Source organism: Carassius auratus, chromosome 36, assembly GCF_003368295.1.
Source record: "Carassius auratus strain Wakin chromosome 36, ASM336829v1, whole genome shotgun sequence".
Classification (NCBI taxonomy): domain Eukaryota; kingdom Metazoa; phylum Chordata; class Actinopteri; order Cypriniformes; family Cyprinidae; genus Carassius; species Carassius auratus.
This window is the reverse complement of record NC_039278.1, coordinates 4,281,279-4,349,177: the sequence shown is the minus strand read 5'-3', so window position 1 is coordinate 4,349,177 and position 67,899 is coordinate 4,281,279. Positions and strand designations below refer to the sequence as shown.

Sequence of the window (67,899 nt, the reverse complement as noted above, 5' to 3'; positions counted from 1 at the left end):
GGCAAAAATGACACAAAATTTGCTCATAATATTAAAAATAACTGACTTCCTGTTGGGTTTCGAATTTTGCTCCCAAGAGTCTTTTTTGTAGGTATTGATGTGTTACATGTGTTGTACCAATTTTCATACATGTACGTGAAATGTAACTCGAGGCGCACACCGCTGAACGTGCATAGGTGGCGCTGTCGAGCCATTTTACCACGCCCACTTCTGAAACCCATATCAGACGTAAATTTTCGCCAGTTCGGAGGCGTGTGCAAAATTTGGTGACTTTTTGAGCATGTTTAGGCCCTCAAAAATGTGATTCATTTTTGGAGAAGCGGAATAATAATAATAATAAACCGGAGCAATTCCAATAGGGTCCTCACACCATCGGTGCTCGGGCCCTAAATATAGCTGCAAGCAGCGATGTCGGGCTCAAGCCATCAGTGCATCGCCACCCCGGTGGCATCAGGAAAACTGTGCCCAGCGGGCATAAGCATTTACAGTAACCCTCTGACAATCAAGTTTTAAGTGATGCGGCAGTTAAAGGGTTAATCCGACCAATCTAGACTTTGAAATCACATACACAGAACAATATAATATAACTTTAGTAACACTTTATTTTCATATTATAAAAAATGTATAAGGTGTGCATTGTAGCTGACACCTATATGAACACATTACAATTGTTTTGTGACTGCAAGTCTTTCTTCTCAAATGCTATTGAGCTTCAAATTTGCATTTGAGCCCATGTGAAAAAGTAGCATAATTTACATATGACTTACAGTTTGTTGTAATAAATATCAAAACATTCAATTTAATTGTGCATTATAGCTGTCACCTACATGATTGTAAGTCATTCTCTTCAAATGCTACTGACGTTAGAAAAGTGTATAACAATATCACATGTAAACTTTAGAGACCGGCCCTAAATTTGAGACTCTAGAAAGTCCAATGTTAAGAACAACTTTATGCCTGTTTTATTTTCTTTAGTTTTCTTTTCTCTGTGCCGGATTGCTGATGTTCCTATACCCAGGCATAGATGTCCATCCATCAATTACGAACATTCAGCCGCAAACATGAGGTGTGAGCGGTCGCGAGCACAGATGGGAGAATGGCGCATGTTTTTTTTTTTTTTTGAGCAACTGGATGGGTGCCCCCTCTGGGGAGTTGGTGCCCTACGAAGACTGCATACTATGCATATAGGGAGCAGCGGTACTATCTGGAAGATATATTCCTCAAACCATCGTACAAGAGGAGGTGATGCTAATCCTTCAAGAATCGGCATAAAAGCTATTCAAGTGTACAGTTTCCTTTTATTGCATCTTGAAATAAATATTTCTGAATTCTGAATCAAACTGGGTTGTGTTTATTTATTTATTTTATAAGACAACTGAGCCTTTAATCTCCTTTGTAATATATGTGCTTTTAAACCAAGAACAATTTATTTATAGATGTATTACTGCTTAATAATGACTATTATTAAGGGAAAAGGCTTTATAATCATGAACTATTTACTAATGCTTAGCTAATGAGTGCAATTATTATAAAGTGTTACCATTGCATATACTAATGTTAACAAATTAGACATTATTTTACAGTGTTACCAAATCCTTAAATAATGTATTAGTGTTTTGTAATGATTTTAATGACCTATAAGCATTTGTGAAATAGTTTTGCTTGCATTGCAGCTTTATCTGTCAGTTGAAGAGTTTTACTGTTACATCCATGAGATTAATAAATGTCACGTCACATGTTGTCATAGGTCAGTATCAAATGAGTTTGAAATTATTATTTGCAGCACAAATTAGGGTTCTTAGGATGTTTTTAAATCCCTAAAACTGTCAGAAAAGGATAAGGCCTAAGAGATTTCTTAACCTGTAATGAAAGGAAAAAAACACCACCATTAGCAACAACAAAAACAATAACAATTTAAAATACAGATTTTTTTTTCCTGATTATTAAAAGGATGATTAGGTCTCTCTCTCTCTCTTTCTGCCAGACAGCCCCTCCCTACAGTCCACACACACTGTCACAGTCACCAACCCCCTCACACTCCCCCCTCCCTCTCCCCCTCCCTTCCCTCACACAGACAGGGTGGCCAGAGTGAGATCATGTCAGTTGAGAAGTCTGACAGTTTTTTAATTTTCTTTTATCCATACAGTGTTGTAACTATGCATATTTCCTCAGAATGATTTGATCTTTGTATGAAAAAATGCTTTGAAGTGTTTGGAAGCTGCAATTTAAACATTCAAGACAATTAATGTTTCCCTTTTTACTGTCATTTCAAAAATTCACCACGACAAAACCATTCAAGCTAACCAAAATCCGTTCGCAATTTAAGTTCCTCAATGGTTTTTCTTCATGTAGACAAAGTTTGGTGTGTATAGTGTACTTCCCCTGTGAGGAGTATGCATTAATTCACAACTGTAAAATCTCAAAAATACACATTCAAATCAAAATAGCCGACTTCCTGTTGATCGTAGCTTATGACTGTGAATTAGAAAGTTGTCCGTCTTGATTAGAACAATTTATGTACCAAGTTTGGTGTCTGTAGCTAAAACTAACTCCCCCACTTTTGACGAAAGGTGGCGCTATAGCGTGCCTCCTTCACGCCCTTTTAAAAGCTTTTGCCATTGTCTAGCTATCTCTAATACTGATATGTGTTTTGAGTTTCATGTAAATCTGAGGTTGTTGTCTGCCTCAAACTCACCATAACAGAACATTCAAGTTTGACACGTTGCCATGGCAACGCCATATTAGATATCAATATCCCCACAACAGATTTACATCGGCCGTGTTTTGTCATTATTCTGATGAAGTTTTAAGTAAATCGAGTAAAAATAAGATGCTGAATTCAAAACATTTTGAAAATGACTCACTTCCTGCTGCCAGTTGGTGGCGCTATAACGTTGACTCTTAATAGTCACATATATACGATCTGTATCATACAACGAACAAACCAATGAAGTTTGATCAAATTCAGGAAATGTATGTGGACGTTATTAGACATTTCCTGTTTCTCATTTCTCGCCATAATTTCAACGCCTCACCACAGGCAAACCGTTCGAGATATCAAAAATCCCCTCGCAATTTTTCATCCCCAATGTCTTGAGATCATGTTCACCGAGTTTCGTGGCGAACGGGTTGAAAACCTCAGAGGAGTATTTCAAATTCCAGAGCATGCTTTTTTTAAACAGCCCTGAATAGCTGACTTCCTGTTGGGCGGAGCCTAAGACATAAAGTGTGAAAGTTGTTCGGCTCAATGAGATCTATAAGTGTACCGAGTTTCATATAAATACATGCAAGTGTGTGTGAGCTATGGTTCAAGATTTCTGACTGTGTTCCAGGGGGCGCTGTAGAGCCCCTGTGCCACGCCCGGGTCCCAGTCTCTGTGGCGTCCTGATGGCCGCAGGTTCCAATGTGTGTAGCAATTTTCAAGAGTTTTTGAGCATGTTAAGGCCCCCAAAACACCCCGGAAGGTTTAATAAAAAATAAAAATAATAATAATAACAAGAATAATCCTTAGAAGAACAATAGGGCTCTTCGCCCCTTCGGGCTTGAGCCCTAATAATAATAATAAATATAGCTGCAAGCAGCGATGGCGGGCTCAAGCCACCAATGCCATCGCCACCCCGGTGGCATCAGGTAAACTGTGCCCAGCGGGCACATGCATTCACAATATCCCTCTGGCAGTGAGGTTTTAAAGGATATGGCAGCTAAAGGGTTAATCCGAATCATCTAAGCCAGTGGTTCCCAACCACATTCCTGGAGGCCCCCCAACACTGCACATTTTGCATCTCTCCTTTGTCTAACACAACCATGTCCAGTCTTGGAGTCTGTACTAATGAGCTGACGAACTGAATCAGGTGTGTTTGATTAAGGAGACATGGAAAACATGCAGTGTTGGGGGGCCTCCAGGAACGTGGTTGGGAACCACTGATCTAGACTTTAAAATCACATTCACAGAACAATATATATATATATAACTTTAGTAACACTTTACAATAAGATTCCATTTATAAACATTATGTTAACATGAACAATATTTATATAGCATTCATTCATTTCAGTTAATATTCCAAACTTAAACATTAAAACATTGTTTTATTGTGATTTTTTTTCAAGCACATTTAACCAATTCCAAACCATATAAATCTTAATAACTACCATTATTTTTTATTTAATCATTTATGAGTGCTATACAATACTCCAGGAAAGCTGGAAGAGAAAAACTCCTTATATTCATGTGTGCAGAATTATTAGGCATGTTTTCTTTTACAGATGAAATGCGCTAAAAAAGAGTTTTAACTCAAACTGTAAAGTCGAAAATTATGAAATACCCATGAGAAATATCAAACACAAATGCAATACAGAAATGGATGAGTTAAGACTTGACCATTATACAAAAAATGCTGACTGGGTCATGAGGTCAGAAAAGAAGAAGAAAAAAAACAGGTCAAGAAGAACTGACAAAAAGAATTGCAAAATAATTAGGAATTAATGTGAAGATTAATTTTTAGTAAATTCTGCAAGACAGACTTTCAGGAAAGGAGGTGGAATTAAAATGAGCTCCTAAATCTTAATCCCGGATTCTGGAAGATATATTCCTCAAACCATCGGACAAGAGGAGGTGGTGCTGGTCCTTCACGAGTCACTCTAATCTGTTAATTAAGCCTATATATAAAGTCTTAATATATAGTATTTCACAATACTTCATAGTATTCTAATTAAATAATTTTTTGGAATCTTAGATCTCTCAGAACCTGGCACATTGTAATTCTGAGACTCCAGGAAAGTGGCAGTTCTGTAAAATGTTGGCGCTGGAGACTAAATGCTCCCTGATAGTTTCACACCTAATTCACTTAACACACACACAAACACACACACACACACACATTAACCACAGTGACAGAGGGACAGAGTGACATCAGATGTATGATAGTTTTTTAATTTTCTATCATCCATATAATGTTGTATAGTCATGGAACTATGCATATTTCCTCAGAATGACTTGTCTGCTATGTGTACATTTTTTTGAAGTGTTTAGAAGCTGCACTTTAAAAAAATAAAAGACATTTACTGGTTACTTTTTTACTGTTATTTCAAAAAATCACCACGCAAAATCATTCAAGCTATCCAAAATTCATTCACACCTGTTCTGTAAGATAAATTCTTTAAACAGTGGTAAAAGAGGATGTGGTGCTGAACCTTCAAGAGTCACTCAAAACTTATCTGTCCATAAAGCCTATAAAGAATTATTCTTAATATACAGTTCACAATACTTCAGCTTGTTATTCTAATTAAGTGAGGGTCATTTTATCAGTAAAATACATAAAATACATATTATTTTTCTTTGAAAGATTTCTATAAATGATTTAAATCATACTTGTTTTACAATAATTATTTAAAAGTAATCCTATAGCTCCATCTGGTGGTCATTATTGGAACTAAGAATTGCAAGCTTGATTTATAAGTTATGATAGTTTTAATTTTATGCTGGCTCTTGAAAATGATAAAGCTATGAAACTTACTGTGCTTCCTTCAAATGATGACTTCTACGTATATAAAAAATTATGAAGAGTTGGAATGAAAAAATTTAAAGATATAGTAAAATAACGATTGTATTTTTTTATGTTACTTTAATAAATCGCTATGGCCACACCATTTAAGCTATCCTAAACCCATTCACAATTTAACATCTTCAGTATATTAGCTTCATGTTAAAAAAGTTTGCTGTGAACTTGTGTCTTCTTGGAGGAGTATGAATTCATTTACAGGCTGATTTTATCATAAATCCACAATAGAATTTCTGAGTTCTGTATCAATCTGTGTTGTTGTTTGTTTTTTTTTTTTTAAATTAATTTTCATAGGAGGATAACTGACCCTTTACTCTCCTTTTTAATAAATGTGCTTATAACCCAAGAACAAGCTTTTTATAGCTGTATTTATAAACTGCTTACTACTGACTATTAATATTGGGACAAGGCTTTATAAAGCATGAACTGAATATTTACTGTTTGAGTTTGAAATTATTATTTGCAGCACAAATAAGGTTTTTTAGGATTTTTAAAAATCCCTAAAACTGTCAGAAAAGGATAAGGCCTATAAGATTTTATGTGAGTGGCTAAATTTATTTGTTTTTATAACTATAATGCATAAACTATGAAATTATACAAAATGTATAAAAATGTACAACAGTTATTCTTTTCCAATGTTTTTTATTTATTTATTTATTTAAATTTTTTTTATTTTATTTACATTTCAAAAAATTTGCCTACTGCAATCATTCTAAACAGCTTGAATAAAACCTGTCAATATTTATTATAGACCACTGTAACTGTGTATAATCTAACAAACAAGTTTATTATGAAAATAAAAGTGTACACCAGATAAATTGGACGATAAAGAAATTGCTAACAATAGTATAATAGAGCATGTTTTAGGTTTTTAGGCGTTTAGATGCAGAAATGGACAAATCAAATGTAAAATAAAATGTAATTGATTTAATTAAATATAGATTAATTGTTAGAGCAAAATAATAAATAAATAAATAAATAAATACGTACACACATTAAAAAAAGCAGCCAAGATGAATGAGTTTCATTTTTTATATGGATCAAAATTGAAGACAGAAGCAGCTGGTATATGCGGTCACTTAATATTAAAATCCAGTAGATCCATTTCAGATTTATTTCTCAACAGTTTATGTTCACGTGGCTGTTTTCGTTTATAGTCGCCAAGCTATTATGTGTTTTGAAATAATCTTGTCCGTGATGTGTTCGTTCGTACGACGAAAGGCAGAATCCTGCAGCTCGAGAGATATATGTTATTCTGCCAGTGGCGCTTTCAAATAGTCTTGCACACTTAAACGGGTCACAAACACCTGCATTTAGCTCTTGTAGTGTTACAATGGGTTTATTGAGTGCATTTGTGGTAATATTTTATTTAAAAAAGCTCTTAAACAAGAATAAATTCGTTTGTTTTGAGCTCGACACTGTACGCGCTGATCGGAGGCGGTGATTTCAGATAGGCAGCCGCAAATAATTCATTTTCACACAAACAGTTCAAAAACATCTGAATTTAGCTCTTGGTGTGTTCTAATTGGTTGATTGTGTGATATCGCTGTAATAATTTATTTTTAAAAGCTTTAAAACAGGAATAAATTCGTTTTTTCTGAGCTCTTTACTCCAGACGCTCGTGATCACAGCGGTGATTCATCTCTCCTATTTCTCAGGTATCTCTGGCCAGAAATAATTTATCCATGAGCCCTGAACCGGTAATAATCAGATATGTTGGTTTAGCTTGTCAGTGTGAATTAAATCTAAGTATTTATTTGTATTTTTAACCGATTTAAAAGTGAAAGTAAAAGTCCGGGAATTGAACCTGTAGGGGCGCTATTTCTCTCAGACAATGGAAGTCTGAAGCACATATACTCAAACAGAGGGACAGAGTGAGATGAGATGTCTGACAGTTTTTTAATTTTCTGTTATCCATACAGTGTTGTAAAGTCATGAAACTATCCATATTTACTCAGAATGACTTTTTTTCTGTACGAAAAAAGGTTTTGAAGTGTTTGGAATTTAAAAATGCAGGAAAATTAATAATTCCATTTTTACTGTCATTTTAAAAAATCACCACGACAAAACCGTTTAAGCTATCCAAAATCCATTGGCAATTTAAGTTGTTTAAAATGTTTTGGCATCATGTAGACAAAGTTTGGTGTGTATAGTGTTACTCTCCTCTGAGCAGTATGCATTAATTCACAGCTAAATGTAAAAAAAAATCCACATTCAAATCAAAATAGCTGACTTCCTGTTGATCGTAGCTGATGACTGTGAATTAGAAAGTTGTCCGTCTTGATAAGAAAAATTTTTGTACCGAGTTTGGTGTCTGTAGCTAAAACTAACCCCGCCACTTTTGACAAAAGGTGGCGCTATAGAGTGCCTCTTCCACGCCCTCTTATGAACTTTTGCCAGTGTCTAGTTATCATAAATACTGATATGTGTTCTGAGTTTGATGAAATTCTAAGCATGTTATATGCCTCAAAATCACCTGAGAAGTATTCCAGTTTAACATGTTGCCACGGCAACAATATTTTTAGATATCAATATCCCCCCAGCAGATTTATATCGGCTGTGTTTTAACATTATTCTGATGAAGTTTGAAGCAAATCGAGTAAAAATAAGATGCTGAATTCAAATCATTTTGAAAATGACACACTTCCTGCTGCCAGTTGGTGGCGCTATAACTTTGACTCCTAATAGTCACATATATGCGATCGACATCATACAACGAATAATCTGATGCAGTTTGATTAAAATCAGGAAATGTATGTGGATGGTATTAGACACTTCCTGTTTCTCATTTCTCGCCATAATTTCAACACCTCGCCACGAGCAAACCGTTCGAGATATCAAAAATCCCCTGGCAATTTTTCATCCCCAATGTCTTGAGATCATGTTGACCGAATTTGGTGGCAATCGGCAAAAAAACCTATGACAAGTATTTCAAATTCCAGAGCATGCGCTTTTTACATAACTCTAAATAGCTGACTTCCTGTTGGGCGGAGCCGAATGACATGCAGTACGAAAGTTGTTCAGCACGATGAGATCTATATGTGTACTGAGTTTCATATTAATACGAGCAAGTATGTGTGAGCTATACATCAACATTTATGACTGTGTTCCAGGGGGCGCCATAGAGCCCCTGTGCCACGCCCGGGTCCCAGCCTCTGCAGGCTCCTAAAGGCCACAGATTCCAAAGTGTGCGCAAATTTTCAAGAGTTTTTGAGTATGTTAAGGACCCCAAAAGCCCCCACAACTTTGACGAAAAATATGAATACTAAACCCTAAATATCCAACTTCCTGTTGGGCGGAGCCTATGACATGCAGTACAAAAGTTGTTTGGTTTGATGAGATCTACATGTGTACCGAGTTTCGTGTGTCTACGTGCAAGTATGTATGATATATGGCCCTCAGTATTCCAGGGGGCGCTGTAGAGCCCCTGTGCCACGCCCGTGTATCAGTCTCTGCCCGGCCCTAATGGCCGCAGGTTCCAATGTGTGTGCCAATTTTCAAGACTTTTTAAGCATGTTAAGGGCCCCAAAAGCCCCCGAAACCTTGAAGAAAAATAATAATAATAACAAATTAAAGCTGCAAGCAGCGATGAACGGGCCCTCGCACCCGGGCTCACCGCCAGCGAGTGGCTTTAGTAAAAAGGTGAACAGTGAGAAATATGCATTTAATGTCCTAAATATAAGTGGAATATATCAAAGTATATCCCATATATGTGCCAATCTTACCGTTGACTGCAGGTGGCGCTATCATTATAATGGAATATTGGCCTTCAGATGTGTTCAGGCCAGGACTCTTATCAAACATGTGAAGTTTGGGGAAGATTGAACATTTTATGCTTGAGTTACAACAACTTCTCTTGCTGTGGCAAGACATCAAATTTTGTCATGGCGCCATGGAAACGCCCTTTAACAAAAACTCAAGATCTCCAAAAGTTAACATTGCACAGGCCTTTAGATTAGACTGACCACAAAATATATGTTAATCTCAAAAAAATTACAGGAGTATTTTGTCGCAGTGTAAAACATGTCACTTCCTGTTGCCAATAGGTGGCGCTATGACTATAACTGAATGTGGGCAAGTAGATCTGTTAAGGGCAGAAGTTTTATCTAACATGTGAAGTTTGGGGCAGATTGGACATTGTATGTCTGAGTTACAGCAACTTCCTTTTTCATGGCGAAACATCGAAATTTGTCAGGGCGCCATGGACACGCCCTTTAACGAAATCTAAAGATCTTCGCAATTTAACATTGCAAAGGGCTTAAGATTACACTGACCAGGTTTGGTGTTGATCTGAATAAATCTCTAGGAGGAGTTCGTTAAAGTACAACCCCTGAAAATGGCAAAAACAACGCCAATTTTGCAGAGAAAATTCTAAATAACCGACTTCCTGTTGGGATTCGGATTTCGTACCAAGAGACTTTTTTGAAGGTATTGGTGTGTTACATGTGTATACCGATTTTTGTACATGTATGTGAAACATTGCTCGAGGCGCACTCTGTTGAAAGTGTATAGGTGGCGCTATCGAGCCATTTTGCCACACCTGATGGAATTTTGGCCTTCAGATGTGTTCAGGCCAGGACTCTTTTATCACATATGTGCAGTTTGGGGAAGATCGGACATTTTATGCCTGAGTTATAACATCTTTTATTCCCATGGCGAGACATCGAACTTCGTGATGGCGCCATGGACACGCCTTTTAACGAAAACTCAAGATCTTCACAACTTAACATCGCACAGGCCTTTAGATTAGACTGACCACATAAAATACATTGATGTCATAAAATTTCTAGGAGTAGTTCATCGCAGTGTAAAATATGTCACTTCCTGTTGCCAATAGGTGGCGCTATGACTATAACTGAATATGGGCATGTCAATCTGTTCAGGTCAGGAGTCTCATCAAACATGTGAAGTTTGGGGCAGATTGGTCATTGTATGTCTGAGTTATAGCAACTTCCTGTTTCATGGCGAATCATCGAAATTCGCCAGGCCGCCACGGACATGCCCTTCGATGAAAACTCAAAATCTTCGCAATTTAACATCGCAAAGGCCTTTAGATTAGGCATACCAAACTTGGTGTTGATCTGAATAAGTCTCTAGGAGGAGTTCGTTAAAATACAATGCATGGAAATGGCAAAAATGACACAAAATTTGCTCATAATATTAAAAATAACCGACTTCCTGTTGGGTTTAGAATTTTGCTCTAAGAGACTTTTTTGTAGGTACTGGAGAGTTACACATGTGTACCGATTTCCATACATGTACGTGAAACATAGCTCGAGGCGCACACCGTTGAACGTGTATAGGTGGCGCTGTCGAGCCATTTTGCCACACCCACTTCTGAAACCCATATCAGATGTAAATTTTCGCCAGTTCTGAGGTGTGTGCAAAGTTTCATGACTTTTTGAGTATGTTTAGGCCCTCAAAAATGCGATTCATTTTGGAGAAGTATAATAATAATAATAAATATAGCTGCAAGCAGCGATGTCGGGCTCAAGCCGTCAGTGCAACGCCACCCCGGTGGCATCGGGAAAACTGTGCCCAGCGGGCATAAGCATTTACAGTAACCCTCTGACAATCAAGTTTAAAGGGATGCGGCAGTTAAAGGGTTAATCCGACCAATCTAGACTTTGAAATCACATACACAGAACAATATATAGAACTTTAGTAACACCTTATTTTTATATTTATTTAAAGATGTATTACTGGTTAATAATGACTATTATTAAGGGAAAAGGCTTTATAATCATGAACTATTTACTAATGCTTAGCTAATGAGTGCAGTTATTATAAAGTGTTACCAATGCATTTACTAATGTTAACAAATTAGACATTATTTTACAGTGTTACCAAATCCTTAAATAATTTATTAGTGTTTTGTAATGATTTTAATGACCTATAAGCATTTGTGAAATAGTTTTGCTTGCATTGCAGCTTTATCTGTCAGTTGAAGAGTTTTACTGTTACATCCATGAGATTAATAAATGTCATGTCACAGGTTGTCATAGGTCAGTATCAAATAAGTTTGAAATTATTATTTGCAGCACAAATAAGGATTCTTAGGATGTTTTTAAATCCCTAAAACTGTCAGAAAAGGATAAGGCCTAAGAGATTTCTTAACCTGTAATGAAAGGAAAAAAACGCCACCATTAGCAACAACAAAAACAATAACAATTTAAAATACAGATTTTTTTTTCCTGATTATTAAAGGGATGATTAGGTCTCTCTCTCTCTCTCTCTCTCTCTCTCTGCCAGACAGCACCTCCCTACAGTCCACACACACTGTCAGTCACCAAAAATTCACAGTCACCAACCCCCTCACACTCCCCCTCCCTCTCCCCCTCCCTTTCCTCACACAGAGTGGCCAGAGTGAGATCATGTCAGTTGAGAAGTCTGACAGTTTTCACATTTTCTTTTATCCATACAGTGTTGTAAAGTCGTGAAACTATGCATATTTCCTCAGAATGACTGGTCTTCTATGTGTACATTTTTTTGAAGTGTTTAGAAGCTGCACTTTAAAACAATAAAAGACATTTACTGGTTCCTTTTTTTTACTGTTATTTCAAAAAATCACCACGACAAAACCATTTAAGCTATCCAAATTCATTCGCAACTGTTCTGTAAGATAAATTCTTTAAACAGTGGTAAAAGAGGATGTGGTGCTGATCCTTCAAGAGTCACTCAAAACTTATCTGTCCATAAAGCCTATTAAGAATTATACTTAATATACAGTATTTCACAATACTTCAGCATGTTATTCTAATTAAGTGAGGGTCATTTTATCAGTAAAATACATAAAATACATATTTTTCTTTGAAAGATCTCTATAAATGATTTAAATCATACTCGTTTCTACAATAATTATTTTAAAGTAATCCTATATCTCCATCTAGTGGCCATTATTGGTACTAAGAATTGCGAGCTTGATTTATAAGTTATGATAGTTTTAATTTTATGCTGGCTCCTGAACATAATAAAGCTATGAAACTTATTGTGCTTCCTTCAAATGATGACTTCTACTTATATAAAAAAATATGAAGAGTTGGAATGAAAAATTGTAAAGATATAGTAAAATAACTATTGTATTTTTTTTATGTTACTTTAATAAATCGCTATGGCCACAACATTTAAGGTATCCTAAACCCATTCACAATTTAACATCTTCAGTATATTGGCATCATGTTGAAAAAGTTTGGTGTGAACTACTCTTCTTGGAGGAGTATGAATTCATTTACAGTCTGATTTTATCATAATTCCACAATAACATTTCTGAGTTCTGTATCAATCAGTGTTGTTGTTTGTTTATTTTTATTTTTTTATTTTTCATAGGAAGATAACTGACCCTTTACTCTCCTTTTTAACAAACCAAGGACAAGCTATTTATAGCTGTATTTATAAACTGCTTACTACTGACTATTAATATTGGGACAAGGCTTTATAAAGCATGAACTGACTATTTACTAATGAGTGCAGTTATTATAAAGTGTTACCAATGCATTTACTAATGTTAACAAATTAGACATTATTTTACAGTGTTATTAAATCCTTTAATGACTTATAAGCATTTGTGAAAGCATCTTAGTCTTGTTACATGTACTGTTACATCCATGAGATTTTAAAAATGTAGATACATGTCATGTTACAGGATGGAATAGGTCAGTATCAAATGAGTTGAAATTATTATTTGCAGCACAAATAATTATTTTTAGAATTTTGTTTTTAATTCCTGAAACTGTCAGAAAAGGATAAGGCCTAAGAGATTTCTTAAGCTGTAATGAAAACAGCAATGTTAGCAACAACAACAAAAAATAACAATTTAAAATACTTTTTTTTTTCTGGTGATTAAAGAGATGATTAAGTCTCTCTCTCTCTCTCTTTCTCTCTCTCATTGTGTCTGCCACTCAGCTCATGCCCATCCCCCACTCACACACACTCAGTCAGCACACATACATTCCTCAAACAGAGGGACAGAGTGAGTTGAGATGTCTGACAGTTTTTTTATTTTCTTTTAATCATACAGTGTTGTAAAGTCATGAAACTATGCATATATCCTCAGAATGATTTGATCTCTGTATGATTTTTTTTTTTTTTAAGTGTTTGGAAGCTGCAATTTAAAAATACAAGACAATTAATGATTCCCTTTTTACTGTCATTTCAAAAAATCACCACGACAAAACCGTTCCAGCTAACCAAAATCTGTTCGCAATTTAAGTTCCTCGATGTTTTTTCTTCATGTAGACCTAGTTTGGTGTGTATAGTGTACTTCCCCTGTGAGGAGTATTCATTAATTCACAACTGTAAAATCTCAAAAATACACATTCAAATCAAAATAGCCGACTTCCTGTTGATCGTAGCTTATGACTGTGAATTAGAAAGTTGTCCGTCTTGATAAGAACAATTTATGTACCAAGTTTGGTGTCTGTAGCTAAAACTAACCCCCCCACTTTTGACAAAAGGTGGCGCTATAGAGTGCCTCATTCACGCCCTTTTAAAAGCTTTTGCCATTGTCTAGCTATCACTAATACTGATATGTGTTTTGAGTTTCATGTAAATCTGAGCTTGTTGTCTGCCTCAAACTCACCATAACAGAACATTCAAGTTTGACACGTTGCCATGGCAACACTATATCAGATATCAATATCCCCACAACAGATTTTCATCGGCCGTGTTTTGTCATTATTCTGATGAAGTTTTAAGTAAATAGAGTAAAAATAAGATGCTGAATTCAAAGCATTTGGAAAATGACACACTTCCTGCTGCCAGTTGGTGGCGCTATAACGTTGACTCTTAATAGTCACATATATACGATCTGTATCATACAACGAACAAACCAATGAAGTTTGATCAAATTCAGGAAATGTATGTGGACGTTATTAGACATTTCCTGTTTCTCATTTCTCGCCATAAGTTCCACGCCTCGCCACGGGCAAACCGTTCGAGATATCAAAAATCCCCTCGCAATTTTTCATCCCCAATGTCTTGAGATCATGTTCACCGAGTTTCGTGACGAACGGGTTGAAAACCTCAGAGGAGTATTTCAAATTCCAGAGCATGCTTTTTTTAAACAGCCCTGAATAGCTGATTTCCTGTTGGGCGGAGCCTAAGACATAAAGTGTGAAAGTTGTTCGGCTCAATGAGATCTATAAGTGTACCGAGTTTCATATAAATACATGCAAGTGTGTGTGAGCTATGGTTCAAGATTTCTGAAGGTGTTCCAGGGGGCGCTGTAGAGTCCCTGTGCCACGCCCGGGTCCCAGCCTCTGCAGCATCCTGATGGCCGCAGATTCCAATGTGTGTGCCAATTTTCAAGAGTTTTTGAGCATGTTAAGGCCCCTAAAAACCCCCGGAAGGTTTAATAAAAAATAAAAAAAATAATAATAAGAAGAATAATCCTTAGAAGAACAATAGGGCTCTTCGCCCCTTCGGGCTTGAGCCCTAATAATTAAAGCTGCAAGCAGCGATGAACGGGCCCTCGCACCCGGGCTGACCGCCATCGTGTTGCTCTAGTAAAAAGGTGAACGTTGAGAAATATGCATTTAATGTCCTAAATATAAGTGGAATATATCAAAGAATATCCCATATATGTGCCAATCTTACCGTTGCCAGCAGGTGGCGCTATCATTATAATGGAATATTGGCCTACAGATGTGTTCAAGCCAGGACTCTTATCAAACATTTGAAGTTTGGGGAAGATTGAACATTTTATGCTTGAGTTACAACAACTTCTCTTGCTGTGGCAAGACATAAAATTTTGTCATGGCGCCATGGAAATGCCCTTTAACAAAAACTCAAGATCTCCAAAAGTTAACATTGCACAGGCCTTTAGATTAGACTGACCACAAAATATATGTTAATCTTAAAAAAATTATAGGATTAGTTTGTTGCAGCGTAAAACATGTCACTTCCTGTTGCCAATAGGTGGCGCTATGACTATGACTGAAAGTGGGCATGTAGATCTGTTAAGGGCAGAAGTCTTATCTAACATGTGAAGTTTGGGGCAGACTGGACATTGTATGTCTGAGTTACAGCAACTTCCTTTTTCATGGCGAAACATCGAAATTTGTCAGGCCACCATGGACACGCCCTTTAACGAAATCTAAAGATCTTCGCAATTTAACATCGCAAAGGGCTTAAGATTACACTGACCAGGTTTGGTGTTGATCTGAATAAATCTCTAGGAGGAGTTCGTTAAAGTACAACCCCTGAAAATGGCAAAAACAACGCCAATTTTGCAGAGAAAATTCTAAATAGCCGACTTCCTGTTGGGATTCGGATTTCGTACCAATAGACTTTTTTGTAGGTATTGGTGTGTTACATGTGTATACCGATGTTTGTACATGTACGTGAAACATAGCTCGAGGCGCACTCTGTTGAAAATGTATAGGTGGCGCTATCAAGCCATTTTGCCACACCTGATGGAATTTTGGCCTTCAGATGTGTTCAGGCCAGGACTCTTATCAAACATGTGCAGTTTGGGGAAGATCGGACATTTTATGCCTGAGTTATAACATCTTTTATTCCCATGGCGAGACATCGAATTTCGTGACGGCGCAATGGACATGCCTTTTAACGAAAACTCAAGATCTTCAAAACTTAAAATCGCACAGGCCTTTAGATTAGACTGACCACAAAAAATACATTGATGTCATAAAATTTCTAGGAGTAGTTCATCGCAGTGTAAAATATGTCACTTCCTGTTGCCAATAGGTGGCGCTATGACTATAACTGAATATGGGCATGTCAATCTGTTCAGGTCAGGAGACTCATTAAACATGTGAAGTTTGGGGCAGATTGGTCATTATATGTCTGAGTTATAGCAACTTCCTGTTTCATGGCGAATCATCGAAATTCGCCAGGCCGCCACGGACACGCCCATTAACGAAAACTCAAAAGCTTCGCAATTTAACATCGCAAAGGCCTTTAGATTAGGCATACCAAACTTGGTTTTGATCTGAATAAGTCTCTAGGAGGAGTTCGTTAAAATACAACGCATGGAAATGGCAAAAATGACACAAAATTTGCTCATAATATTAAAAATAACTGACTTCCTGTTGGGTTTAGAATTTTGCTCTAAGAGACTTTTTTGTAGGTACTGGAGAGTTACACATGTGTACCGATTTTCATACATGTACGTGAAACATAGCTCGAGGCGCACACCGTTGAACGTGTATAGGTGGCGCTGTCGAGCCATTTTGCAACACCCACTTCTGAAACCCATATCAGATGTAAATTTTCGCCAGTTCTGAGGTGTGTGCAAAGTTTCATGACTTTTTGAGTATGTTCAGGCCCTCAAAAATGCGATTCATTTTGGAGAAGTATAATAATAATAATAATTAAAGCTGCAAGCAGCGATGAACGGGCCCTCGCACCCAGGCTCATAGCAATCGTGTGGCTTTAGTAAAAAGGTGAAGGTGAGAAATATGCATTTCAAATCGTTAATATAAGTGGAATATGTCAAAGTCATTTATATGTGCCAATTTTCCTGTTGCCAATAGGTGGCGCTATCATTATAATGGAATATTGGCCTTCAGATGTGTTCAGGCTAGGAGTCTTATCGAACATGTGAAGTTTGGGGAATATCGAACATTTCAAGCCTGAGTTACAACAACTTCTCTTGCTGTGGTGAGACATCAAATTTTGTCATGGCGCCATGGACACGCCCTTTAACAAAATCTAAAGATCTCCACAATTTAACATTGCAAAGACCTTTAGATTAGACTGACCAAAATAAAATGTTGATGTCATAAAATTTCTTGGAGTAGTTCTTTGCAGTGTAAAACATGACACTTCCTGTTGCCAGCAGGTGGCGCTATTACTATGTCTGAATATGGGCATGTAGATCTGTTAAGGGCAGAAGTCTTATCTAACATGTGAAGTTTGAGGCAGATTGGACATTGTATGTCTGAGTTACAGCAACTTCCTTTTTCATGGCGAAATATCGAAATTTGTCAGGCCGCCATGGACACGCCCTTTAACAAAACCTCAAGATCTTCGCAATTTAACATCTCAAAGGGCTTAAGATTACACTGACCAAGTTTGGTGTTGATCTGAATAAATCTCTAGGAGGAGTTCGTTAAAGTACAACCCCTGAAAATGGCAAAAACAACGCCAATTTTGCAGAGAAAATTCTAAATAACCGACTTCCTGTTGGGATTCGGATTTCGTGCCAAGATACTTTTTTGTAGGTATTGCTGTGTTACATGTGTATACCGATTTTTGTACATGTACGTGAAACATAGCTCGAGGCGCACTCTGTTGAAAGTGTATAGGTGGCGCTATCGAGCCATTTTGCCACACCTGATGGAATTTTGGCCTTCAGATGTGTTCAGACCAGGACTCTTATCACACATGTGCAGTTTGGGGAAGATCGGACATTTTATTCCTGAGTTATAACATCTTTTATTCCCATGGCGAGACATCGAACTTCGTGACGGCGCCATGGACACGCCTTTTAACGAAAACTCAAGATCATCACAACTTAACATCGCACAGGCCTTAGACTAGACCACAAAAAAGACATTGATGTCATAAAATTTCTAGGAGTAGTTCTTCGCAGTGTAAAATATGACACTTCCTGTTGCCAATAGGTGGCGCTATGACTATAACTGCATATGGGCATGTCAATCTATTCTGTTCCAGAGTCTTATCAACCATGTGAAGATTGGGGCAGATTGGACATTGTATGTCTGAGTTAAAGCAACTTCATTTTTCATGGCGAGTCATCGAAATTCGCCAGGCCGCCACGGACACGCCCTTCAACGAAATCTCAAAATCTTCGCAATTTAACATCGCAAAGGCCTTTAGATTAGGCATACCAAATTTGGTGTTGATTTGAAGAAATCTCTAGGAGGAGTTCGTTAAAATACAACGCATGGAAATGGCAAAAATGACACAAAATTTGCTCATAATATTAAAAATAACCGACTTCCTGTTGGGTTTAGAATTTTGCTCCAAGAGTCTTTTTTGTAGGTATTGATGTGTTACATGTGTGTACCGATTTTCATACATGTACGTGAAATGTAACTCGAGGCGCACACCGCTGAACGTGCATAGGTGGCGCTGTCGAGCCATTTTACCACGCCCACTTCTGAAACCCATATCAGACGTAAATTTTCGCCAGTTCGGAGGCGTGTGCAAAATTTGGTGACTTTTTGAGCATGTTTAGGCCCTCAAAAATGCGATTCATTTTGGAGAAGCGGAATAATAATAATAATAAACGGAGCAATTCCAATAGGGTCCTCACACCATCGGTGCTCGGGCCCTAATTAAAGCTGCAAGCAGCGATGAACGGGCCCTCGCACCCGGGCTCACCGGCAGTGAGTGGCCTTAGTAAATTGGTGAACGGTGAGAAATATGCATTCAAACTCATAAATATAAGTGGAAAATATCAACATTTATTCCACATGTGCCAATCTTCCTGGTGCCAGCAGGTGGTGCTATCATTATAATGGAATATGGCCCTTCAAATGTGTTCCGGGCAGGACTCCCATCGAACATGTGAAGTTTGGGGAAGATCGAACAAATTATGCCTGAGTTACAACAACTTCTCTTGCTGTGGCGAGACATCAAAATTTGTCATGGCGCCATGGACACGCCCTTTAACAAAAACTCAAGATCTCCACAAGTTAAAATTGCACAGGCCTTTAGATTAGACTGAATACAAAAAATACTTTAATCTCAAAAAAATTCTAGGAGTAGTTTGTCGCAGCCTAAAACATGTCACTTCCTGTTGCCAGCAGGTGGCGCTATGACTATCACTGAAAATGGGCATGTAGATCTGTTAAGGGCAGAAGTCTTATCTAACATGTGAAGTTTGGGGCAGATTGGACATTGTATGTCTGAGTTACAGCAACTTCCTTTTTCATGGCGAAACATCGAAATTTGGCAGGCCACCATGGACACGCCCTTTAACGAAACCTCAAGATCTTCGCAATTTAACATCACAAAGGCCTTTAGATTACACTGACCAAGTTTGGTGTTGATCTGAATAAATCTCTAGGAGGAGTTCGTTAAAGTACAACCCCTGAAAATGGCAAAAACAACGCCAATTTTGCAGAGAAAATTCTAAATAACCGACTTCCTGTTGGGATTCGGATTTCGTACCAAGATACTTTTTTGTAGGTATTGGTGTGTTACATGTGTGTACCGATTTTTGTACATGTACGTGAAACATAGCTCGAGGCACACTCCGTTGAAAGTGTATAGGTGGCGCTATAGAGCCATTTTGCCATACCCGATGGAATATTGGCCTTCAGATGTGTTCAGGCCAGGACTCTTATCACACATGTGAAGTTTGGGGAAGATCGGACATTTTATGCCTGAGTTATAACATCTTTTATTCCCATGGCGAGACATCGAACTTTGCCATGGCGCCGTGGACACGCCTTTTAACGAAAACTCAAGATCTTCACAACTGAACATCGCACAGGCCTTTAGATTAGACTGACCACAAAAAAGACATTGATGTCAAAAAATTTCTAGGAGTAGTTCATCACAGCGTAAAATATGTCACTTCCTGTTGCCAATAGGTGGCGCTATGACTATAACTGAATATGGGCATGTCAATCTGTTCAGGTTTGGAGTCACATCAAACATGTGAAGTTTGGGGCTGATTGGACATTGTATGTCTGAGTTATAGCTACTTCATTTTTCATGGCGAATCATCAAAATTCGCCAGGCCGCCACGGACACGCCCTTCAACGAAAACTCAAGATCTTCGCAATTTAACATCTCAATGGCCTTTAGATTAGGCATACCAAATTTGGTGTTGATCTGAATTAATCTCTAGGAGGAGTTCGTTAAAATGCAATGCATGGAAATGGCAAAAATGACAAAAAATTTGCTCATAATATTAAAAATAACCAACTTCCTGTTGGGTTTAGAATTTTGCTCCAAGAGTCTTTTTTGTAGGTCTTGGTGTCTTACATGTGTTTACCGATTTTCAGACATGTGCGTGAAACGTAGCTCGAGGCGCACACCGCTGAACATGTATAGGTGGCGCTGTCGAGCCATTTTGCCACGCCCACTTCTGAAACCCATATCAGACGCTGAACATGTATAGGTGGCGCTGTCGAGCCATTTTGCCACGCCCACTTCTGAAACCCATATCAGAAGTGGGCTAAGCCCCAAACTTATCTAACATGTGAAGTTTGGGGCAGATTGGACATTGTATGTCTGAGTTACAGCAACTTCCTTTTTCATGGCGAAACATCGAAATTTGGCAGGCCACCATGGACACGCCCTTTAACGAAACCTCAAGATCTTCGCAATTTAACATCACAAAGGCCTTTAGATTACACTGACCAAGTTTGGTGTTGATCTGAATAAATCTCTAGGAGGAGTTCGTTAAAGTACAACCCCTGAAAATGGCAAAAACAACGCCAATTTTGCAGAGAAAATTCTAAATAACCGACTTCCTGTTGGGATTCGGATTTCGTACCAAGATACTTTTTTGTAGGTATTGGTGTGTTACATGTGTGTACCGATTTTTGTACATGTACGTGAAACATAGCTCGAGGCACACTCCGTTGAAAGTGTATAGGTGGCGCTATAGAGCCATTTTGCCATACCCGATGGAATATTGGCCTTCAGATGTGTTCAGGCCAGGACTCTTATCACACATGTGAAGTTTGGGGAAGATCGGACATTTTATGCCTGAGTTATAACATCTTTTATTCCCATGGCGAGACATCGAACTTTGCCATGGCGCCGTGGACACGCCTTTTAACGAAAACTCAAGATCTTCACAACTGAACATCGCACAGGCCTTTAGATTAGACTGACCACAAAAAAGACATTGATGTCAAAAAATTTCTAGGAGTAGTTCATCACAGCGTAAAATATGTCACTTCCTGTTGCCAATAGGTGGCGCTATGACTATAACTGAATATGGGCATGTCAATCTGTTCAGGTTTGGAGTCACATCAAACATGTGAAGTTTGGGGCTGATTGGACATTGTATGTCTGAGTTATAGCTACTTCATTTTTCATGGCGAATCATCAAAATTCGCCAGGCCGCCACGGACACGCCCTTCAACGAAAACTCAAGATCTTCGCAATTTAACATCTCAATGGCCTTTAGATTAGGCATACCAAATTTGGTGTTGATCTGAATTAATCTCTAGGAGGAGTTCGTTAAAATGCAATGCATGGAAATGGCAAAAATGACAAAAAATTTGCTCATAATATTAAAAATAACCAACTTCCTGTTGGGTTTAGAATTTTGCTCCAAGAGTCTTTTTTGTAGGTCTTGGTGTCTTACATGTGTTTACCGATTTTCAGACATGTGCGTGAAACGTAGCTCGAGGCGCACACCGCTGAACATGTATAGGTGGCGCTGTCGAGCCATTTTGCCACGCCCACTTCTGAAACCCATATCAGACGTAAATTTTCACCAGTTCGGAGGTGTGTGCAAATTTTCCTGACTTTTTGAGTATGTTTAGGCCTTCAAAAACGCGATTCATTGGGGAGAAGAAAAATAATAATAATAATAATAAACAGAGCAGATACAATAGGGTCCTCACACCTTCGGTGCTCGGGCCCTAATAATAATAAACGGAGCAATTCCAAGAGGGTCCTCACACCATCGGTGCTCGGGCCCTAATAATAAACGGAGCAATTCCAAGAGGGTCCTCACACCATCGGTGCTCGGGCCCTAATAATCCTAAGGAAAACAATAGGTCTCTCGCCCTCCAGGCTTGAGCCCTAATAATAAACGGAGCAATTCCAAGAGGGTCCTCACACCATCGGTGCTCGGGCCCTAATAATCCTTAGGGGAACAATAGGGCCCTGCGCCCATTGGCTCGGGCCCTAATAATATGTGTTCTGAAATCAGCTCAAAATATTAAACGTGTTGGAGTTTGAAGCTAAAAAACTGGAGTCTGTGTCCATCGTACACTACTCAATTTGATGTCACTGACTTGCCCAGACTGCAAAATGGGTCTAAAAGTTGTGTTGTGCATATCAGCTTTTAGTGTGCAGTAGGCAGTAAGGAAGCACCTTATGTTTAGGAAGAGATTCGTGTGGTTACATCTTTTAAAATAATTTTATTACATTCTTTCAATCAATGCAAAGATCCAAACCTGGCTTGCATACAGAGTACAAGGTCTAAACTGCATGAGTCATATGATTAACTTAAAAAGTCCAGTTTGATCCCCTTAAATAAATGAAAACATTTCAGATCAGCACGCATCTATTCCAACCAATCCTAAACACAACCTTCAACACAGCACACTGTAAAGAAAGTCTTTACCTTGGCACCCACATCCTTCAGACCCTGGTGCATGTCTCGCAGGACATCTTTGGGTTGGCGTGGGATTCCGTTGTGCTCCACCTCTCTGAGCTTGCGGTGGTAATGCTCTAGCTTCCTCTGCAGCTGCTGGATGGTCTGCGCAGATTTCTGGTTTTTCTTCTCAAACACTTGCTTGATGCGAGCGCTCTGCTGTTTGTCTGCATTGTTGGCCAGCTTCAGGTACTCGGCTACATTGTCATCTCTTGCCGTTTGTTCGATTTTAATCTGCTCTGTGAGTTTGAGGATCTTCTGCTGCAGCTGAGCGATGGCCTGCTTGGTGCGCTGAGGGTCTGGAGTTCCATCCACTGAATCCACACCGTACTGACCGCCGTCTGAACTGGTTGACAGAGCATTGGGAGACATGGCAGGGCCCAACAACTCTAAACGATCCTGCTGTGAAGGGAAGAATGAGATTTAGTGCTGTGCAAATCAAATCATGTATTTAGACTTCATGTTACTGCATTGATCATTTAAAGCTGGCCCATGATGACCTATAATTTGGCTCATCATGCCTCATCCCAAGAGGACAGAAAAATAGGAAAAAACATGCCATTGAAGCATATCTTCATTTTGAGAATTTATATCCTTGTTTCAGTATTTTTTATTTATTTTCTAAGAATGCACAATATTAGTATCATATCAGTTATCGATATTACAGATATTTTCTAATTTCAGTATTATTTTCATACTCATTCCCCCATTTTTTTAAACAAACTTTAAATGAGTGCTAGATGATTGCAAAGGTAATCGTTTAAAGCACAAATAGTTGAATACTATTAAACAACCTTATCAATCTTTATATTTTTAAACTGTACCTTAAAATGATTTAATACTTAACACTTAATTTGACTAGTAGCATTGAAAATGACTGATTTTAGTTTTTAATGTTTTCTAATACAAACGAAACATTGGTGCATCCCTAATAATTTACTATGGTTCACCAAATAAAGAAGGTGGTAATCAAAATAAGCGCATTTCTGGAACTGGACAAAAGTGGCAAAGTTTCATTCAATTCAATTAAGATATTGTTGCACACTACAATGTATTGAACTGTGATAAGCCCTAGAAAGGTTATAAAATTTAATATTTTCTTAAACCTGAGAAAAATAATAGATTTTGCAGTCCATTTTCCTACAATAATAGAAAGAATTTAAATAAATTACCATTAATGGTGGTTCACTTTCAACACAGTCCATATTGAAAGACCTGCCACGTATGAACTAAGTGAGACTACACCGGTTTCAGGTGACGTTGACAGTTTGGACCTCTGTACTATGACATAGCCCTCAAAGTTCTGAGATAATGCAGGACATTCACTGATAAATAAAGGCTCACTGCACCACTTCAATTGAAGATGATGACAAGGCAACCAACATTAAGGAAAAAAATTAAGTGGTTTTACATTATTTCTCTTTTTTGTATGATAACCTACTGTGTATAAGGGGTGGGGTTTAGCCAGCAGTGAAATGAACTCTGTCCCTAGACCCATTGACAGACAAGTCGAAACCAGATTATCAGTGATATGGCCTTCACTGATCGTAGATAAACAACTACAGATAATCTAAGCATCCATTAAAGTCATTATAAACTGGCTAAAAGCCCCACCAGCATTGTTTGATCATGAAAAAATACATTATTTTTGCCATTAGGATCAGGTGTTAACTGCCAGTAAGTTCCCCTATTGAAACTTGACACATGGGTAGAATTCCCAGCTATGTGGACATGCACAGAAAAACTAGGTGAACTGATGGCTGACTTCCCATTTGATAAGACCTAGAAGATGCCTGAAAAGACATTACAGATGACTTCTGATGTCTTTTTCACATCTAACTGGTCAGGAGAGGATTTTCTCTGTTTAATTGAGAATCACAGTTCTGTCTGATTAACAAAGGTGTTAAAGCCTCTTAGAGAGCTGTGCTAACTCTGTGACAAAATAGATTGACCTCAAAATTCACTGACAACAAAACTAAGCTGAAAAAACTAAACTGTAATCACAAATATGGGCTAACAGATGAACACAACACAAAACAATAGCACACTTATACCCAGCAAATCAACATAAACTCAATTTACCGAGCTAGCCAGGCTGAAACGGTGGTCTGAAATAAATGACAGACTCAGACAGAGATTATGTTTTGACACTCAACTGAGAGAGGAACATTCTGAATGGTGCCAGTAACTTCAACAACAGGTGAGTTGAATCACTTTGGAAGTCACCCAGACCCTTCAATGTATCTGGTAGAAATGCTTAGCTTTTGAAAAAGGCATGCTTAAAAGCATAGTACTATGAAGTATGAACTGTAAGCATAATTACCCTGGAGAGACGTAATACAGTAGTATTGGTCAACATTTCTCCTGGTAAAAGATTTTGAATGCTATTTTGAGTGAGCAGCAGGAAAAAACATCTAGTAATGGAGAAAGGCTAAGCAGAAGTGTAACTGGTTTTGCAACTATCTGAACTGAAGTTCTAAATAAAGTTGCTTCACCTGTCATGCAAGAGCAAACTTAACCTCGACTGTATCCTTGAGGATAAATGAAAGCAAAGAGCTACCCCAATCCCACATCCTGGTTAGAAAAAACACAAAAAGGCAATGATTTCGACATTAAGCTCAATGCTGCCTAGAAGTGCTCTGAACTGAAGTGCATCCAAAGACTTGGCTAAATATAGCAGGGGTTAAGAACATAGTGACCTGCTATACAAGCTACCTGACCTGTGAGTACTGTCAACTCGTCCTTCCATCCTGGAGTTTCTTTCAGACAGATTGCCATCTGCCTAGACTGCTGTTAAATTCAAATCCACCTTTCAATCAGCCTACTATAACCTCCTATTGAACACTGATCACATTTCCCTTGGCAAAATGATTACTTGTATGTGCAAGGCATGCTGGAATATTTTGTAAAACGCAACATCAAGGATTATTATTTTTATTTTCCTGTATGCACGGTCGGGCTTGTAGTTCAGGACTACATTTCCCAAAATCACTGAAAGCCTTTAAGACTGTAAAGATCGTAGAGAATTTTAACATTTTATATTATATTAACATTAAAATTTCTCATTTAAAATGTAAGTTTTTTTATAGTTTAATATGCATTTAAAATTATTTAACAGCATTATATATTTTTTCCCAAATGAAAAGAATTTAAGTTTTAAGTTTTATATTTTAAAAAATGGGGAGGAAAAGTTTTTTTTTACTACCCAAAACATCACTAAATAGTAGTTTAAAACTTGTCTGTCCAAGAAACCTTGAGAAATGGTAGCATGGCTACCAACAACAACCACCAGAGAGTAATCGTTGAAGAAATCACCTTGACAAACCTGTGCCATTCATGTGGCACTTACCCGATCAGCCTCCTCAGTGGAGTGGTAGCCAGAGGTCAGCAACATGTCCGAAAAAGCTGGGCTGCTGGGTGTATCAGTGGTGGAGGAGGAGCGTGGCCGTCCCACCTGCAGCAATGTCTCCTGAGTACTGCGCCTGTGGATCTGGGGGCTGCCTTTCTGGGGGGCCTCCCCTCCCCCCCCTGCCTTGCTGCGGCGGCTCTGCAGGCTGGTCCCTCTCTTCATCATGGGGGGGCCTCGAATTTGCAGCAGCACACGGCTCAGAGCTGCAGGGGGGGCGGAAGTGTAGGGTTCAGAGTTAGGGGCGGCAACTGTCAAGGCAGGCACTTCCCCCAACTCTGGCCCCGCTTCTTGGGGCTCAAGTATGGGGCCTGTGGAGGAAGATGCGAAGTCGTGCGGCGACACAGACGAGCGTCTGCGCTGAGGTTGGAAGAAGTGCTTCAAACCGTGGCCCAGTGTGCCCATGTTCTCCAAGGCATTGTGAGTAATTTTGGACAGGCCATGATCAGGCTCGGACACCCTCCTGCTCGCCTCCCTCTCTGCTCGACCCCCAGAGTCTGGCTCCTCTGTTCCAGGCTGCTCGCTACCACCCTGGTCCATCAGGAGGCGCCAGTCTCGCTCAGAGGGTCATCACAGGGGTGGGGTTTAGCTAAGCCCCGCCTCCACCAGCCCTCTGATAGGCAGTTTCAAAAGCCAGAAAGCAGAGGTAGGCAGCAGTCAGGTGGACTCTGAGAGCGTACATGCATCTGTGGTTTGGCGCAAAGTCATGCACGTCTACCACAGAAGGAAAATAAAATGGATTATGTCATGCAGCTGTGAGCGATGGAACACAAGCAACAACTACATGAGCTCAAATCACAACACCGCCACACTGGTTGGCTCAAAAACAAAAGGATGCAGCTGACATTTTTTCAGCTTAGGCCTGTTGCATGGATTGCTTTTTCATTCACAATTATGTCTTGCCTCATGAGAGTGAAGGCAGAGGTCACAGATTAAATAAACCACACCTTGAAGATTCCGAGCCAACCAACTAAAACTACATTAGCAATATCACTACTGACAGACCACTAGCAGTCTACAGCCATGGGTTTTGCCAAGCGAATGAGGTATGACAGAACTACAAAGAAAACATGTGGGTGCCAATTTCTGGGTCAAATGATGTTAGATCACTTCTTTAGCAACACAGTATATACAAAATTTCAGACCCTTTAACGGAAATCAATGCAAATTTGAACGCCGCTATGTAGGGCTGCTATATTTAAGGGAAAAAAAATTGTGGTTGCGAATGAAAATCCAAGTTAGCTGTGCTTGTTAGTAGGATTGAACAATTTGGCAAAAATGTTGTGATTATTCATTAAGATGGCTATAAAATAATAATTATTATCATTATTATTATTATTATTATTATTACTAATAAAATATACATCACAACTGTAAAATGACAATACTAATATTTATGGCTGTCTTCTAAATTTTTCGTCATTAAACTATCAAACTTCTGTTTTGCTGGCAAGTGCTTTTCATTACAAGTTAGAGCAACCCAGAGCACATGAAGAGATGGATTTGTGTGGAGCTGCATTTACTGAACACCAAAACGCTCTGGTACGCTGCAAGCACCAGTGGAAAAATTTGTGAATTGCTACCATGATTCACTCTGAAAGACATAATTATTCAAATAAATTAGTGATTTGATCGTGTTTGTCACTCTCCCCCCAGAGCTTACATTACGCCTTTGGCTGCGCCTAGGGCATACGCTCAAACGCCTTGTGAACATGCCTGCTTGAGCGACTGAAAGCTGAAGATTACGGTTTATAAATTATAAAAAAATATATATTTTTCTTACACTAACGCATCGTTTCGCTTCAGAAGGCCTTTATTAACACCCCGGAGCTGTCATCACTCTAAAGGCGGGCGTACACGGTGTGATTTTTGCTGTCGTACGAGTTAGCATGCAATTTTTTTTCAATCGTGTGGAAATCGCGTATTCTCGTATGGTCGCGGCTCGTATCATTTGCGATGAATTACGAGCCGAGCGGCTTACGAGCACTTCCCGACCTCCCGATCATTTTTAAACATGTCTAAAAAGTTCGTAAGCTATCGGTTTGATTTCGTGCCATTTGTGCGGTTGAACGAGCCGATTTGTTGTTTTATCTGAAGTTGACCAATCACGAACTAGGAAAACCACAGAAGAAGAAATATGAAGACGGCAGCTGAAGTCTGTCAGCAACAGCGAGTGCTGTATGATGTTTCTAGCAACGTATTCCAATGCCTTCTCTCTCTCGCCCTCTCTCTCTCACACACGCATATGTAGTTTACAGGGACTCTCCATAAACGTAACGGTATATCCCCATACACTACCTGTATCCATCACGGAAAATGCATTTTAAAATTTTCTATTAAACACGGTATAGTATTTTTTAAAGCCATTTGGTTTACGAGGGCACAGTAATTGTCCTCATAAACCATGTTTACATTTTAATACCCATTTCAGATATTTATAAACCATATACAAGAACACACACACAGGGTAACCAAACGTCCCGGTTTCCTATTGCTGAAAAATAACCTGTACGTGTAGGAAACAGTCACGGCTCGTATCAATATTTTATATGCAGTTATGAGAGAGGGAGAGCAGTTGTATTAGGCGCGTTCCACTCGAAGCAGCGCTGCATGCACAGAATGATCACCTGTATAACAGTACCGCGAGAGCGATTCGAATGCATTGGATATGTGTGCTCTCTTATCGCTCTCGCTGTACTTTAATGTCATACAGTGATCCTTCTGGGCGTGCTGCGGTGCTTCAAGTCGAACGCGTCTATCAACTTCGTGCGATTGCTTCTGGAATTCGCAGGTTGTAAAATCGTGTCGTATATCATCTCGTCCGTACGATTTTCAGATAAACTCACTCATGCCGTGTGCGTGGACATACGATCTTCCGACCATCCGAATTCGCACCGTGTACACCCACCCTAAGCCAGGGGTGCCCAACCCTGCTCCTGGCGATCGACTCTCCTGCAAAGTTTGGCTCCTACCCTAATCAAACACACCTGCCTTTAATTTTTAAGTGAGCCTGAAGACCTTAATTAGTTGCTTCAGGTGTGTTTGATTGAGTCGATCACCAGGAGCAGGGTTGGGCACCCCTGCTCTAAGCCATAAAGGTTTTATTTAAATTAATCGTCCAGCCCTTACGTAAATCTAAGGTGAGTAGAGGTGATAAGTTATGGGTTTGATGTTGTTAAACACAAAAGGTGAAATTAGGCAGAGGTGACAAACCCTCAGTGGAGCCGAGGCATTACTACAACCCCAGGTGGCCTAGCATCCAATCACCTGTCCATGAAGCACAACCCATCTAAAACTCAGGTCAGCTTATTTGTTTCGGACATGCTCAAAATAGTTTAGATTGACACAGAACTATTCACATTGGATCAAAATCTCAAAAGACAAATATGACAAAGTAACATAATGACAAAGTAAATCATGTCTCCTACCATTAGTCCAGCCTGGCCTCAACCGGTTCAAAGTTCAGGATTGGCTGTGGAGAAAATTGGTTGTCACATTATACATGACAGTGGTACAGATTCACACAGTGACAACATGGTGTGCTCATGTTTGGTTTATGATGCTTGATTTTGGCAGCCAAGGGTCAAGTAATTTCCGGGAACATTTACATTACATTTTTCATAACATAATTAGATGACACAGCAAGTAAATAACTTTTATTTTCTTGATCAAATTTGCCCCACTAATTTTGTAAACTGCCCTGGACAAACAAACATGGCAAAAGTTGCATAAAAACTTTACAAAGTCTAAAATGAACTGTTATAAAACGAAAACAAAGCTTCAGGTGTGTTGAATTGAGATGAGTCTGTTGATGGAGCTCAGGCTTAAGATGGGCCTAAGAAAGAGAGAATAACAGCCAGCTGTAATCCTCTTTATTCAGCTTACTTCAGCACACATAAACCCTCTTACTGCACTACCACAGCACGCCATAATAATTTCAACAGTTACCGTCCAGGGGCCAGTTGCACCAGCTAGACATAAAAAAGCTGGGTATAAGCCCTGCGCCTGGCTTTGCAACATCACGCTTTAATATAAATATTTACACCTGTTGCACCAATTTAAACTACGATCAGGCGCAACAACGCTCGGTGTAGAAAATGCTCGTCCACGCCGACACAGTCTTCCACAGTTATAGCTATAGAGAGAATAACAGCCAGCTGTAATCCTGTTATTTGTAGCCAATCCTGTTATTTGTAGCCACACCACAATGGCTACAAATACTAATATAGAAATGAACTGAACTGCTCAAGACATAATATAAGTGAAGCCACCACGCCATCATTTCACTGAGTAAACATTTCCAAACAAGTCCGTGGTTTTATATCTGAAGTCTCCCTGCACACTCCCATGACCGATTTCCTCAAGGTTATGTAAATTAAAATAAAAGTAATACAATGCTTCTCTCTAGAGTTAGTTTTTATAGCTGACTATCAAGTTTATGTACAATGAATGTCTTTCCTGAGGTAATTTTGACTTTACGTTACATTTTGTCTTTCTGTGGCTGAAAAAACACGTTTATATTTTGTGATAAAATTCATAGAATTCGAAAGCTGATCATTTTTTTCTGATTAAAAGTAACAAAGCACCAAACTTATTTTGATTATTTAAAGAAAGTGAAGTGACATAAAGCCAAGTATGGTGACACATACTCCGAATTCGTGCTCTGCATTTAACCCATCCAAAAAGCACGCACACCCAGTAAACACACACCTTGAGCAGTGGGTTCATCCAATTGCTGGTAGGCATGCTACAAATAATGAATGGAAAAAAAGACGTAAAATATTTCTAAGCATATACACTGTCCTTCCAAGTAAGATATCAAATGGTTAAGTTTCTTTTAATAATCCAACATCATGTGTAATATTTTACTGCATAATTACAAACTTGACAGAAATATATTTTGTGTTCAATGTTGACAGTGTGGTAAGCTTTAGTCTACACCGTGCTTCACGATTGATATCGCTTATCCTACCTGAAAAGACAATAAACATTCAAGTTTATGTCTGCAGTAATAATTAACTAATAGACATGAATCCTAAAAACTAATAATGTCCAAGAAAATTATGACTTTTCGTAAGATTTGGTGTCAGACATAGCAGCATCCTAGGAACATCTTGACATTTCCACTTTCAGGCTAACACAATCACAGTTTTATTTAAAACAGCACAGGCTCTTCCAAGCTGTAAATTTGTAAAAAAAAAAATATATATATAAAAAAAAAAAAAATATATATATATATATATATATATTTTCTTTTTTTTTTTTAACACTAACACATTTTTGGGTCACTATCCCTTAAATGAGGGAAAGAACTACAATCTTCTGAAGGATCACGAATGAAATATTTCCATGAAAAATGATGGAGACATACACCTTTTGATTATTCTGTAAAAAAAAATCTGCTTTGCATCAGATTTATGAACAGTTTATTATAACCAACATGCAACACCAACTTCAAATTAACTGCAGCTTGCTTGAGGGGTCAAGCTGCATAATAATTTCTAAAACTTCGATACAAATCAAGCCCTTTCTAGTGTTGCCTGCTGCTCTTCTCAATCAAATGACCAGCAGGATGGCATGCAAGTGTTTAAATCCATGTACCTCAGTTTTGTTTAGTCTGTACTAGTGTTGTCAAAAGACCCGGTACTTTGGTACCAAGTCAGTACTAAAAAAAATTAAAATGTCACGGTACCAGGTTTCTTTAAGTACCTGAGGTACCGAGTACAGAGTACCCGGTCAACCCGGTTCTTGACGCATACAGCACTATGATTTCCACAAAGCAGAAAATGTGGACGGAATCTCAAAATCCAGTCATGAAAATGAAACTTACATTTTAATATGGACAGTCACGGAATTTGTCAAAGTAAGCATAAATTAATCAAATTAAATCTCCATATGGATCAGTATCTGTCAATGTTAAGCCGCAAAAGTTGGTTGAAATATGAATCCTGCATGTTCTGCGCCTCTCTGTGTGAATGAATGAATGGAAGAGACGTACGGGTTTGTTTACTACATAGACTGAAGTGCGTTACGCTTGCAGTAATTTTAGCATCTGCCGTCTCATACCTTCCTCAAACATAAACATCACCAGAACTGTTCTGAGCATAGACTGTAGGTTCTGAGTCACTTCACAAACATTTTACCATTTCATTTGAGTAAAACCATTGTCAAAATAAAAGTAGCCTGTCAAAATAAAAGTTAATTTTTACATAAAGGCATTGTGCTAGAAATATTACTATTATTTAGTAGAATGTATGCATAGACAGTAAAAGAAATGGACACAGCGACCCCATTGGAACTCAATTGAGACAAGTGAAGCCCGTTTTTAGCTATTTTTAGCACTTCCGTTTCTGACGCGCAGACTTAAACTAAGCTTGATGACGTCAGCTTTTAGTAGCTGTGCATGCAAACTGCCATCGTTAATCTTGCAGAGACGGCGAGCTTGAGCGGGGAGTTCTTTGGCGTGAGTGAGCAGGAGTAAGTATTCCGATTAATTATTTTGTATAGTATTTTAAAATGTAACGCCAGTACGCCATATTAAGTTAATTGCCTGCGAGGTTCTCCTCCTGTCTGTACGGTAATGCGACAGAGTCGAGTGGTTATGACGCAATCGTTAGCCTATTTTTACAAAAACTGTTTCTACGGGGCCATAATGTAACATAGAAGGTAATGGAGCCCTTTATACATTGTCGTGTATCTTTAGAAATAAATAATGGACAAACGGGAGTCTTTAAACGCCTCAGATGTAAAGTTATTCGCTGTCAAAGTGACGCCAAAATGAATGGGAGGTCAATGGGATGCTAACGCAAGTGAAGTTTTGCTACAAGATGGCGGCACCCGGCAGACTTCAACTTCCGGTCGACTTCCTTGCCGCCTGAATGTATGTGATACTGCTACTACTAGAGCCCGACCGATATATCGGCTGGCCGATATTATCGGCCGATATGAGCTTATTGCATTTAAATCGGCATCGGCGTTTATAACGGCCGATGAATGATGAGAAACAGTCTCATGCTTTACTCATGTTATGAGTGTTGCATAGTTTACCCACCAGAGGGAGCTCTGCAGCTCCAGAGTTGACAACAGCGCCAGAAATCCACTAGCGAAGAAAGCGATCAGCCAAGCCAGCCACGGAGATTTTTTTTTCTGTTTTGACGGTGAGTCTGTCGTTCTTCATGTGAAATGATTTAGTTCATACACTGTATATACAATGATGTGGTAGTTCTAGCTAACGGTCCTATCATTATCACTTATAAATATTCTGTAACATCACTTACAGCCGCTAATGCATTGCTATATTAGATTAGCCACAGAGCTAATACCATGTTTATCAGTGGAAGAGTGCGAACGTTAATAAGAGGTCAAACTATAACGTTATCGTTTAACTTATTCTAAATATATCTGCAGTGTTTCCCACATAATGACCGGGTAACTGTGGCAGGGGGGCAATGACTAGAAGTTATGTTCAGCGTGCCTCGAAAAAACAACAGCTGTTATGTTATTGAATGAATTCATTAAAAATAGGTCATTGCACTTACATCAAATCACGATATGGACGAATATCTGTAAGTATTAAGCCGGAATAGTCTTTTTAAATATGAATCCTGCATGTTCTGCGTGTCTCTGTTAATGAATGGCACAGAAGCGCCTCTTCATTCATTAAACACACGTAAGCGCATTAAGCTCGCGGTGAATTCAGCGTAGGGGTGGGCGATATCTCGATATTTAAAATATATCGAGATATTTTTTAAACACGATATGGATTTTGACATATCGTATATATCGATATATTGTTTATATTCTGATTCCGCCACTTTGCTTGTTTGCCTTCCCTGTGCTGTGCTCGCCCCCGCTCGCTCGCCCCCCGCCTCCTTGCTTTTGTCCCCTCTCACCTCGCGTGTAGAGAACTAGTCAAAAAAAAAAAAAGGACAACTGGCTCCATTATATGGAGATACTTCAGTTTTAAGGCGTAGGGCGAACGGCAGGCAGATGTCTACTGTAGGGCCCAATGAAACGCGGACGGAATCGCGGAATCCAGTCATAAAAATGGAATTTACAGTTTAACGCGGAATGTCACGGAATTGGTCAAATTTTAAATGAATTAATCAAAAGTCGGTCATGCACTTACATCAAATCGCGAAATGGACTAATATCTGCAAATATTAACCCGGAAAAGTCTATTTAAATATGAATCCTGCATGTTCTGCGTGTCTGTGTCAACGAATGGAGCAGAAGCGCGTCTTCATTCATTAAACACGGAAGCTCGCATAACGCTCGCGCTGATTTCATTGTCTTTCCTCTCTCTAAATAAAGACGTGAACACATGAGGAACATCTCCAGAACTGCACTGAGAGTCACTTCATGAGCATCTGACCGTTTGATTTGAGTAAGACTAGCTCATATCACATCATAGACTGTGGTATCACATACACAGAACTGTAAAGGTAAACCCGTCAAAATAAAAGTATTTGACAGAAATCTATTACTATTGTACAGCAGAATATAGATAGCCCACTACTACTACTATTAAAATTAAACGAAAATAATTTTATAAGGAATAATCACAAAACATTTCTCCCATGTTTTATTTTTAATAGTAAATCCCCTTTGTTTACCAAAAAATAAAGTTTGCCTAATTTTAAATAATTAAAAGATAAATTAAATGAATGTTTTATGCCTTCATTTGATAATCAGAAAAATGTAAATACACAGAATTTCTGAAGGGAAAAAAAAATTTCACATAAGGCTATTTTAAGAATTGTTTTTAACTAATTAAGTTGTTTTTATGCATTTAAATAATTGCACATGCTAAAACACAGAATTAGGTAACAATAAAACATATGGTGAAGAAAAAAATAAAATGTTTCATAGGCCCCTTAACATGTAATATTTGCCATATTTGTTTTTGCAGTAGTTTTTTGGGGGTTATTTTTCCTGTAAAGATATCGAGATATATATCGTATATCGAGATATAGCAAAATATATCGAGATATATTTTTTGCTCCATATCGCCCAGCCCTAATTCAGCGTCTGCTGTCTCACTAAATAATCACGTGAACACATGAACAACATCTCCAGAACTGCTCTGACAGTCACTTCATGAGCATTTGACCGTTTGATTTAAGTAAAAGCAGCATCACATCACATACACAGAACTGTAAATGTACGCCAACCCGTCAAAATAAAAGTCCAGATAAAGACTGTTGTTCAGCAGAATGTACAAAAGCCTATCATAGACTCGATTACTAAAATATTCGATAGCTACAGCCTTATGTTATTCTAACGCTAATATAGCTTCCTTTTTAGCAGGCCCCTTAAATGCTTGCTATTAACTTGATTGAAGGTGGTTCTTCTCAAAATTGACAGCGGTGTGTTCATGACACTAACGTTAACCATTCAACTTCGACTAGATGCGAAATGATTAACCAGATAGGACATGTAAATACATGTGAGCTGAACAAGCGCTTTTTTTATTTTATTTATTTTTATTTTTTACAGATTGTTTCAAAGCAGCTTTAAAGACATAACAGGAAAATGTTGTAATATTGTTAAATAGAAGTAGGTAATAGGTAATACCTATTGGTTGACAAATAAAATATATATATATTTCTCATTTTTGCCTATGTAGGAGATCCCTGTTTATTATAATTCTAATTCTAATGATGACACGAGTAATGATACATGGTGATATTATTAATACACATGCTTATTCTTTCTCTGTCTCTTTCTGCCCTACAGATGGCTGAAAAAGGGCATGTTGTAGCAGCAAAGTGTGGGACTACTTCTGCAAATACTTTAACTTTAGTATTATAATTTATTTACAGAACACACACAGACTGTTAAAACCAGCTTCAACTGGAAGAAAGTAAAAGTGTTAAATGTTTAAAATCAGGCTGTTTTTTTATCATTAAAAAATATATACTTTTGATGTGCAATTGTTTAGTCATTGAGACTATAATCTAAGGCTTTTTTTTTTTTTTACATAATCTCTTCTGGAAAATGGTTTATACAGCCCACATACATAGAATAGGCAGATATTTTGCTATTGAATGTTGTGTAAGTGCAGTATATAGGAAATGGGTCTAAATATCCAGTTTATTTTCAAAATCAAAATATCGGCTTATAAATCGGCTCTTTTCGAGTTAATATCGGCATCGGCATCGGCCCCCAAAAAACCATATCGGTCGGGCTCTAGCTACTACTGTTGAAAAAATTTATAAAACTTTATTTTTTAAACAAATAAATCACAATATTTCTTCCATGTTTTAATTTTAATAGCAAATACCCTTTATTTACCAAAAACTTGTTTACTTGTTTTTCATAATTATATTACTTGTAGAAAAACATTAAACACAATTGTTAATTACTATAAAGATGAATTGGTTTAATTTTGTTTGTGATTAAAAAGTGTTTTTTTTCTTTTAATTAGCATATTTTTGTGTTTTACTTTGGTACCGAAATTGGTACAGAGAACGGTGGATTTTCACTGGTATCGGTACCGAATACTGAAATTTTGGTACCGTGACAACACTAGTCTGTACGTGTCACCAACATTAAAAGGCAGCAGGTGCATAAATACACTTACTTTGTTTTTGTTTACTCCATGTAGTTCTGAGAGCTGAGGTGTACATTTTGCTATTCTAAAATACATCAAGTAAGTGCGCAAAGGTCTCTCATACACTTTTTCTCTCTCTCACACACAAACACAATAATATGCTGTTATACTTCATATAGCTCCATATATAATCCAGAAACTAAACTTTTTTGCACAGGCCTATCTAAAGGGTTAATGGTCCCACCTAGTGATCAACCATAAAAAGTTTACCTCTTTCCAACAAGGAAAACCACCAACCATCAAGAATGCATGATTTTATGGTGTCATGGCTTTGCAATCAAAAAATGTTGTTATAATGGAAGTCAATGGGGCAAAAACTAGGGATGCATTTCAGTATTTTATTTTTCAAATTTGGTTTTAAATAAAAAAAAGGTCTTCACCAGTGAGACTAAATAAAGGTATGCTATATAAATACATTATTCCAAATTGTTAAAATCAAATAATGTTGGTGCGAAATAAAACTAAGATGCAAAGTGTTTCATTCATCTTTAAAAATAATAATAATTCAGTTGTCACAGTTTAGACCATTTCGTTTCTCATTCAAAACGCAAAAAGTTGAGCTGAATATCCCTTCACTGTCTCCACTAGTGTTGTCACGATACCAAAATTATTGTTTCGATACCTACCTAGTCAAGAATTGTGATTTTGATACTTTTTCGATACTTTTCCTGAAAAGGGAAAATACACTCAAATATCATTGCTTTATTTTAAAACTGGGACAACATTCTAATCATATAACACACTAATAAATGAACATATGAACAGCAGATGTATTAAACATTTGAACAAAATATGAAATATCAAAATATAAAAAATAAAATAGAGCAATGACATTCAAGGTAAAGAAAGAATACATTTAGCAGCATTATCTCAGTTATCATAAGAAACATAGGAGTAATACATTTATCTTGATTCTGAACTTTGAATAAAAATATGAACAGCAATTATATTAAACAATGTTTCTGAAGTCAGAAGATTAAATGTCAAAAGATAAATTATCTCAATTTAAGCAATGACATTCAAATAAATAAAAAAATAAATAATTATTTTTTTTAGCAGCAATATCTCAGATATTGTAACTTATTCTGTCAGTTGTGCAACCTTTTCTTTCAGAGGAGAAAACTCAGCCAGTGAGCTGTAATGAGCGTCGTCTTTTTCTACCAGTCGTGGACCGGCGGCCACAGTATCACTTGTGCTCGCTTATGCAGCCTAGTGATGCGTGGGTCCGGTTTTTTTCCAACCCGCGGGTCCTGCTTTTATGAAATTATTTAGCCCGCCCCAGCCCACAAATAAAGTAACATTTCTTTGCCCACCCCGACTCGCGCATCGGGGACATCACGGAAGATACGTTGGTACTAGACTCATATTTATCGTTCACTGAAATTCCTCTCTCCACAGTAGCGCACGAGCACGGCGCTATTAGCAGCGCATGCGCAGCTCGTGAACAGCTCTGTGAACTGTTACTCAAACCTCAAGATGTGACGGAGCATGTGATTTGTTGAATGTAGTATAAGCCCTTCACTGAACGAGATCGAGAGATCTCATTTGTGAGAGTGAATGAACTGATACATCTCGTTTATGAACTAAATGAATGAGTATACCATGTCAGTGAGCCAAGCATCTGATATGTAAATCTCGATCAGCAATCAGCAGATACAAAGCGCAGTTATAGGTGCTGTATAGGAAATATCGGCCGAAAAAAGACCAAAAACTGGCCGATTGCCGATCATGTATTTTAAACAAAAACCGACCGGTTTCGATTTATGGCTGGTCCACCGGTGCATCCCTAGCAAAAACAGCCACGAACAACAAATGAGGGAGAAAACATGTTAATCTAATGCTGCACAAAAACTAACAACGCATCAAAGCCAATGTTGTTACTAATCTTTGACATGCCCAAGACTGTGATAAAAAGTTAAAAAAATATCCAGCCACAATTACATTTTGTTTGAAGAAAAAGAATTCCGAAAGTGCAGAATGCCTTGCGAAAGCTAGACAGAAAATAAGCGCCTATAAAATCCAGTGACGTCGAAAGCGACCTCTTATGCTGCGTTCACACCAAAAGCGAATAGAGCATCTGGCGTGAATGATTTCAATGTTAAGTTAATGTAAAGACGGGTTTACGCGTGTCTGGAAGTCTCGCTGCGACTGCCTCATCTGCGCATCTAATTACAGGAGATTCTGAGTTATGAAAAGGACCATTGCAAGCTGACAGCGACCGGTAATACCCCCACCTTGCGCAGCTGTACCTGAGTGTCCCTGGTACATCAGTGCGGTCGGAGCGCATCTTCTCAACAGCTGGATATATAGTGAATAAAAAACACCCTGCTCTGGACCCCGATAATGTTTATCGACTTGTTTTCCTGTCCAATAAATTTGTAATGGCCCTAACCTTTTTGATGCCTAGACTAAGTGTCGGTTACATTCAATAAAAAGAAAACACACATGGCCTGTTAAAGTCAATTTAAAGTTTAATTTTTTTGAACAGTTGTTTGAAAAGGATTGATCATTATTTAAAATAATCTTGGGGATTTTTGATTTGCCTGAATGTGATGATGGAGCGGAACTTCCTTTTATGGGTCCTAAGGGCACTTCTCCCGGAAGAGCGCGCGCTCCCGTAAAGCAGAGCACAGAGACATTCACTGATCAGAGCGAGAGAACGATTTGTCACAAAAGAAGTGTGTTTTTGGTTGCCAGGGCGAGACAACCCTGCATAGATTACCAAAAAAAAAACAGCATTAAGGGACCAGTGGATGGAGTTTATTTTTAAAGAGCATCAACGGAGTTGTGCAAGTGTTTTTGTTTGTTCCCTGCATTTCGAAGATGCTTGTTTTACAAACAAGGCCCAGTTTGATGCCGGATTTGCATATTGTTTATTTCTTAAGGGTAATGCAGTCCCAACGAAAAAGTGTCACGATCATGTGTTGGAACCGCAGGCGGTGAGTAAAACTGCTTCAAATATCTTGGTGTTGTTAACTTAGCTATCGGTGCGTAAGCACATCAAGTAAACAACATGCGATGTTGTCATCAAACTGCACTTTCCACATGTACAGCTTAAAAAAAAAAAGACGACAAAGTGGAACTTAGTCATTTTCCAAAACCGTTAAAGCAAATATATACAGTTTCAATACATACTACATAGAAACGTCCTGATGTAGTCGTTGCTGCTGCTGCTGCTCATCTGGTTGATGTTTTTTTTCCTAACGGTAATGTCACAGCTTCCAAACACTCTCAACACAAAAGCTTACTCGTGCTCGTGATTCTTTAGCTCCGCCCACACGTCACGCCTCCAGGCGCTCATGTTTTTCCGGGAAAAAATGGTACAGACTATCTTTCTCTTAGAAATATAATAAAACTAAAGACTTTTTGGAGTTATGAAGGATGCAGTACTACTCTATAGGTACTCAAGATTAACAGGATATTGACTGAAAACGAGCATTTCACCCCCCCTTTAATTCCAATAAATAAGAATTATTGCTGACTTGTGCGTTTCCAGCGCTCTTTTTACGTTCGTCCGATATTTGACGTTGAAAAAGGAAACGTCTTTTTTTCGACATGGAAAATTTATTTTTTACAATCGATTCAATGAACACGTCTTGAAAATCCAAAAAGATTTTTTTCACAAAGGTGACAGCCCTAATCAGGAGTGAGGTTGATTAATAGATTTATGCAACAAAACAAAAAAATCGGTACATTTCTGATACATCAGATACATTTTTACAGCAATTTTGTGGATGTTTTCATCCCGAACATAACGAAAGGGTAGTGAATTTTAACAATGCACAAGGGTTAAAGTATTAACAACTATTGAGACTTCCAAAAACAAACAAAAACAAACAAAAAAAAAAAAAAACAGTTTGTTTCATTTGTATCTTTTAATCTATTGTTTTTTTCCTTTGCTGTATCATTACTTACAGTTTAATTATTTTCAATAATTTTGAGGACTTTTCTTTTTTTGTTTGAAATTCCGCTGGTCTCTACAATACATGTCATAGCAACCTTATTAACAGGAAATACATATTTGATATGTATCACTATCTTTAAATAAATCACTCATATGAAGGTTTGGTCATATGGCCTCCTCATAGTCGTGTTAAATAATCGTGACTACAGTATTGACCAAAATAATGGTGACTATGATTTTTGCCATAATCGAGCAGCCCTAATACAAATGATTCTTCTTACCCTTTGCAAATCAATGCCAAAAATCATCTTGCGAACATGAATCCAAATCACACCAAGATCAACCATCCACGGACAAACAGAAAACAAGAAACAAGTCATCCAGACTGAAAGACATGCACCTAGTTAAGCAGTAAACAAACCCACACCTAGTTCAGCAGAAAACAAACCCTGACCTAAATTAGTCCAGAAACAGTATCCTCCAGATGTGGAAGTGGTACGACAGCAAGGTGACACATGAAGTGACGAGTGACAGAGTGGCGCACATGCCTGGTACAGCTATTCTATAACACAATCATATTCAACACAACAGCAGTTTAACAGACCCTGCACACACCCAAGGACACCCTGGTGTGCTGTCACCCCAGTTATATCAGTCCAAAAAAATTAGACCAATGACGGTTACCTCAGAGACTTGTGTGAGCAACATTCTTGTCACCAGTCTGTTTTAATAGTTTGAGTTTATATTTAACTCTCATTCATCTTATAATGGCAGAAAAGATCATAACAAGCCAATTATGTCATATGTGGCAGGGGCATGTGTGCAAATACAACATGCAGTTTTGACAAATCGCAAATTCTTGAATTTCAACTGATCATAGAGGCTTTATTAGTTAAAAGTAGAGATGCACCGAATGCAATTTTCTTGACTGATTCCGATTTTTTGTTAGTGTGATCTGCTGATACTGATTTTTGATTCTGAATTTTTTTTCTATGAGCTATAATTGACAGCATACACAAATAAAAATCTACATTTTCTTCATTGCAAAGTTTTATTTTCAGAAAAAAAACAAGTTAGTAATAAAATAACAAATAAGAAAAATAGCAAATGCAATATAAAATTAAGAGCTATGAAATAAAGTTTTTAGGTTAAGTACGTTTTTATTGAGGTAAGAAATACTACAGAAATTAAAGCAAATGTAAATTTTGATCAAATTTAATTTTCTGTAGTATTCATTGTAAAAATTTAATACAAATTAATGCATACCCTTAAATTTATAAAAACGTATTCAGTCAAGAGAAGAAAGTGGTTTTCTTTGTCTCTTGTTCTATGGTTAACATGACAGACAGCATCAAAATGGTCATTTTGAAAATAATTGTATGTATTTGAACATTTTAGCGCAGTTAGCCACTCATTTTTTGGTGTAGCGCAAAACCTGCAGGAATTACTAAAATAATGTGCAATAGAAGCACTAAACGCACAAAACGGTTTGGCCTCGAAATCAGAAAGTAGTGAGACTCATCACCCAGTCACCGATATGGGCAGATCATGAGGAAAATCAGCCGGTTCCGATCCCTGGTTGATCGAATGGTGCAGGTCTAGTTAGAAGTCATATTTCATGATGGATGCAGCACATCTGCAGGATTTGTGATCAGTCGATCTTGAAAACAAATGAATTGTTACACCTCTTCACCTTCAAAATCACTAATTTCTCTTAATGAAATGGGTCAGCTTATTTTCTCCATCACTCTCTCTCTCTTGGTCCCATTCTCATAGCTTCCGAGTAGTATGTGTGTGTGCATGTGTGCCTTTGAGCAATAATACACTCCACTAGAGTCAAGACATTCAGAACACTCAGCACGTCCAACAACAATGGCATTGTAATTCCAGGGGTTAAATCATAAAAAGCTAATCATTATTGCCTCATCATTAGTTTATACATAAATAGTCATACTATTGTTGTCACGGAACCAAAACTTCAGAATTCGGTACCGATTCCACTGAAAATCCACGGTTTTCGGTACCAATTTGGTACCAAAGCAAAACACAAAAATATGCTAATGAAGAAAAAAAAATAATTCTGCTTCGTGGAAATCAAATCGCTGTATGCGTCACGAACCGGGTTGACCGGGTACTTAGTACCACAGGTACTTAAAGAAACCTGATACCATGACATTTTCATTTTTTTAGTACAGACTTGGTACCGAAGTACCGGGTCTTTTGACAACATGAAGTCATACTAAAGCCTGGTTTTCACTTTTAATGCTGGACAGTATACTGGTTCATACTGAAAACCGGTGTATATTTTCGTTACAAGATTAATTTTTAATATAGTGCCATACCAATGTATTTAATTTCTCAATGTTCGGAACGAACATTATGCTGTGCCATGGCCGCGCGACACTGCGAGGCATGGTGAGGGTAAACACAGCAGTGCTCTGAAGTTACGTTATAACGCCTGTTTCATACATACTCCGTCTGCAGTGCTTATGCGTTACATATTTTTTTCACGCACCCATGTTAACAGATTCCAGCGTTCATACTAGGGCTGCACGATGTATTGTTTAAGCATCGATATCGCGATGTACAAATCCACGATAGTCGCATCGCAGGATGTGCGATGTAGGCTGTCGTAGTTGATCCGTTATTCATTAACTATGGGCCAAAGAGCACGCGCGAGAGATAGAGCGCGCGGCCGGCGACACACTAGATGCGTGGCGCAAGCGTCCGTTTTTAATTCTGCTCCCATGTTAACAGGTTAGAGCTTGCAGACTGCCTGCGTGAGACGTGCGTCTCAGGCGTGGCTCAAGCCGCGCGGAAAACACGTGCATGCTAGAAATAGAGCCGACGCCTATTTATATTGCACCTGTCACCGGCCTGAGAGAGAGCGTGCGCTCGCAAGAGAGCGCTGGCGCAAAGCGAGCCCCGGCCGAACGCTCAATGTCTTCAAACAACACGAGCGCTGTCTTGCTCTCTCTCCCTCGCGCATATTAATCAATTGACACGATAGTGTCGATGTTTAAATCATTTAAAATGAGAATGTAAGTGTGCTCACCCCATTTTTGTTTGTAAGAATTTTTTTTATATTTCATATTGCAATATAAATCGCAGAAAAATTAAATATAGCAATGTAAATTTTTCCCAATATCGTGCAGCCCTAGTTCATACTAGGGCTGCACGATGTGTCGTTTAAGCATTGATATCGCGATGTACGAATCCACGATAGTCACATTGCAGGATGTGCGATGTAGGCTGTCATAGTTGATCCGTTATTCATTAACTGTACAGACCAGCTGCTCCCCGGCCCTTGACGAATGTGATTCGCGGATTAATTGCACAGCTTAACCATCATAGAGTGAAAGTTTATCATTTGCATGTGTTTTTAAGTCCTGTAAGTTTAACAGGGCAGAGAGAGAGCGCGAGCGAGCGAGAGAGAACGTGCGAGAGCAAGAGAGAGAGAGAGAGAGAGAGAGAGAGAGAGAGAGAGAGAGAAAGAGAGAGAGAGAGAGAGAGAGAGAGAGAGAGAGCAAGGCCTGGCCGCACGCTCACTGTCTTCAAACAACACAAGTGATATCTTGCTCTCTCTCTCCCTCGCGCATATTAATCAATTGACACGATGGTGTCGATGTTTAAATCTTATAAATAGAGAATGTAAGTGTGCTCACCCCATTTTTGTTTGTAAGACAAAATTAGATTAGATTTCATATCGCAATACATATCGCAGAAAAATAAAATATTGCAATGTCATTTTTTCCCAATATTGTGCAGCCCTAGTTCATACTGCACCAGGTTGCGGTCCATCAGTGCATTCAAGGAGCGGTGCGTCTGCAGCAGTGCAGCGATCGTTTACATACCAAGTCTATTTTTGCTGTGCTGCAAGTGCTTAATTCAAAATTTGGCAAATTCCGTGCCATTCCGCGTTAAACTGTAAATTCCGTTTTTATGACTGGATTCCCTCCGCGTTTTCTGCATCGCGGAAATCATAGGGCCCTAGTTGTGGTTTATCAGCTCTATCTTGCAATGGACAGACGCCACAACATTCTCTTTATGTTTGAAGTGCAGGGGAGCGATCAAAACAAAACAATGGTCTCTAATTAGAAGTACAAAACGAGGATTTGTAAAGAAGAATGTCAGAGGATTTCGATATAAGCCAAAAGGAGACTGGTTTTCCTTTGCTAAAGTAAATAAAGCTCCTGTTAACAAACGTTGGTTTTTACGAAACACACCAGCGCAACGCCGACCCCATATGTCCTCCTCCATGTACAACTGTTGGCGCAAGCTAGATTCAAGCGATTTATGTTTTGAATATGGTTATTTTTCTTACAAAAATGCATTGATTCACTACAGGAGGACACTTTTTTTATGGATGGGCCACTGATCTATATATATAACTGGATCGCTCATTGCGTTCTAAACTGCCAACAGACAGGGAAGTCACCGGAAGTGTTCGGTCTGCCATTTTATTAATCCCTACAAGCAGAGAGCACCACTGAGTTACATTCAAACCACTGTCCTAAAATAACTGGATTTGAAGCAAATCAGTCAAACGAGACTCGTTTTTATCTTATGTGTAATAAAGTAATGTTTACTTCAGATTTTATCTGCAGTGTTTACCGTCTTTTGGGGCAGGATAAGCAATATATTTAAATCATTTAGGTGGGTGTGTCTGCTGCACACTGACGACACAGGTAACTGATCCAACACAAAAATGGCTTATTTATGAACAAAATTATTCAGGAATTATTAAACATGAACGTATTCGTATCAGAAATGGATTTTAATATATTACAATGAATAATACAATTATGTTGTTAATATCGCTCTATAATGAAATAAAATTGTAATTTACTATCTGGGAAATAAAGCTTTGTATTTATTTCTTAAATCCGTACTGTATATAGTCAGTTATTTCTCTGAATAAATTCAGATTTCAGAATGAGTACTCTGTTGTTTGTTTTATATGTTGAGGTCGTGTCCGTCTGATGTTTATCATGTTCATGATGCTCACTACTGTAATAACGGTAGCTTTTTAATAAGTAGGGGAAATTCCCGACATTTAAAAAATAACCGTTTACATGCCTAGGGTGTTCGCATTGTAAAAAAAAGTACAGAGATACTTCATATTTATGAACGCTGACTTGTTAGTTGATGTTTTCTCATTAAAATCATACAAATTCCTATTAATTCAATGGAAATTTTTCGCACACTAGGGATTACCAATATGGCAGCGCGACGGCTTCACTTTAATGACTTCATGAGCAATCCAATTCTATATTATAGATCAGTGGGATGGGCGCGTTTTATTTAACTTATTTTGGACTGATGCATGCAACATCCTCTGAGTGCCATTAAACAGCTTGAAAGATTACCCTAAAGACAATTTTTTTATATAACTCTGATTGGATTTTTCTTGAAGAAAGTCATATGGACCTAGGATGACTTAAAGGTGCAGTAGGGAACTTTTGTAAAAAAAATATTTGTAAACTATTTATTAAACCTGTCATTATGTCCTGACAGTAGAATATGAGACAGATAATCGGTGAAAAAAATCAAGTTCCTCTGGCTCCTCCCAGTGGTCCTATTGCCATTTGCAGGAATACCATCGCTCCTGGTAAAAAACAACCAATCAGAGCTGCGGTCCGTAACTTTGTTTGTGTTCAAAATGTAGAAAAATTTATATAATAAGCGAGTACACCATGAATCCATTTTCCAAACCGTGTTTTTGACTTATCCTGAATCACTAGGGTCCACCTATAATAAGTGTTGATATTCTGACTACTTTAGATTACTTCGGGGGAACCGCGGCGGAGTAACCCAGTACCTTTGTGATTCTTCATAGACATAAACAGAGAGAAGTAGTTCCGGCTACGATGTTCTTCCGCAAGACGCAAGCAGTTCTGTTTATTAACCGCTAGAGCGTCAAAAGTTCCCTACCGCAGCTTTAAGAGTGTGTAATGTATATAGGCTAATTTTCATTTTTGGATGAACTCTTTTAATTTGCAAAACATTCATTGCAAAGTCCTTCCTGAATAAAAAGTATGTGATGAACGACATAAACAACTCTCCATACCTTCAGTTCCAGTCATCCTGTTCAGTCGTCTTCTCAACACAGAAATATGATACTGTGATGGATAAAACTAACTAGAAATCCAGAACTGCAAATAGACAACAGCCTTCAATGCTGCATAAGCTGTCCTCTTGACACTTCAGTCAGCTTGGCCCTCATAAATGTAGGATTATCATGCTGAAAAGAGTATACATAAAAAAGCATATAATTAATTAAACTAGTCATGTCAGACCTTTTCTCAAAACAAATGTGGAGGAAATACTTGTCCAAAAACAGTACATAATATAATGTATATCAATACTAGCATGTTTAAAATTATTTAAAAAACTCTATCAAGAATTATTACATTTCTATTTTAACTAATGTACCATTTTAAAGCCAAACAACGTTTAAGAATTTCACACAGAAGGCATATACAAAACACGCAAATACAAGTCTACATATACATCTGTTAACTACGTTACGGTTTTACAATTACATCGATGGGTTGGTTTAAGCTACAAGCGGTCTATCTGATGTTAAACTTGCTCATGAAACAAAAACAAAATTAAAATGCCATGTCAAAACCGGCAAACACAAGACTGGCTATGTGAATGAAGCTAACTCTCTCGCCGTACAATTACAACTCGAGCGGTCACTGAAAGATATTACGATGACATGTAATACGGAGGGTTAAAACACGAATACAGACCCCTTTCACTTCATGAGACAAACGGATGTGGCTGAAGGTTGAATTAATCCGATCATTTTCCAGGACTGTCCGTTCGCTAGCTGAGTTAGCTGCCCGGCTAGCTGGTGAATGAGCCGTTTACGCCCAACCCAGGCTAATACTATTAGATGGTCGATATAACGCTCCGCCGCACACTATCGTCAGCAAAGACTGATCACACATCGGAAACATTACGCGCAAACCGCTCGAGCGGAAGGCACGACTACACAACCGATCAAACGCCTGTCAAAGGCATACACAATCAGCCGACAGCATCAGCATCGGATCACGCCAATGAGCTTGTTTGGGTGGCACCCATAGACTGTGGTGGGACCTTGCATCAGCAGCATACAAGCAAATTAACACGCGAGTGGGTGGCTATTTACAAAGTATCTTTTAAATGATCCCCATTTTACCATCTCATTATTTTATTTAAAATGATCAAGCAGTCCTTATGTGGAAGATCCACTATTTCCATAATCATCAATCATAAATTTCAATATAACAACTGGTAACAAATATTGGTTTAATAGAGTTACAAATAATTACCTGGTTGATTATTTTCAAATATTCCAGGGTTGACATGTCTTTGGTTTATACCTTCTGTAGCCATTTTGACATTATTTAAAGATGGCATTAATTGTTAATTATTGTTTTTATTTCGTTAAAGCCTTTAAATTATATATTAATCCACGTGAACGATATTCTTCCATCTTACGAAAACAAAATCGAAAAAGGTTTTGAATTTGTTTACTTCATTTTATTAGCAAAAGTATTCGTGAGCAAAGTAATTCTTCTAAGATGCATAGATTTTCTTTTCAGTCTTCTAGATTTTTGAATAATAAACTGAAAGTGTTTGTACAGTGCTGAATTTCCAATCACACATTTTTATGTTTATACTAATGTCTGCTATTTATTGTATTTTATATTATACTTTTACTATACATAAAGTTCACATTCAGAATATCGGATGTGTGTGATTGGGAGCGGTTCGGTTTCGATGATGTCTGACCTGCTGCACCTGATCTCGCGGCTAGGCTGCTAACGTCATCAGCAACACAGGCTAAAACCGACTAGCTCGCTAACAGCTCAGCCAACAAACTGGCCGACTGTGTTCAGACCCACATTCCGAACAACTATTTATCGGCTACGGGTTCGCGTCAAAGCTGTATATGTATTGAAGGTAAAAACGTGCACGTTTTTTGCGGTTACAACTTACATGAGCGCTGAGAGAGAATTGTGCTGATGTCCGTTAATTTCTCCCGAATGGAACACTCCCGCGATGACGTCAGCGGCGCGCTCACAACGCTTGTAGGAAGCAGTGTCATTGCGCGTGGCACGGTATGATCCGAGACTCAAAATAAGACCTTAGAATGGTTATCAAAATGCTGCACTCACACTTTCGTTTAAAGCGAATCGTTATGCTTTACTAGAGAAATGTATTTAGCGTCATACATGGTCCACACACAAATAGTAAGATGAACTGACACACAAACATTGAAACAGCCAATCCTAACAGTTTCCTCTATATTCCCAGTGTCCCCACAGAATTTTGTGAGACTGGTGGTTGCATATTGGCATGCGCGTAATTTGCAGGGGGGTTAGGGGGGTCATGACCCCCCCAAAAATCAGATCCAACTAATATAACCCCCTCAATATCATCAAACCATTCAGATTTAAATAATATGAAATATTCAGAATAAACACTTTTGTTCGTTTTCTTTATTAATGTCATTTGCCAGCAAGAAAGATAGTATCATATTTTAAATAATCTGTAATGTACCCCCCGCCCCCCGCACCGACTACTTGGTATTACCCAACCTGCTTTCTCTTTTTTAGTGAAAGTTTGTTCACTATTTTGCGCAGTCCCTTGGATGAATGGGTGGGAAAAGCTGACGGAAAGATGAAAAGGACACTGAAAGGCAGCCAGACAACAATTTTTCATTGTTTGTCGACACCAGCCAAAAAAAAAAAAAAGAAAAGAAAATCCTGATCAATCGGAGGTACCCCGCTAAATTGGCTGTTAAATTAGATGAGCGTTTCTCAAAGTGTGGGGAGTAGATACATGACAAACATGTTTTGTGCCCATCTTTTTAATTACTTTATTTATTGACCATACACTCAAAACAAAACAAAGACACATTTAAATGTAAGCCTTACTTAACCTTTTCACACGTAAGTTTAAAAGGTTTTCAAGGCGACCGTTATTGATCGTAGTATCGCTTTATGGTTCCCATGGAGACAAATCATTCATTGCTTGTCAGCGCTGATGACTGATGATCTGCTATTATTTCCTTTTTTATTCTAATTTCACAAATTTGTTAGCTATAGCAGGATATATCTGATATTCCGATTGTCAAATATGTGGAAGTGGATGTGTTTTGTTGTTCTAACACCTTTATAATGATCGCGTTAATTGAGTTGTATGCGCAACGTATTTTAGGTATCTATCTTATTAAAATACCTAAATAATTACGTAACGTTAATATATTATTAGGAATTTACCACCTCCAGTTCAATTTGAGATGATTATAATATATTATAATTATAATTATAATTATATATATATATATATATATATATATATATATAGATAGATAGATAGATAGATAGATAGATATTTTTTTTTTATTTTTTTTTTGCATGGAGTTTGCAAAGTGACAAAATGAATCAAAGCACAACTAAGGTTAACGTCAGTCCACACTTGTATTTTCTCAGTTTCTGAATTTGATGTTATCAGAGGCTAAATGCAAACACAATTTGAGTCTTATTTCATGCAAAGTGATAATATAATTGCACTTTAATTTTCTCTATTTGAAAGTTTTTAATGCTGTTATTTTTGTTTTTGTTATTATGCTGTTTTGTTGACTGGAGTTGGCTGGCTAGATGTTGGTTTGCCAGTGTCCTGTGAGCTAAAGCCAGAGGGTGCCAGGGACTGTGTAGAACCAATGTCACTGAATTGTAACTTAAGTTGCTGTTTGCTCCAATACAGTCACCCGTTTTTTTTTTTTGGGGGGGGGGGGCACATAATTAAATTATGCAAATTAGCATGTTACCTTTTACACAAGAAAATTATTAAAAAAAATAATTAATTTATAAATATGCCGCAAGTTTAACCCCCCCAATGGTAGACCCAAAGTTACGCCCTTGCATATTGGTTCCTCTAGGGTTCCAGGGATTATTTCCCCCTTAATAAAATTTTGTTCATTTAAAATTTAAATGCATAAATCTGGTGCCTTTTGAGAGCAGAATCAAGTGACTAGATCTATATAGAGATATGTTCTTGTAAACAATGTTGCCCTCTTGTAGTAGTTTATTTGCGGGTTGCACAGATGTGAATGTGATGTTGGGCTCAGTATTCACTATATAAATTATTATTAAAAGCTACAAATGCCATTCTGTCAAGAACACTGAATGATTTCCCCCTTGTCTTTTGTTGTTTGACTATCATAAATGCAAAAGACGAGACATAAGATTGGGTTCATGAGAACAAGACGAGGCAAGATTTTTACACATAAAAAAAAAAATTAGGGACCAAATACATTTCTGGAATAATAGTCTGCAGGTACATTTTGAATTGTTTCAACTAATCATCTGGTAATAAATGCCATTTCAGTTTTACTTTCTGAGTATGATTTATCATATGTTAAGACAATAACACTCAAGCACTGTAAAAGGGTTTTACCAAAAACTAAACTGACTGGCTTGTCTCTTGTATCATTTCATTCTTTTCAGACCTTAGAACTGTACATTAAGTATGAGCTTATAACTTAACCTCCTAATTGAATGCCTTTTCACACATTGAACGTAAAAATAAAGACAGTATAAAATGTGCATTTTGAAAGAACAATGACAGCAGTATAGTATAACATTTATTTGAAACATAAAACGTACTTGCTACCTTCTATCTTTACTCTTTCCTTTCATTATTTTCATGGCTTTGGAAAACTTGTCTCCGATGTTTCCATAGACAGTAAAAGAAATGGACACAGCGACCCCATTGAAACTCAATTGAGACAAGTGAAGCCCATTTTTAGCTATTTTTAGCACCTCCGTTTCTGACGCGCAGACTCAAACTAAGCTTGATGACGTCAACAACCTGTCTGACAGATGTAAATCTTCTAGTAGCTGTGTGTGCAAACTGCCATCGTTCATCTAATTATGTTGCATAGTATTTTAAAATGTAAGGCCAGTACGCCATATTAAGTTAATTGCCTGCGAGCTTCTCCTCCTGTCTGTACGGTAATGCGACAGATAGTCGAGTGGTTATGATGCAATCGTTAGCCTATTTTTACAAAAACTGTTTCTATGGGGCCATAATGTAACATAGAAGGTAATGGAGCCCTTTAGACGTGTATCTTTAGAAATAAATAATAGACAAACGTAGTCTTTAAACGCCTCAGATGTAAAGTTATTCGCTGTTAAAGTGATGCCAAAATGAATTGGAGTCAATGGGAATGCTAACACAAGTGAAGTTCTGCTACAAGATGGCGACACACGGTCGACTTCCTTGCCGCCTGGATGTTTCTCAGTGTCGCTTTTTGAGTAACTCTGGGTTATCAACACCAAGCTCCATTACAGTTTCTTTCTGGGAATTAAATGCTTTCTCTGAATCTTTAAAGTCTTTCCGCGAGCATTCCTTCAGGTGCAGATATATTTGTGCCAGTTCAGCTATTCAACATAGTGTATTTATGTTGCTAGTAACTTGGAAATGTTGTTCTCTCTTGCCTGACCACTGCTGAATGAGAAATAAACAGGAAAAATAAAATCAGATGATAAAGAAGGTGGAGTTTCAGAACACACCCACAATTGTGTAACTGCCACAGACCAATGGAAGCTTAAAGTTGTTTTGGAGCAAAATCGAACTCCCCCAGAAAGTTAACTTTGGTCAGCTGTTTCGAGAAACAAACTCAAAACAAACTTAGTTTCAGCCTGATTTTGTTCGAAATTACGTCATATCAGTTTGTTCTTTGATTTCATTTGAAGTATCCACCTTTTTCCTGATGTAAAAATGGGCGCCGCCATTTGTAAATTCTATGGGTCTAGCTTCCAGTCTCATTTGCGTCCAGCTATTTTTAGCTGTACAAAACAGTTATTTTTGCTGCTTGATATTGACAATTGATGTGTCCTATCATATTATTTTAATCTGTTATCTTGAGAACACACTGGTTTGTACTGCAAACAGTTTTACAGTTTACTGCACATTGTTATTCTCATCGTTATTTACCTATAGCGGCTAATGGAATGGAAGTCTCACCCATAGGCTTTCTTCTATGTTGAGGAAAAAGGTGGATATTGGGGCCTTTGCAGTTAAACAGTCCACAAGTCATCAAAAAAAGTGCACACTTTCATAAAATGTGCCTCACACAGTTCAGGGGGGTGAATAAGGGACTTCTTTAGTGAATGCATGAGTTTTTGCAAGGAATATATCCATTTTTCAAACGTAATAAACACTTTTCTCACTTCCGTTATCTTTCATACACGGTCGGTAAGTTGCGTGATTAGTGATGAATGTGGATAGAGAACAAAAAATGCTGGTCACAAATTAAAAGTACAATCAGGATTTGCAAAGAAAAATCTCAGAGGATTTCAATATAAACCAAGTGGAGACTGGTTTTCCTTCACTAAAGTAAGGAAACTTTGATTCCTTCGCTCCTATAAATAAACTGTGTAGCATACTGTATATACTACAACCTGTGCCGAAAAAGGCTTCCACAGCACATATGCAAGCTAATGGAAGTGAGAGAAAGGAGTTTGTTTGAAAGATTGATGTTTTTCTTACAAAAATGTAAATTAAATGGTTAAAAGACAGTGCTAAACTGTTGTTGCTCTGTCTGCCAAGTTACACATCCAACCTTAAAATCAATCCATTTGTGTCCTGAGTGAGCCCATCTAGTCTTGAAATCACTACACATGTTTAAGTATTTCTTAAATACCAAACCAACAAAATGAGAGCAGATCCTTGAGCAGTTGAAGATTAAGGGACCAAGAATATTCCAATAAACATTTAAAAGTTTTCTTCAGTAGAGCTAAGACACAAGGTAAAGGAGCAAGGAAAAGAGGATCCACAAATATGTAATGAGCACACTACTGCTACAAGACATCATTGTGTGTTGCTCAGTTTATGGATTTGTGGGGAACTATATTCACTGGTAAACTAGACCCTTCCACATTTGCAGGTTATGACACAGCAGAACAGTGTTGAGTAGACTTCTATAGCAGCAAATCAGATACTTTTTTGCATTCAGTTTGCTTAAACGGCAAAAGAAACACCACAAACACCAACATTTTCATGAAGTCAAAGAGCTTTATTAGTCTTATACCAAACTACTGATGTTGTCATTTAACTTGTTCTGGTGTCAAAAGCAATACAGCTTCAAGTCCACTCATCTGCTCAGTCAAGTGGTCATCTACGAGACCTGTAGACAGAGGATAACAATGCAGGGGAAGACAGTGACCTAGGGCTGCGGGGACCAGAGATTGGACCCTTAGGATACTGGAGCATGTAAGGGTATTTTACAGTTGGAGCCACAAAAGGCTTAACAGGTTGACCATAGTACGGTGGGTACATTGGATAACCTGGATACTGGTGCTCAGGCTGGTATGGGGCAGGGGTGGGTACGGTTGTTGCAGGAGTGGTCACTTCAACTGGGCTGTGGAAGCCATTTTTATAAGGAGGGAACTTCGGGTACCAGGGATATGGTGGTTGCTGTGCTGGGGGAGCAACTGGGTCACCTTTAGAGTAAAAGGGATCAAATATTGGCATGGGATACTTGGGAGGGTACATGGGCTGGAAAGGATATTGAAAATGCGGCATAGTGGCAGTCGTAGGTGGCACAGTAGGAGGCAGGGTAGCAGGTGCCACAGGATACCACCATGGCTTTCCAAAACGGTCAAACATCTGTTGCATGTCAGTTTGGTCACGGGCAGGTGTGGTTGGGTCCATGGTTGGGGCTACAGTTGGCTGTGTCAGAGGACAGGAAAGAGTCACTTCCCGGCCACCGTACAACAGAGGGAGTTGCTTTGCTGTATCCTGAGGAAGACAAAAAAAAAAAAAAAGAATAAGGAACTTCAAACATTCGATAAACAAGTCAAGTGCATCCAATTATGCTTACAGTAGTTTCCCAACAGCTCCCGGTGAATGGGGCTGTGACAACCAGTGAACCAGCAGCAGTAGTCTCAAATGCAAATGAGCATTGGGAGCATGTTAGGAGCAGAGGCTGCCATGATCCATCAACTAAAAACATAGAAAGTGTCAAGCTCCTGGTTTTCAACTTGTATTGTAAAGGGAATTAAGAGACTTGCCTTTAATTTTAATATTATCTGCTCTGATGCCAAGTGTGACAATCATGCCAAAGGAGAAGCAGGACACGGTAGGGAGAAGAGGACCCACAGGGCAAGACATTTGCACTGGAGCACCCATTATAATTAGTGGCAGAACATAACTTCCACCCTGTTAGATTGAGAAGTTAAGTTAAAGCCTTCAAAAACTCATGAGGCGTCATACAACCAGAACGGAGACAGCACTTGCTAGCTTTCATGCACACTAACCTCTTGTCTGACATTACAGCCCCGGTATGGAGCAACAAGAGAGACATCCCTGCGTGCACGCTTCAGTGAGAAGCCACAGCTAGCTGGCATCTCAGACAAAGGCACTGGTGACTGGTCTCCTGATGTTGAAAAAAAATCAAATAATAAATACACACACACACACACACACACACACACACACACACACATTCAGTCCCTCTCGCGCACACACACACACACACGCAAACCCCCTCACCTCTGTCAATTAGAAAGTGTGGCGTTCTTGGTCCTGGAATGCGCAAAATCATTGAATCATTGCTACATTGCACAGAAGAACCCAGACGGCGCAGCTTAGTGCTAGCAGACAGAAACCATGCTTGAAAGAAAGAATTGAAGTTAAATTAGAGACCCCACTTCAAAATAACAATCCCGTTTTAAGTTTAGGATGTCAAATTACCTTCCTCATTTGACTGGTGCCCATCAGACTCCGCTGACCTCAACAAAGAGGTCTTCACATTATTAGGCGTTGTACCTTGGCCACTAATGAAAAGTTTGCCAAAACGGACTGGGTTTTCAGAGGCTGCTCCATAAGCAACACCTACTTCAGGAAAGGCCTCAGGATCTATTCCGAAGGAAGAATTCAGTGTCACTACAGCCAACATGAAAAGGAAGATGCCCCTTGCTGAAGGCATGGCAAGTGTTCAAGCAAACACCAAGAATTTTACAGTTGCTTGAAAACCCTTAATTCTACAGCTTGACAAACTTATTGAAACATGCTGTGCTATTTGTAGTCACATTTGATTGCTCACTGACATTGGATGACCAATAAAATCTGTTCAACAATCAGCTTGTTGTTTTCACCTGTGCCTTATTATGCTGAAGTTAAGACAGGGACTGAATTTAGAATAGCACACAACTTAATAGCATATGACTTCAGGGTAATATGCTTGTATGCTACTTGAAATTAAGCCATTATACAGAACATTTATGGTGTCTTTATTGATAGGACTCATTAAGTTAAAGTATGTTACTTTTGCACTTTGTAAAGACAGGTTTCAGAGGCATAATAGTACGTACTTCCCTCAATGTACTAAAACGTGCCCACGATTACTATTGCTCATGCCACGATTTAGCAAATCAGCTGAACGCAATAGTAAATTGAGGGAACGCAATAGTAATAGGGCTGGAATAAACGATTATTTTTTAAACGATTAATCTAGCGATTATTTTTTTTGATGCATCGATTAATCGAACGATTAATTTTTTCAGACCGATTCGATTTCGATTATCTCCCCATTAATTGACTACTAACAATTTATGCATGTTGATTTACATATCTGAATGAAAAAAACATGAATTCCTTAACATTGCAATATATGTTTATTGCTCTTAAAATTACAAAATAAAAGACTAAGAATGCATTACTTTGCACTTGTATAGAGATAGCATTCAATAAAGCCTTGAAAACACATAGCTTACTGAAACAGGCTTACTGAACACATAGGGGCCTAGCTTACTGAAAAAAAGTTCTTCTTTCACATGAAAATAACAACAACTTGATGTCTAGCATAAAATTTTTTTATTGAATGCTTGACATCAAGTTGTTGTTATTTTTTGGTCACCCAAAATACTTGTTTAGAGCAATTGAATGAATACAGTAACCAGTGTAAACTTTAGGGCTTTAAGCTAATACAGAGAGTGCTTTTCCAAAAAAAGAAAAAAAAAATGAACAGTGGGAGCCAGCAGCCTGTCATGGAGAAAAAAAAAATCTCTGAATGCTCCATGTGAAACTTTGGCGTTCTGCCCTTTTTCTATCATGTCTAATGATTTTGGTTAATATGCATGAGGGAGAGAGAGAGAGAAAAAGAGAGCAAGACAGCGCTCGTGTAGTTTGAAGACTGTGCGGGAGCGCGCGTGAAACTTTGGCGTTTCGCCCTTTTTCTATCGTGTTTAATGATTTTGATTAATATGCACAAGGGAGAGAGAGAGCAAGAAGCGCTCGTGTTGTTTGAAAACTGTGAGTGCGCGCGCACACCCGGGGCTTTCTCTCGTACGCGCCCTGTCAGGCCCAGCAGTCATTCTATTCTCACCGAGGCTTTGACAGCCGCCAAAAAAAAAAAAGATCAATGCAGAAAAACCCCTGGATTGGTTATATAACGTTGGACAGAATGTTGATCCGGACATCGCGTATATTCAGCGCACATAAGGTATACATTATGCAAACATTTTTTAGAGAAATAAAAACAGATCGACGAATCGATGCGCATATTTTGCGTCTACGTATTTTTTGCGTCGACATCAGCGATGACCTCGAAGCATTGTCCCAGCCCTAAATAGTAATCGTGTGCACGTTTTAGTACATTGAGGGAACAAATTAGTAAATCGTGCTCACAATTTATTTATTTTTTCTTGCATGGCATGTGCGGGGCTCCATAATATACGTACAGTTAGATAGAGAAAACATTAAAAATAACTAATTACTCATTTTAATGTATTTATCCATTATACTCCAGTCAATAAGATTATAAAAATCAGCTTACATGAACAAAAAAAAAATGTTGTGTCCATTGTCTATTTTTAAGCATTTAAATCTATTTTGCAGGTGGAAAGTGGTAAACTTGTTAGTTCAAAGACTAGTGATAGTCACTCAATAAATGAAAGAAAGCAATTGTGTTTTCACTAGTCCACAGAGGATAGACATGGTGGTAGTAATAGCTGCTGCAGGACCGCTCTGTCACTAAGTCCAGCGTAGTCATACACAGTCATGATTGAGCTCGCTTGAGCTGCTTGGTTTCAGATCACTGACTGGCAGATATTTGCACGGGACTGCTTGTGTGCTTTCCAGTAATTTGGCAACAGTTCAGCCCAGTCCCTATCAATTCTTTTGGCCCTGGTAACCTCTTTCTATCAGTCTGATCTGGCTAGAAGTGTGTTACCCAGAAGTGTGTTTCATTATCATTATTGGTGTTTTTAATAAAGTTAATCTCACCTGCAAACTGCCTAAATATAGACAACACCCCACACCACCAGGTACAGAAATATACTGGACTGGGTTCTAAAAGATGCATATCACTCAGCTCTGGGACTCTCTGATCACTGTTTGGTCCATCTTCTATCAGCCTACAAGCAGAAACTTAAATCTGCTAAGCCTGTATTGAGATCTGTAAAAAGATGGACTAATGAAGCAGAATGAGATTTACAAACCTGCTCTGACTGCACTGATTAGAGTGTTTTTGAAGCTGCAAACACTGATTTGGAAGAGCTCAATGACACCATGACATCCTACATCAGTTTCTGTGAGGACAAGTGTGTTCCCACCAGGACCTATTTAACATTTAACAATGACAAATCTTGTTTCAGTGCAAAACTCAAACAGCTTCACCAGGCCAAAGAGGACGCCTACAGGAGTGGGGACAAAGCCTTGTACACATTGGCCAAATAGACACTGAACAGGGAGATAAACATAGCTAAGAGAAGCTAATCTGATAAGTTGAGAAACACAGTTTTTGTCTCACACCCACAGAATGCTTCTCAGTCTGCACTCAAAAACAAGTCAGTCTTTTGTTCGTTATCTGGTTCGGCTCGGTGTTCATCTTCAGTTCTCTCTTCACAGCAGTTCAGTCAGTGTACTGTTTGAGTAAATTAGGGTGTACTCACACTAGGCACGGTTGCCATGAACCGGGCCCGAGTACGATTGTCCCCCCTCCCCACTCCCCCTCTGGCCTGCACTCACATACAGGGTTTCAGCATTCGTGCCGGAGCACGCTTACGTCATTATGGTGCGACGGTTTCGGGATAAACAGGAAGAGCAGCGCTCTATGAACACAATGGAGTGCATCGCTCTGTTTTCTTTGTGGATAATTTTGTGTTGTTTGGTCCACAGCCTGTTGTTAAACAGATGTGTCGCCTTAGTGGCGCGAACATTTTCACGTAATCGTGCTGCTCGTATGAGGATGTTTGCATGATACCAGCTGAAGTGCAGCTTTTTTATGCGTTTTGCACCTCTGCCGTAGACCAAAGCGACCCTTTCCCTACCATGTTGGTTTTGGAGCGTCGCAAAACCGTGATGCAAAGCGTCCTTTTCCGTGCCCCGGCACGGTTAGCGCTCACACTGCATGCGAACCGCGCCCGAGTCCAACTGAACCGTGCCCTGGCCCACCTCTTCCAAGCGGGCCAGGGCCGGCTAATCGAGCCGCGCCCGGGCACGATTCGGAGCACTCACACTAGTCAAACGAACCGCGCTTTGGTGGTCAAACGCACTCGGGCACGGTTCAAACTGGCAGTGTGAGTACACCCTTAATTACTCCGGGATATTGGTTTGTTTGAACTCAGAGGGAGTGTGAGCCACATTAAAAAAGTTAACAGCTTAAGTCATTTTTGGATTAATGCGTATTGGAGATGCAAACCATTTAAAACTATTCAGTTCGATTTGGTGAACTGGTTCAAAAAGATCTGGTTACATCGAATGATTCATTTGCGAAACGGATATCACAAACTGCTTTGTTTTGAACTCTCTCACAACAGACACGGAAGAGAAGACAATGCTGAATAAAGTCATAGTTTTTGCTATTTTTGGACCAAAATTTATTTTCGATGCTTCAAAAAATTCGAACTGACCCTCTGATGTCACATGGACTACTTTGATTATGTTTTTCTTAGCTTTCTGGACATGGACAGTGTACTGTGCACACAGTTTCAATGGAGGGACTGGGAGCTCTCGGACTAAATCTAAAATATCTTAAACTGTGTTCCGAAGATAAACGGAGGTCTCATGGTTTTGGAACGACATGAGGGTAAGTTATTAATGACATAATTTATATTTTTGGTTGATCTAACCCTTTAAGATCTTTGAAGGTGATGTACGCAAAGTCTTCAGGAAACAAAAGATAAGGAAAGTCAAGGTCCCAGATGGTGTCTTTACAGCCTGCTTCAAAACCTGTGCTGTCCAGCTGTCATCCATCTTCACACTGATTTTAAACACATCACTGGAGCTGTGTGAAGTTCCTCAAATGCTCCACCTCCATTCCTGTACCCAAGAAACCAAAAATAACAGGGATAAATTACTACAGATGTTTTGCTTAAACATATGTGGTCATGAAATCATTTGAGCGACATATTTATGAATAATTGCCTCACAGAACCATTACACAATTGCATTCCTAAACAGTAACATCCACCTTGGAAATCAATGACAACATTTAGTTTGTTTCATCTATTCCCTCTGAAGTGCAAATAATTTATTATATGGACCTATGAAAATTATAATATTCAGTGATTTATCCAACATTTCACGAATCACGAGCGCCAGTAGGCTTTTGCGTTGAGAGCGTTTGGAAGCTGTGACATTACCGTGAGGACAAAACCAACCAAAACAAACCATGGCTAACAGTCAGATTCAGCGTATATTTATGATCCAGAATCATATCCAGAGGCTGAAATATAACAAGAGCAGCATCAGCAAAGGTGTCTCTATGTGGTATTTACTGAAACTGTATATATTTGCTTAGCGGTTTTGGAAAATGACTAAGTTCCACTTTGTCGTCTTTTTTTTTTTTTTTTTTTAAGCTGTACATGTGGAAAGTGCAGTTTGATGACAACATCGCATGTTGTTTACTTGATGTTCTTACGCGCCGATAGCTAAGTTAACAACATATTTGAAGCAGTTTTACTCACCGCATGCGATTCCAACACACGATCGTGACCCTTTTGCGTTGGGACTGCATTATCCTTAAGAAATAAACGATGTGCAAATCCGGCGTCAAACTGGGCCATGTTTGTAAAACAAGCATCTTCGAAATGCAGGGGAACAAACACAAACACTTGCACAACTCCGTTGATGCTCTGTAAAAATAAACTCCATCCACGGGTCCCTTAATGCTGTTTTTCTTTTGGTAATCTGTGCAGGGTTGTCTTTCCCTGGCAACCAAAAACACACTCCTTTTGTGACATTTCGCGACACTCTCGCTCTGATCAGTAAATGTCTGTTGTGCTCAAACGTACAACTTAACTTTTGAAACTTTGTCCATGTTTAGCATGGGAATCCAACTCTTTAACAGTGTAAAAAACTCAGTATGCATGAAATAGCATTTCACCCCCCCTTTAAACAAAAAAACATTGCGTCAAAGCAACTGAACAACTTTCATTTGGAAAACAGTCTCAATAATGCAAAATGATAGTTAAAGGCAGTTCATCATTGAATTCAGTTATGTCATCTCTGTTCAGTTGAAATAGTGTCTGTTTTTATTTGCAATCAAGTCAATGATATCGCTGTAGATGAAGTGACCCCAACTAAGCAAGCCAGAGGCGACAGCGGCAAAGAACCGAAACTCCATCGGTGACAGAATGGAGAAAAAAACCTTGGGAGAAACCAGGCACAGTTGGGGGGCCAGTTCTTCTCTGACCAGACGAAACCTGTAGTTAAATTCCAGGCTGCAACAAAGTCAGATTGTGCAGAAGAATCATCTGTTTCCTGTGGTCTTGTCCTGGTTGTCCTCTGAGACAAGGTCTTTACAGGGGCTCTAGTTGTCTTGGTCTCCGCTGTCTTTCAGGGCTGTAGAGGTCCTTTCTAGGTGCTGATCCACCATCATGTCTGGATACGTACTGGATCCGGGTGACTGCAGTGACCCTCTGATCTGGATACAGACTGGATCTGGTGGCCACGGTGACCTCGGAACAAGAGAGAAACAGACAAATATTAGCATAGATGCCATTATTCTAATGATGTAGCAAGTACATAAGGTGTTATGTGAAGTGTTTCCGGTTCACCTAATTACTGCAGCCTAAAAATCCTTTAACGGATTTGGATATTAAAAGCATATTAGTATGTTATGTGTATGCCAGATTAAAGAGATGGGTCTTTAATCTAAATTTAAACTGCAAGAGTGTGTCTGCCTCCCGAACAATGTTAGGTAGGTTATTCCAGAGTTTAGGCGCCAAATAGGAAAAGGATCTGCCACCCGCAGTTGATTTTGATATTCCAGGTATTATCAAACTGCCTGAGTTTTGAGAACGTAGCGGACGTAGAGGAGTATAATGTAAAAGGAGCTCATTCAAATACTGAGGTGCTAAACCATTCAGGGCTTTATAATAAGCAATAAGCAATATTTTAAAATCTATATGATGTTTGATAGGGAGCCAGTGCAGCCATGACAGGACCGGGCTAATATGGTCATACTTCCTGGTTCTAGTAAGAACTCTTGCTGCTGCATTTTGGACTAGCTGTAGTTTATTTACTAAGCATGCAGAACAACCACCCAATAAAGCATTACAATAATCTAACCTTGAGGTCATAAATGCATGGATTAACATTTCTGCATTTGACATTGAAAGCATAGGCCGTAACTTAGAAAAAGTAGTTTTACAAATGCTAGAATCGTGGCTTTCTAAAGAAAGATTGTGATCAAATAGCACACCTAGGTTCCTAACTGATTATGAAGAATTGACAGAGTAACCATCAAGTCTTAGTGTTCTAGGTTATTGCAGAGTTTTTAGGTCCTATAATTAACAGCTGTTTTTTCTGAATTTAGCAGTAAGAAATTACTCGTCATCCAGTTTTTTTATATCGACTATGCATTCCATTGGTTTTTCAAATTTGTGTTTCACCAGGCTGCGAAGAAATATAGAGCTGAGTATCATCAGCATTACAGTAAAAGTAAAAAGGAAGCACACTACTGCTACAAAACACCACAGGATTGCTCAGGGGCTCACATCATTCCATGGCTTTGTTTGGACGTACATTTAGTGGTGAATTAGACCTTTCCACAGTTGCAGGTTTACGCAGTTAACTCATTAATGTTGAGTAAACTACTTCAGCAGCAATTGGGGGGGGGGGGGTATTTTTGCTTTCCAGTTGCACAAACAGCAAAATAAAGTCCACACAGAAACAAATGAAGTCACAGCTTTATTAGCCATCTACCAAACTGACACCATTTGTTCTGGTGTCAAAAGCAATACAGCCCACTCAAGTCCACTCATCTGCTCAGTCAAGTGGTCATCTACGAGACCTGTAGACAGAGGATAACAGTGCAGGGGAAGACAGTGCTCTAGGGCTGCGGGGACCAGAGATTGGACCCTTAGGATACTGGAGCCTGTAAGGGTATTTTACAGTTGGAGCCACAAAAGGCTTAACAGGTTGACCATAGTACGGTGGGTACATTGGATAACCTGGATACTGGTGCTCAGGCTGGTATGGGGCAGGGGTGGGTACGGTCGTTGCAGGAGTGGTCACTTCAACTGGGCTGTGGAAGCCATTTTTATAAGGAGGGAACTTCGGGTACCAGGGATATGGTGGTTGCAGTGCTGGGGGAGCAACTGGGTCACCTTTAGAGTAAAAGGGATCAAATATTGGCATGGGATACTTGGGAGGGTACATGGGTGGCTGGAAAGGATATTGAAAATGTGGCATAGTGGCAGTCGTAGGTGGCACAGTAGGAGGCTGGGTAGCAGGTGCCACAGGATACCACCATGGCTTTCCAAAACGGTCAAACATCTGTTGCATGTCAGTTGGGTCACGGGCAGGTGTGGTTGGGTCCATGGTTGGGGCTACAGTTGGCTGTGTCAGAGGACAGGAAAGAGTCACTTCCCGGCCACCGTACAACAGAGGGAGTTGCTTTGCCGTATCCTGAGGAAGACAACAACAAAAAAAAACATGAATAAGGAACTTCAAACATCCGGTAGACAAGTCAAGTGCATCCAGTCATGCTTACAGTGGTTTCCCAACAGCTCCCGGTGAATGGGGCTGTGACAACCAGTGAACCAGCAGCAGTAGTCTCAAATGCGAACGAGCATTGGGAGCATGTTAGGAGCAGAGGCTGCCATGATCCATCAACTAAAAACATAGAAAGTGTCAAGCTCATGGTTTTCAACTTTTATTGAAAAGAGTGAGGCATTAAGGGACTTGCCTTTAATTTTAATATAATCTGCTCTGATGCCAAGTGTGACAATCATGCCGAAGGAGAAGCAGGACACGGTAGGGAGAAGAGGACCCACAGGGCAAGACATTTGCACTGGAGCGCCCATTATAATGAGCGGCAGAACATAACTTCCTCCCTGTTAGATTGAGAAGTTAAGTTAAAGCCTTCAAAAACTCATGAGGCATCATACAGCCAGAACAAAGACAGCACTTGCTACCTTTATCATGCACACTAACCTGTTGTCTGACATGACAGCCCCGGTATGGAGCAACAAGAGAGACATCCCTGCGTGCACGCTTCAGTGAGAAGCCACAGCTAGCTGGCATCTCAGACAGAGGCACTGGTGACTCCTCTCCTGATGGATAAGGTGAAACTTGTGAGAAGAAAAAAAACCCACACAACCAAAAAGAGACACCCACCTCGGTCAATCAGGAAGTGTGGCATTCTCTGTCCTCGAATGTGCAAGATCATTGAATCATTGCTACATTGCACAGAAGAACCCATATGGCGCAGTTTAGTGCTGACAGAAGGAAGCCATACTTAAAAATAAAAAAAAGTTAAGTTTGAAATGCCACTCAAAAAAAACAAAACAAAAAAAAGCTTAGATTGTCAGATTACCTTCCTCATTTGACTGGTGCCCATCAGGCATCGAAGACCTCAACGCAGATGTCTTCGAATTATAAGGTACTGTATCTTGGCCACCAATTAGAAGTCTACCAAAATGGACTGTGTTTTTAGAGATTGCACTATGAGCAACACCTACTTCAGAAAGGACCTCAGGATCTGTCCTTAAAGAAGAACTCAATGACACCACAGCCATTGTGAAAAATAAGACACCCTTTGCCCAAGACATGATAATTTCTCAAGCAAGAGCCAGAAACTTCACAGTTATCAAAAAATAAATAAATTAACCCTACAGCTTGACAAGATCACTTGGCCATACTGTGCTTTTTGTACTCAAATTTCAATCACACAGTGATATTGGATGACCAATCAAATCTGTTCATCAATCAGCTTGTTGTTTTCACCTGTGCCTCATTATGCTGAGATTTATGCTGCCTTCGTGTGCTATCGGAAATATCCTATTTTCCACTTATGAATGCCTTATCCAAATGCCTACACTTGCGGTCTTTGCACTAGTCCACTCGACTACTTAAATTATGCATTTCCTGTATTTGGCCCAAGTGTTTAAGTGAGCATGAAGACTACAAGAATTGCCTTGTCCAAATACTCACACTTGCGGTCTTTGCACTTGATCACTTGACTACTTAAATTACGTATTTCCTGTATTTGGCACCAAGTGTTCAAGTAAGCATTAAGACCACAAGTGTGTGTACAACTTCTCATTACCTGGCCCTTAACCATGAAGCTTGGATTAGCTGGCTAGCCTATGTTCTGGGTTACTTCTTCTTCTGCTTATTGGCGGGTCATATCTTTATGACACATACCACCACCTACTGGACTACTACACAGGAGTGTGTAAAAGGACCTTGGTAGCTGACACATTAAATCATAAAATCATAAAATAATAGCAAAACCCCCCACCCTTCTCAAAAAAAATAAAAAGATATTACGGTTTATACTACATATTCAATTATATACCCAGCTAAATTCTTCTACTTAAACCAGTATCATTAAGATACGTAATAAAATACTTGCTTCTTTGTCCCTGCATATCTTGCTCCTGTAAAATATTATGAATGTCATTTTCTGCATCTGAGTCTATCCATGTTGATCAAATTTCTTACATCTAAATAAAACATGGGTGACCTCCTCCAAGACTTTACATCCAGAGCATATTGCATTTCTTTTACCTATTAATGATAAAGTGGAATTCAGGCCTGCATGTGGCCCAACCTCAATCCGGTTATAATACCTTCTTCATGCCTATTAAGACCCAATGAGGTGATTATTTTCCCTCCAACACAGTTCTGATTCCTATAATAGTGTCTGACATTACTCTCGGAATCCCATTCATCTTGCCATCTTAGTATAATCTTTGATTTAATTAAAGCTTTAGCATCTCCTTTACTTAATGGAATGTGAATTTCTACTTGATCTAATTCCAGAGCTTTTTTAACTAACTTATCAGCAATGTCATTGCCATCTATTCCATAATGGCCTGGAATCCAACAGAACTGCACCGCTAGTCCAAGGCTTATAATATTTAAAAGAAGATGCTTTACTTCTAATACCAAATCTTCACATATAGCATTATCTGTTATAAAACTTTGTAATACTACCATAGAGTCAGTACATATAACTGATCTAAGAGGTTTAGTCTCTTCAACCCACCTAAGGGCAGTTATTATTGTAGTCATCTCTATTGAATATACTGATAAATGGTCACTCACTCTATACCCATATCTTTTTTCAAATTCTGGTATATATATACCAACACCACAATGACCTTTGGGTTCTTTAGAGCCATCTGTAAACATTTTCAAATATCCATAATATGAAGTATTTAAATAACTTAAGCAGGCTTCAGTAAAACTTTGCTTAGTGTGATGTTCACCTTTTCCCACTAATAAATCAATATTTACCTCTGGAACTGGAAGCAGCCATGGAGGAACACTACTTAAAGCTAATGCTAGGCCATACTTCAACTCTTTTAATCCATAATCATTCACTATATTGTCAATATTCCAACCAAATCCACTGGACTTTTTAGAATATTCCCAACAATCACTAAGTACTGACAGAGATTGGTTATTGAAACTTGTTGCTGATTATAAAGCATAATTTTAAAAGTTTCAGGGACTTTTTTTCTAGTAAAATACACCACCTGTGACTTTGAAATAGAAAATTTAAAACCCCAATCAATTCCCCACTGTTCCAGTACATGAATGTCCTTTTGAATCTTATCATTAACATATGAAATATTACGTCCTCTTCTCCAAATGACAGCATCATCTGCATATAATAGACATTCGTTACTATCTCCCAGTTTTTCATATATGTCATTTAATCATTATGTTGAACAAGATAGGACTGATAACACTCCCCTGAGGAATCCCATTTTCAACAATAAACTCATCAGACACTGCATCTCCCACTTTGACCCTAATGGAACGTTGAGAGAAAAAGTCAAGTATGTAATTATACACTTTCCCATTAATTTCCAATTTTCCTAATTTAATCAGTAAACCTTCTCTCCACATTGTGTCATAGGTTTTCTCAATATCCAGGAAAACTGGCACCATTACTTCTTTCATTATTAACAACTTTTCAACTTCATTGCATACTTTGACCAGAGCATCTGTTGTTGACTTGCATTTCCGAAATCCAGTTTGATACCCTTTAAGTGGATTTATGTATTCTAGAAAATAATTAAAACGCCCAACTATAATTTTTTCCATTAAATTTCCAAAATGTGAAGTGAGTGCAATAGGCCTATAATTTTAATTAATTGAAATTAAATATTTCAATTACCACACATTCATGATCCTTGGTATTAATAAACCTATACGGTATTCCTAATTTAATAAATGTCATACACCCTCCTCCCCTGCCTTTTTCCTCTATCACATCTAATCAAGATGTGGTTTTAACCATGTTTATGCATATGACCTCAGGTTTTTCTTTCAGATTATGTATATATCTCTTAAATTCTTGACCATTTGCAATTACACTTCTGGCATTCCATTGAAGAATGAAAAGTACTATAAGGCTTTTAATCACTATTTTGACCCTCATATTTACTATTCAGTATCTCTTGAATCTTACTAGCTTGTGAGCTAAATCCTAAGTAGTCATTTGCAATATCCACAATTGCTTTTACCTTATTACTTCCCTGAGGAAGTTCAGTTGCTTTACTGATCACTACACAAATGAAGGCAAGGAAGTCATTTTTCTTGACCAACAATGTTTCTTCTGACATTTTCTTTTTTAATTCACAGCACTCTGATGGTTGA

The 67,899-nt window shown here is 38.5% G+C and overlaps 3 protein-coding genes across 6 annotated transcripts; all 3 read right to left on the bottom strand.

Annotated features, from left to right (window-relative positions):
* Positions 1-22,386: 22,386 nt before the first annotated feature.
* On the bottom strand, positions 22,387-49,081 carry LOC113055007 (transmembrane and coiled-coil domains protein 1-like). 4 transcript variants are annotated; one of them, XM_026220920.1, is made up of 5 exons: positions 48,760-49,081; positions 46,835-47,008; positions 29,674-29,717; positions 26,189-26,959; positions 22,387-23,238 (listed from the first exon to the last, which is right to left on the bottom strand). In XM_026220920.1, the coding sequence occupies exons 4-5, from the start codon at positions 26,783-26,785 to the stop codon at positions 22,765-22,767; spliced, it is 1,071 nt and encodes a 356-aa protein (XP_026076705.1). In that variant the 5' UTR covers positions 26,786-26,959; positions 29,674-29,717; positions 46,835-47,008; positions 48,760-49,081; the 3' UTR covers positions 22,387-22,764. The 4 variants fall into 4 exon arrangements, with proteins under 4 accessions (XP_026076705.1, XP_026076703.1, XP_026076704.1 ...); XM_026220918.1 differs by having other exon boundaries at positions 22,593-23,241; positions 48,760-49,078; XM_026220919.1 differs by lacking the exon at positions 48,760-49,081 and adding an exon at positions 47,523-47,880 and having other exon boundaries at positions 22,593-23,241.
* A 4,746-nt stretch (positions 49,082-53,827) lies between these two features.
* On the bottom strand, positions 53,828-55,840 carry LOC113055006 (proline-rich protein 36-like). The gene is made up of 6 exons (XM_026220916.1): positions 55,528-55,840; positions 55,327-55,446; positions 55,092-55,210; positions 54,846-54,993; positions 54,656-54,777; positions 53,828-54,573 (listed from the first exon to the last, which is right to left on the bottom strand). The coding sequence occupies exons 1-6, from the start codon at positions 55,760-55,762 to the stop codon at positions 53,947-53,949; spliced, it is 1,371 nt and encodes a 456-aa protein (XP_026076701.1). The 5' UTR covers positions 55,763-55,840; the 3' UTR covers positions 53,828-53,946.
* A 7,111-nt stretch (positions 55,841-62,951) lies between these two features.
* Positions 62,952-64,911, bottom strand: LOC113055005 (mucin-2-like). Its single transcript, XM_026220915.1, has 6 exons — positions 64,601-64,911; positions 64,402-64,521; positions 64,219-64,337; positions 63,971-64,118; positions 63,776-63,897; positions 62,952-63,690 (listed from the first exon to the last, which is right to left on the bottom strand). Exons 1-6 carry the CDS (start codon positions 64,833-64,835, stop codon positions 63,061-63,063), a joined length of 1,374 nt encoding a protein of 457 aa, XP_026076700.1. The 5' UTR covers positions 64,836-64,911; the 3' UTR covers positions 62,952-63,060.
* Between the last annotated feature and the right edge of the window lie 2,988 nt (positions 64,912-67,899).

What these genes read in the sequence shown, in the direction of transcription:
- LOC113055006 (XM_026220916.1), bottom strand. Translation starts at nt 55,762, where the DNA reads ATGCCTTCAGCAAGGGGCATCTTCCTTTTCATGTTGGCTGTAGTGACA. An exon ending in GCACCAGTCAAATGAGGAAG is followed by an intron (nt 55,447 to 55,527) that starts GTAATTTGACAT and finishes CTTTCTTTCAAG; the next exon opens with CATGGTTTCTGTCTGCTAGC. An exon ending in AGATAATATTAAAATTAAAG is followed by an intron (nt 54,778 to 54,845) that starts GCAAGTCTCTTA and finishes CTATGTTTTTAG; the next exon opens with TTGATGGATCATGGCAGCCT.
- LOC113055007 (XM_026220918.1), bottom strand. Translation starts at nt 26,785, where the DNA reads ATGGACCAGGGTGGTAGCGAGCAGCCTGGAACAGAGGAGCCAGACTCT. An exon ending in CCACTGAGGAGGCTGATCGG is followed by an intron (nt 23,242 to 26,188) that starts GTAAGTGCCACA and finishes TTCCCTTCACAG; the next exon opens with CAGGATCGTTTAGAGTTGTT.
- LOC113055005 (XM_026220915.1), bottom strand. Translation starts at nt 64,835, where the DNA reads ATGTCTTGGGCAAAGGGTGTCTTATTTTTCACAATGGCTGTGGTGTCA. An exon ending in ACACTTCCTGATTGACCGAG is followed by an intron (nt 64,338 to 64,401) that starts GTGGGTGTCTCT and finishes CTTATCCATCAG; the next exon opens with GAGAGGAGTCACCAGTGCCT. An exon ending in GGAGCTGTTGGGAAACCACT is followed by an intron (nt 63,691 to 63,775) that starts GTAAGCATGACT and finishes TGTCTTCCTCAG; the next exon opens with GATACGGCAAAGCAACTCCC.